The sequence below is a fragment of the Lepisosteus oculatus genome, chromosome 8 (assembly GCF_040954835.1).
Source record: "Lepisosteus oculatus isolate fLepOcu1 chromosome 8, fLepOcu1.hap2, whole genome shotgun sequence".
NCBI lineage: Eukaryota > Metazoa > Chordata > Actinopteri > Semionotiformes > Lepisosteidae > Lepisosteus > Lepisosteus oculatus.
This window is the reverse complement of record NC_090703.1, coordinates 46986072-47053132: the sequence shown is the minus strand read 5'-3', so window position 1 is coordinate 47053132 and position 67061 is coordinate 46986072. Positions and strand designations below refer to the sequence as shown.

The following is a 67061-nucleotide window of genomic DNA, read 5'->3' as shown; positions in this document are numbered from 1 at the left end:
GTGTATCAATCAATCCATCACTCCAGGGGATTCTCAAGGCTCTCTACATCATTTATTCCTATAAAAAATATAAGTCAATATAAAATACAGCAAATCCATGCATACGCGTGAAGCTCAACTAAAATCAATAGATGACAAAAACACATGTTCTAAGGTGAGATTTAAAAACCCGAGCAGCAGGAACAGTTTTATTAGGCTCAGGGCGAGGGGCGGCTCATGGAGAGGCTCTGTCCCCTAAAGCACGCCGTGTCCCCCGCGGAGCGGCGAGGATCCGAGAGCCAGCGGGCGGGAGCGAAGAGCCGGCGGGGGAACAGGAGATAGACCGCGCAGCGCCCGGTAGATATTTACCGTTTAAAGTCCGTCCCGTAAGAGACCGGTAGCCAGCGCAGGTTTCTCAGCACTGGGGAAATAGATACACGTCCCAGTTTCACAAGCCACTTGAAACAGGCAAATCCTGAGGATCTCAAAAACTTAAAAAAAAACACCCAACGACAATATGGATTGTTAATGAGTGGCATCGAGGAAAAAGAAGGGATCTAAGATCTCTGACTGACCCCCCCGAAGTTCCCTGTGAAACAGCAGAATGACATAAATATCCCCATCAAGGAAAGTGATCTCAAACCCTCACTGACCTTGCGGTTCAGGGGTCCCGGAGCATTAGAGGCACCTGGTATTCGTTCCAGTCAGGGTCTCGGCTGCCCCTCGGAGACAGTTAGTGTCCTAACGGATCGAAACGAGGGAGAAAGGTTCAGACGACGAGGGGCGGCCGCTCCTGCTGGGCTGATCTCTCCAGCTTGAGAGCCCAGGTCAAACACCCCGACCGCGAAGAGCATCCAGCAAGAGGCCATGTTCAAAAGAAACACCTTTTTGATCGTCCAGGATTTCAGGAAGGGATATACCCAAATATCCACTTTATTTAGGGATACACCCTAAATTCTTCCCAGTTCCTCCCATGTGTTCAGCTCCAGGAGACCCTACTGCATCCCAATCCATCCATTTTCTTACCTCTTCCTCCAATTCAGGGTCACAGGGGAGCTGCAGCCTATCCCAGCAAGCAACAGCACAAGGCAGGATATCCGCTGCCTTGTCCATCACGGACGCCAGTCCATCACAGAGTTCACACGCACACTCATGCCAGGGCCAGTTTACCCAGAAGCCCACTAACCTACCAGCATGTCTTTGCACTGTTGGGGGAAACCACAGGAAACCCACGGGAGCACAGGGAGAACATGCAAACTCCACCCAGACAGGACTCCGTGGTCTGTGCCCCCCCGTGCACCACCCCTACTGTGTCCTCTCAACAGGACGTGTCCGGAAATGGAGCAATCCCAAACACCCGCTCAATCCGACCTGTCTCCTCTGGAGTGCTACATAGCCCCCCCGCCAGGGAACTCCACCGACTTGGGCTCTGGAGAAGACACGTGGGAGAAAGAGGCGTGTGAGCACTCGAGCGCCCCCTGCTGGGAGAGCCCGGCACCACCTCCGTGCTGACGGGGAATTCCTCATTCTTTAGTTCTGGCTCCATGCTGTGTGTGGGGATTTGGGCATGGAGTGGGATCATCTATTTGCTGGTGGGCACTGCCCTGTGGGTCTGGAAGCTCCATTTGGACAAAAGGTAAATCCGTATAATTATTCCGTGCTGAAAAGAGAAGAAATAACACAACATTTTGGCTGTCAAGTCTTCTTCAGGTGGTTCCACAGCTGAAACGTTGTTTTTCTTTTCTTCTCTTTTCAGCAGGGAATAAACCTTTACTTGTTCCTCTGCAGCCTGCGCATGCTGATGCAGATACCTACTTACCTAGAAGAGGTGGAGTAATAAATCCCAGGGCGTTTCCCGAAAAGAGTAGGGGTGTTACCCCATTGTCCTGACCAAATTTCCCCCTGACCTAAACCCATCATGGCCTCCTAATAATCCCCCATCTCTGAACTGGCTTCATCACTCTGCTCTTCTCCACACTGAGAGCTGGTGTGTGGGGAGAGTACTGGTGCATCATCCAGGTGGGGCTGCACACTGGTGGTGGTGGAGGGGATCCCCATTACCTGTGAAGCGATTTGAGAGGAGTGCCCAGAAAAAGCGCTATATAAGTGTAAGCAATTAATTATTATTATTATTATTACTTGAACTAGTCATATAATTTATTCTACCACTTACAAAGATCCCTACAGGGAAAAGCATATTTCTGTACAGTTAGTGCACTGCTAGATTTCAGGTGTTTCTAAAAAAAATAAGAGATCCTTAAGACAATGCCAGACACATGATGGGATGGCAGTGGTGCCAATGCGCTTGACTGGGACCCAGGTGTAGCTGTGTGCTGTTTGCCCCAGCTGGGTGCAACACTGGCCGCAGGGCCAGGTCTCGCGAGCTGGCCTGAGAGACGGCAGCGATAAAACCTGCAGAGAGAGAGAGAAGAGCTGAACCAGAGCTCACAGCCACACACCCCCATAGGCAAAATTCCCGATTCTCCGCTTAGAACAGTTGTTTGTTACCATTAAAAGCAAAATAAAAAGAAAATGTTAAAAAAAAAGTTCAGTTGTTTGTGTACGAGGAGAGGTGGAGAGGGGTTTAACTGATGAGGAAAACTGGAAGAGAAGAAGGCCTGGACTGTGTGCCAGTGCTACCGAACCCCTAGCCAAGGCAATTAAACACAGGTTGTGCGCAGAACGCCTTGTTATTTGTGTTGGCCAACAAGTCCGAAACAGCAGGCTTGGAAAAAAGTCCTCCTAGACAAGATATAGTGGAAGTCGGCTAACTAATATAGCAGCCCCGGTCTCCACGGACGACGTGATTTATGAAAGGCTTGCTCCTGCCTTTTTTTCCTGCGATATTTGTTTTGTTTTGTTTTGTTTTACCCCCCTGTCGCCTCTGACGAATTTAGCAGGCTGTCCGCTTTGCGCTGCGGTCGGACCCGGCGCGTCCTCCTCCAGATCGGGGGTCGCCGAGCCTAGGGGAGCTCTGCGGAGAGCCCCCTAGTTGATGAGCTCTCAGGGCCTGAGGAAGTCCGGCTACACCGACCCCTTTTCTTTCCCCGCCGTGCCTGCTGCTACCTCTTGCCCATCCTGCCGGAGTCCGGCCATGAGATTAGACACTGCCGTCAATCCACGAGAGCTGTATCGGGATTAAAAAAACAAAGGAGTACGCGCACCTGGACCTTGAAATATATATATATAGATTATATACATAGAAAGAAACGTTGGAACACAGCCGAGACCCTGACAGCTTCGCTTTCCCAAATTTCTCTGCCAACGTCAACTGGAAACCTGGACTCGCCGCCGCTGACGTCATCTCTCCGAGCTGGGGCTGGAAGAGAGCGCTCCTCGCGAGCAGGCAGAGGCGCGGGGGCACTCGAGCAGAAAGCACGGGGCGCAACGCGGAAACTGGCATCAGGCGTTACTGCAGTTCTAGCATTGTAGACGCCTCACATGTATTTTCCCTCACGCTTACCAACGTGAGGGGCGTCCTGGCGTGGGAATCCGTGTTTCTTCTCAGGCTGAGCTCCGTGGTTCGGTCATGCCTGAGAAAGTTCCTACATGAAGTTCCAGACAGTTCTGTAAAATACCGTTTACCGTATCAGCTTCAGAAAAATGACCGAGACTTTAACTGTTAAATTGTGCGAGGCAGAGTCCCGATGCTGGATGCTTGTAACGTGAAGGTGAAGCTAAAAACTAAACTAAACTAAACTAAAAACTATTTTTTTTTCTTTTCCACGCATTCGGGACAGTAGATTCATTTTTTTGCGCGTCAATTAAATCTGTACTGGAACAAACTCTCAGCGTATTTTTACCACATTTCTGCACAATGTCATGGAACAGCATGACGACCACAAGCTATGCAGCACGCTGTACACATCTGAGTAATTCGAAACCCCCAGAAAATAAGAAATTCATTAGCGGTACAAAAGGCTGCCGTGGTAATCGAATGTAGCCGTTGCATTAATCTGACAACAAGCACAGTCGTTTTAAATTTGTCCGAGGAATTTTGTTTGTTGTTTTCCCCTGTCGGCCTGTCGTTCCGACACCTTCAATGTCGCTTGGCTTTTGCGGCGGTACGTGTCAGCGACGAAGACCAGCGGGAAAACGCGTACTCTATCGCAGGCGAGAGAGGGTAGTGTGACATTTCATAGCAGGCCAACAGGATCTGTAGCACAGGACTGCCATCTAGTGGAGAAAGGGAGAATTGTCACAAAAACCGTGTTAAACCTTCGCTTATAACGATAATTGATAATAATAATAATAATAATAATAATAATTGCTTACACTTATAGCGCTTTTCTGGACACTCCACTCAAAGCGCTTTACAGGTAATGGGGATCCCCTCCACCACCACCAATGTGCAGCCCCACCTGGATGATGCAACGGCAGCCATAGTGCGCCAGAACACTCACCACACATCAGCTCTCAGTGGGGAGGAGACCAGAGTGATTAAGCCAAGTGATAGATAATTGCTATCAATAATAATTGCTTACACTTATATAGTGCTTTTCTGGACACTCCACTCAAAGCGCTTTACAGGTAATGGGGATCCCCTCCACCACCACCAGTGTGCAGCTCCACCTGGATGATGCCAGAACGCTCCCCACACACCAGCTCTCAGTGGGCAGGAGAGCAGAGTGATGGAGAGAGCCCACAGCTAGGTAGGTCCCTTTTCAGAATGGCAAGGGCCACCATTTGTCTTGACCATCCGACACTGGAGGTGGAGGTGATGTGGTCAGCATTGCCCAGCAGGATTAATTTGGAAAGCCGAGTGGACCTGGGAGCTGTCTGGAAGGAATTCGAGCGATGAGAGCTGCTGGGATCCCTGGGATTGAACCCGGGACCATCCGGTCAGGAGCGAGACACCCTTGCCGTCTGAGCTCCCACAGCTCTGAAGCCAGTTCAGTGATGGGGATGATTAGGAGGCCATGACTGGTACAGGCCAGGGAGAAATTTGGTCAGGACACCCATGTAACACTCCTACTCTTTTCCAAGAAACGCCCTGGGATTTTTAATGACCACAGAAAGTCAGGACCTTGGTTTTACATCTCATCCGTAGGACGGCACCTGTTTACAGTATAATGTCCCCGTCACTATACTGGGGCATTAGGACCCACATGGACCGCAGGGTGAGCGCCCCCTGCTGGCCCCACTAACACCTCTTCCAGCAGCCGCCTTAGTTTTCCCCAGGAGGTCTCCCATCCAGGTACTGGCCAGGCTCACACCTGCTGGGCTCCAGTGGTGAGTTGCAGGAGGATATGGCTGCTGTACTTATGTTATCAAAAGCCGTGTAATGACGCCAAACGTATTGCCTCTTACCCCCGATCTTCTACAGAAGTAATCTTTCTCAGACTTGTGTACTGGGGACCAGCTCAAGTTCCTTCTTCCCTGAAGATCACTTAAGTCAAAACACGGCCCCTAGAAAGAATACATTTGGACTTAGGGATACAACAGGGCCTGAGCTGGAGAAAGTGGCTCTAAGGGAGACCAGAGCTGCAGGAAGGTTGGGCCTCTAATGGATTTGAACTGACCCGCAGGTGTAACTAACAAACACCAGCGCCGATCGGCCATCGCCCAGCACCACGCCAGAGGTTTCAGACGTGCCTGTGGACGTGAGCAACCCGCAAGCGGCGGTTTCTGAGAAGCCGTCGTCTTCAAGCGTTGCCACGCTCCATTAGTCTGACAGCCTTGAGGTTCCAGCTTTAAACTAAATTCTGTTCACCAAGAGGCGTTAAAACACAAATACCTCGCTTATTCGGCCAGCAGCCATATCACCCTGCAACTCACAACTGGCAGCCCACTGAAGCTCAGCAGGTGTGAGCCTGGTCAGTACCTGGATGGGAGACCTCCTGGGAAAAACTAAGGTTGCTGCTGGAAGAGGTGTTAGTGGGGCCAGCAGGGGGCGCTCACCCTGCGGCTCATGTGGGTCCTAATGCCCCAGTATAGTGAGGGGGACACTATACTGTAAATAAGCGCCGTCCTTCGGATGAGACGTAAAACCGAGGTCCTGACTCTCTGTGGTCATTAAAAATCCCAGGGTGTTTCTCTAAAAGAGTAGGGGTGTAACCCCGGCGTCCTGGCCAAATTTCCCATCGGCCTTTATCAATCATGGCCTCCTAATAATCCCCATCTATGAATTGGCTTCATTACTCTGCTCTCCTCCCCACTGAGAGCTGATGTGTGGTGAGCGTTCTGGCGCACTATGGCTGCCGTCGCATCATCCAGGTGGGGCTGCACATTGGTGGTGGTGGAGGGGATCCCCATTACGCAATTATTATTATCTTATGCATTGTTCCTTAGGTGATTATTGGATCCTGACCTCTGGCCGTCTGAATGTCATAGGAACTTCTTACTGTAGACTACTGTGCATATTCTGGGCACATTCAGTGTACAAATGAGGGTACATTTTTTATTTTTACTAACTATGCTGTTTTAGGAAAATGCAAAACCCATCAGTTGCACGAAATGAGGAGAGTACAATTCTTACCTTTAAACTGATTTATTAATTTACAATACAAGCTGAAAGCAGACCATTTCATATTTTACATTTTTATTTAAGCACAAACTCTCAGCAGTGTCATCGACCGGCACTAATTCACATGTATGTCTGTTACCTACGGACGGCTGACGGCAGAGACGCGTCATTTTTTTAAAAAGTTTATTCCAGAAGAACTGTCCCAGCTGGCGACGCCTTATCTCGCCTTTCATACTAGGGACAGAGTCCAGTTCTTTATTTAAAAAAAAAAAAGAATCAGCAATTTATTTTAGTAGTAAAATATACGAACAACGCTGATAAACGATAGAATTTCTATTTATAATTCTTTTAATATTAGTATTTCCAAGAGAAGAAAAAAAATGCATACACACCAAGGTAAAATTACGGATACTTTAGTGTCCAGACAGTACCCTTACGCATAAAGTCTGTAAAGGTGCGTCATACTGCAGTTCCTGTTCTGGGCTGACGTAGTATCATGCAAATCACACTGCCGCCACGCGGCTAAAGCGTCACCGCAGCCCCGCGCCGTGGAGCCGCTCTTCCGCCAGTGCGCGCTAGCCAGTCAGCACCGAATCCACGGAGGGTTTCGGCCACGTGACATCAACGCCAACACCTCCCTATCAAGGTGCAGCCATTCTCTCCGCGCGCGCGGGCGTGGAGGGAGTTGCGTTAAAAAAAACACACACACACAAACACAGACGGATGCCAAGTTCCCATTTTCTTCTCCCAAACGCACAGGAGCCTCATGCGCCACTCTGCAGGCCGCGAACACCGCAGAGAGATGCGTGTGCCGGGCGTTAATACACCGGGCCTGCGGACCTTAGCAGCGCCGAGCGCCGGCACACCGACTCGTCGCGGTCAGTCGCACAACAGAGGGAGCTCCGGAGTCTGCGTACGAGGACGCAGCGGTAGGGCCCGCACGAGTGAGCTCACAGCTCCTCCCGGACTGGCGCCCCTCTCTCTCTTGCGGGTCAACCCCAGCGATCCCAGCGTTTCAGCTTTCAAGGCGGGCAGGATGATCACGAATACGTGACGTGGTCAATGCAAAACAAAACATTTGGGTAGGAAGAAACTCTCACCCTTTGAACACACCAGCAGGTGTTCAGGCTGTGTTCAGTTCAAGGCCACAGACAGAAAAGTCTAAATCGGGGGGGTCTCCATTCCTGATCCCAGAGAACCCCACTGCAGTAGGGCTGACGAGTCATCCCGAATCACCCACTTCTAAATACTGGGCACACTGGCACGTTACTGAGCAGTTAAGGAAATACAGTTTTCAATTAAGGGAACACTGAAACAAACTGTCAGCCCTGAATAAAACAAACGATCTCTTAATTGCTCCATCATCACCCAGAATTGAGCATTAAATTGTGCCAGGTCTTAAAAATCTGATTTAATGGTGACCTATAAAATCTGCTGGATTACTCAAGCCCAGGGCTGGACACAGATTAGTTACAGGCCTTTTGTGTTTGGTGTTTATTTTGGAGAGGTAATTTCATTATTAATGTTCATGTTAATTTTAAACATTATCCTTGGAATTACTTCGCTCAATCCACCCCCACTGTATAACATAACGGGAGCACTTGGGGGCAAAACTGGAAACCGCAGCACAGGAACAAGTCCAATCTTGATCTTCATGCGTGACGGGTGATCAGGATTGGTGATCTAGCTGAGGCAATCAGGCCTGGTCATCCTTGACACAGTCACAAGCTTTTGTTTTAAGGGATTAAAAGAAACTTGCACTAAACCGGATGGCTTACGATTTCTAAATTGGGAAACAAAATGGGCTCAAGGTATTTTTAGAGATGGGGACAAACACCAAAAACAAGACCAGGGCTGTCAGATCCAGGCCCAGGAGGCCGAGTGGCGTCTACGCCTTTTATCTTTTTTTTATCACAGGCCTGCACAACCTCATGCAGCTCATTGCACATCAGTGTCCAAGATGAACAAATCTAATTTCCTTCAGCTGCCCAAGCGCTGCTCCTTCAGAGAGACTCCAGCCCTACAGGACTAGGACTGAACCCCCCTGTGATCGACTAAGGGCCCTGTAGAACAAGGGTCCCTACCCCTAGTTCTGGGGACCCCACAACTGCTTCATCCTTAATCGAAGAAACATACTGCTTGCCTGGAACGTCTACAAGATTTTTTGTAACCAAAAATTGGCATCTCAAGATACTTCTGTAACTTTTTTTTTTAGAAGGCAAAAATCACGTGGGTCTAGGCAAACAAAACAGTTCCAAGTAAACCTCCTAAGCCCGTTAAGGCTTTAATTAGTTAACTTGATCATTGGAAGCTGATCTGGCAGGAGGGTGGGGGGTGTCACGATCAGGACTGGGAAACCGAGCTAGCAGCCCCTCTCGGTTTCCAAGGCTCAGAAGACGACACCGGTAGACCGCCATTACAAGAAAGCCTGCATTCAAGATTGTACACTGAACAGCATAATTGAAGGATTAACGCTGGAGAAATTCAAGATGGAAGATAAAAAAAAAAACACTGCAGCAGCTAAAACGTAGGAGAGAGAGAGAACCAGCGAGATTAAGGGTGTCCGGTTCTCTGCTCCTGCCCTTGGGACAGACACACCCTGGGAAGCAAACATTTTTTTCCCCCATTAAGAAAGACAATCTCTTCTTCGGCATTTTGTAACACTGCCCCCAGACTGGCTATTTCAAATTTTGAAAAAAGGCCCCTCGCCCGACACCAGCGAAAGGCTGAACTGGGTTCCCAGCGCCTGGCCGGAGAGGATCTGCGTTCAGTAACGCGCACGTGTCTCACGGCAGGCCAAGTCGTCCGGCCAGTCCTCGAGACCCGATCCCCAAGCCCTTCCCTGCTCCAGGGCAGGTGCAGCCCAGCGCCGGGCAGACAGCTGTGGGGGGGGGGTGTTCCGCACCCCTGGGACGACATCGCTCGCTTGCTCGCTCGGCGGCACGGCCGCTCCTCCTGCAGGAGCTCCGGGAGGCAGATCCGAACCCGTCTCCCGGGTGCACAGGAGTCTCCAAGGGTTTACTGAAGCCGTGTTGAGGGAAATAACCTCTCTGCGCACCTGCGCCTTTTAAACAAGCCAAGCAAAAGTCCCAATCCGTAGAGCGGGCAGGCCTCACCCGGCCTGCAGCGCAGGACAGGAGGCAGGGGGCCGGCGGGCAACAGGATTCACAGCGACGACGGGAAGCCTCGGGGAAGAGGCCTGGCGCTGCGACTGCAACCCGCGGGGGGTTCGTCCTCATCCTCCCTGCCCGCCGGCGAAGCCCTCGCCTCCACGGCGTCGGTGCGCTGCGCGCAAGCCCACCCCCGGCTTTCCCAGGATGCACCGGGACGCGTACTGGCCATTACAGGTGCGGTCTAGCCCGCGGCCAGGAGGCGGGGTTCGCTTGCGGCTCACCCGCCCCCCCCGGACAAAAAAAAAAAGGCGTTCCCAGGAATAAAGAAACGGGGAAGCTGTTAAAAAGATGAGCCACCCCTATTGTCGCTCATCGAGGCATCTCTCCTCCCGTCAAAACCACGGAGATCCTCATTCGGAGTAGGAGAAGGTGTTGCTGTGTGCGTCCACACTCGACCCCAACAGTCACAACAAAGCAAATACAATAAAAGAAGGTAAGGCAGAATCCGGAATACTCTGGTGTCGGGGGAACACCAGCGCGGAAGCGGATCTCTAGTCCAGCGTTCCTGGTGGGGGGACAAACAGTGGCACATGGCTCGGCTGCTCAGGCCACGTCGGACAGGGCCCTGCCGGATCACAGGCAGGCAGCCCCCTGCCTCCTCCGAGGGCACCCGGTCAGCGAGCCACTGCGTTTCTCCCCGGCCTCACGCCAGAAGAGCAGGGCCAAGCGGCGGTGGAGCAGGGTACGGGCTCCTTCAGGATTTGTGTTGGCAAACGCGGAAATCCTTTCGGGATTTGAGGCGGCCTTCGTCTTCGTTATCGTCCAGTATGGCGACGAGTGGGTGGGAGTGATGGAGGGGGTGTGTGGGGGGGTTTAGGCAGCCAGATCTTCACTTCCAGCCCTCAGGTTGCAGGAGGTGGACAAACGGGGGGCAAAGGACAGGAGGGGCTGGGAGTGAGGGGTTCACAGAAGCAGACAGCAGCTGCTCTCTGTAGTTTTCTCCCGGTTCCTCTGACCTGGGGAAGAGGAGAGGAAAGAAGCAGACATTGGACTGCATGTCTGGAAACAGCTACGGCACTGTGCCCACCTGAGTCGCCCTGTCGACAGCGAGCAGAGTTTGAGTTTGACTGGATTATTTTCACTCCGAGATGCCTCCCCCGACTCTAGTCTGGTTTCTACACTTCCTGTGGTGACAAAACCCAACACCAGGGTTACTGCAGTGTTACTACTGCAGAATCTAGTGTCTGCAAACCTGCGCCGCCATATCCCCACAGTCAGGAGGCTGCGCACAGGAGGGAGATCAAGTACAAGTAACTTTACTCACAGACACAGGTATGACATTTTATATTTTTAGGCGTTTCATTACCTTCGCAACGTGTATAAACTGTACCTACCAATCGCTCGGTTATATTGCTAAACAGCATGACCTCACCTAGTGAGCACCCAGCTGAGGGACTGAACAGCTGGTTTTGTCCTGAACATGACCCTCCCCAGTACATCCAGTAACGCAAATCCTTGGTATATTTAGAACCAGCTCCCACAGCTGGTACATTTTCTCCCGTCAACCCCCTGCAGAAGAGTTCGCATCAGCTCTTGTTTCAAATCACTTGGCTAAGCTACTCCAGAAAGTGCTTTGCTGGTGCGTGCCCCGTTCTGTGCTTAGTGCTGGTTAAAAATGCACATCTCGCTGCCCCAGTTATTCATCATCGTGCGCCGCTGCCCTGCATGTCCGAAGGGCTGCAGCCCACCCTGGATGCCGAGATCGGACCCGGAGGGGGGCTGCCAGCTGGCTCACCGTGGGAGTTCGGCTCAGGCAGGGTCTCCCGGGCAACCAGGTGCATCACCGTCGTTCTGCCGGGGGGGAGCTTCAGAGCTGGAGGGGAGGGAGAATTTTAATACAGAAACAGAAGAGCAGAGCCACCGGAGATGCCCGCCGCCGCCTCACCCCAGTGAGAACATGAGAACAGGAGGGAAAAGTGGCGGCGGAGCATTGGAGAGAAACAAGAAGGAAGAAGGAGCTGCAATTAATGCAACAGGAACATGGAGGGGGGGCGAGAGGAAGAGACGGGTGACATGAGGCGGGGGTGGGCTGCAGCGGTGCCGCGTCAAAGCCGGAACTCCAGGTTTCAGTCCAGAAGGACTTGGAACGCAGCAGCCTGGAGCCCTGAGGCAGTAGCGTGACCCACTGCCGCCGCCACCACCACCCGCCGCCCCCGGGGTGAAGAGGAGAGGCGAGCGGCACAGGAAGGGACAGCCGGGGGGGTCCTCACCTCCCAGCGTGACGTTGCCGTGCAGGAAGCGGCCCTGGAAGATGAGCCGCAGGATGCCGGGGCTGCTGACCTGCTCCTCCTCCCAGTCTGCAACAGGACAGGACAGTCAGCACCGGCAGGGAGAGGCCTGCCCCAGCCACACAAACACTGGGAACAAGGGGGCCTCGTCTGCCAGCATCACAAAATCATGGCTTTCACCTGCATAGGGCCGACCAACCAGTAACCTGCCCCTTAACGGAGATTTGATTGGATGTCTTCGGCCTTAGAGCAGGAAGGAGTTTTTTTTAGCATGCCCACTGGATGGAACCAAGTTTATTCTATTCCAGCAACACACACACAAAGAGAATGGCTCTCTGACCACATCCTCTCCATAATGGAGAGGACACTGGCCCTTCCAGTCAGTAAAACAGGAGGACTTCCATGCATTCGGACCCTCAGTTGCTTAGTTGCTGCCACTGCCTCACAGCCCGGCGGTCTCGGCGCCTCGCCGCCCAGCTCGGACCCGCGCCCGCGCCCAGCCGCTCACCCATGGGCCAGTGGTCGTAGACGTGCTTGGCGATGTCAGTGGCCGAGTCGTTGGGGGAGAAGCTGAAGTCCTTGGTCTTCCCGCTCACCAGGATCAGACGGAGGTTCACCTGGGAGGGGGGGGGAGAGACCCGAGCCGTTAGTTCAGGAATAACACTTCTCGACTTTCCTACCTCCACAAGACCAACGAGGCGGCTCGAGAGGTATAACCGTGCCCCGCCAGGCATCCCCTGCCATTTCACAAGTCGCTCACAGGAAAACAAGGACAGTACTCTCGGAGGAGTCCGAGTTTCTGACCCTAGGTCGGTGCTCTTCAGATCATTACAACTTCAGATTAAAAGGATGGCTATTTATTACAATACCTTGGGGAAAAAAAACGTTTGAAAGTACAAAGCCTATTTGGAAACACGGCCTCCTAATAATCCCCATCTCTGAACTGGCTTCATCACTCTGCTCTCCTCCCCACTGAGAGCAGGTGTCACATCATCCAGGTGGGGCTGCACACTGGTGGTGGAAATCCCCATTACATGTAAAGCGCTTTGAGTGGATTGTCCAGAAAAGCACTGTACATCATAATATAATAATAATTCCTTACATTCAGTTGCTATTGTTAAAAAAAAGTACACAGTAATACTGTTGGCTCCAACACTCTTTTGAGGGCACTTAAAAAGAGATCAGGCCCTAGCCCATGTCACTGGCATGAACCACGAAACCTGGGTTTGAGTGTACTTCAATTTAGCCCTTTTCTATTAAAAAAAAAAATGGTTTCCCAGCCAGCCAGTCTCATTGGCATGTGAAGACAAGCGAGCTCTTATTTTGGCTCTCCTCCTCCTCCTGCGCGGGGAGAGCTCTGAACAGTCCACACACTGTCCGCGCTGCTGGGACCGTCCCAGGTGTTCCCGCCGGCTCGGGCCGGGGTGGGGGAGGGGATTCCATTTTCATGGCCACAACATCGGCCGGGGGGGGGGGTTTCAGGCCTGGTCCTTCGTGCCGTCGTGTACCAGAGGAAACGGGAGCGTCGCCCTAACCCGCCCTGCCCCCACTCCGAGCAGAAACACCACCCCCACGGCCTCTCGGCCCGAGATGTCAAGTTGAAGACGCAGCTGAACACGCGTGAGCAATGTGAACAGTGGAGGGTCTTGCCTCGTTGCACCAGTTGCAGGGGGAAAGCAGAGAGGTGCTGTGCAGAGCTGGGAAACAGCCATTCCCTTGCTCCAGCCTTGACCTACAAACATTTTCCCCAGCGGGGCGTCTCAAAGGGCCCAACACATTATGACCTACAAACCGGACTGTGCAATATGTGGCCATAAGGAAGGGATCTCTCCAAGCAAGATGAGCAACCCTCTGCACTGCACTTCAGAGTCTTCATCAAACCGCCAAGGTGTCAAAGTCCTCAAAGCCCACAAACGAGCCGGACCGCCCATCATCGCCCACAGCGCTGTCGCGATCGATCACATCGCTTTCCGAGCGGCCAGGACACAGTCCCGCCAGCCTCCGCCTGGGAGAGTTCCCAAAACAACTGGGATCGTGAATGCGGCTGACGGGGGAGCTTTTAACCAAGACCCCCACGTGGGGCCGTCTCGCATCTGCCCAGCTGACGTCGAGAAACGAGAGCAGATCTCGACCAAACGAAAAGGTGGATGAAATGAGCGAATGTTTTATTTCCAAAATTATCACATTGTGTGGGAATAATTAGGACTTCTCTAGTAAAACAGTTATGATCCTCCCTTTGGGTGCAAATAAGGACATTACTAATTCCAGCCCAAGGAGAAGCTCCCCCTCCCTAGTATCTGTCCACACTCCATCTAGCTATCCTTCCCAGAATGCCCTTCACTGCAGATGTCAAGGGCAGCACGGAGAACACCACGGACTGTCCTGAACCACAGCAAGATCAGCGGTTCTGTTCCTCTGCACACCTACTGGCCGACAGGCTTCTCCGACTGCAGAGAGGCAGAGCTGAACACTGGACCACAGACCTGAAAGGACCTTCTATTTTTTCTGCCAACATAAACGCACCACCAGCCAGCGCGCGGCCCTGTACGACAGCACACCCATTTCCTGCCCGCTAGAGGTTATGTCTGGGGTTTTCCCCAGTGTCAAAATGAGCTTGTAAAGACTGAGGCAAACTGTACGTTCGTGGCCCAGGCCTTCTTGACAACCTCACACCGCCTTTTCGATGAAATGCACAAGATTTGCTTCAACCTGCAAAAGCCACAGGCCTGCTTGCTCTGCAAAGCCCTTTTTTTTATTGCAAGCTTCTGCTAAGCCAGCACCCGTCATTAATTCCCGTATGAATGTTACATTTAAAACAGAACGAAATACCACTGTCTAGCCAAGACTAGTATTAGTGCACTAAAAATAACTTAAGTACAGCAACAACAACACTTCATTTATTCTTTTAGCTCATAAGCCTCTCCTTGACTAACAAGACCTCTCTGAAGGCTCTGTGCTCTGCAGGCCTCAGTAACCTCAGTTCCTGACTTTTTTTTAAGGAATCATGGGGGCAAACCCGATGCACAGCAATGGTGATCCTTTCGTTTCCGTGAGCCCAAAGGAAGACCAGTGCAGCGCTCCAGGGGCGAGATCATGGCAACAGGACAGCAACGGAAAGGCTGTCTGTCAGACCTGCCCAACTAGTTCAGGGAAAAGGATAAGACCGCAACTGTAAAAGACAACACCTGCCGTGCAACAGGCGCAGCTGCACTGCACAAGGCAAGCAGATTCTCTTAAATGTAAGGAAAATAAGAATGTACAGTATGTACTGTTAAAAAACGTGAGGAGGGGGAGGAAAACACGAGCTACACGATCCAACTGACGCAGGACAAACAACTTTTACTTCAACCCTCCCTGGCCCGGCAGGACGACGAAGTCATGTCAAAATGACACGAGACGGCAGAATGAGGGTGGACACTGGCCAGGGCTCGACTCCCCAAGAGCTGGGTGGGAACCGTGCGCCACTGAGACAGTACTGAATCCTGGCCTCCTTCAAGCTGCAAACTCTGCAAAGCTCTCCTTTGCAAAAACAAAAACCTGCTTTGTGGTGAAACTTAAAGTCTCAGTTTTTCCCCCCCATTAAACTCTTGAGCCAATGTAACTGTATCATTGTTCTACACATCTCACTCATCAACCTTGAAAAATGTATACAACTGATGACTTTGTGACTTAAAACAGCACATGCATACCTTGTTAAAAACATAACTCTCTGCTCGACGATCAAAACGAGGAAACGGAGAAGGAGTGGGGGGCCGCGCCACCTGCCCCACTTCACTCGCTGTGGTTTCATTTCTCCCCCCCGTTACCTTTAAGGGTTCAGGACTTCCTCACAAAAGCAAAAAAAAAATGGCCAGCATTTACAGGCCTTGGGCTTTCAGAAGCTTCCCTTGCTGGGAGAAGGTAAGACTCCCAACACAATGGAGCTCAGCAGTCGAACATATACAGTACACTGCCTAGCGAGAAGCTACAAAGCTTACGCCTGGTAAACGGGTTTCTCTCATCTGTACATCTTCAACTATCCTTTTTGTATCCAGGTGCATTTTCTCCCACATAAGTCTAAGCCCGAGACCCCTGGAGTCCAAGAAGAGTTTAAATCAACAGACCACGGTGCTTCACGAAAAGCTACAACCAGCATCACGGAGCCGGGGCGAAAGGTTCAAGGCCAGGAACGCATCCGAAGGATCTCCTTTGTGAAAGCATGGCTCCAAGCTCCTGAACAGCACCCTCTTCTTACACCGCTGGGATACTTATTATAATAATAATTGCTTACACTTATATAGAGCTTTTCTGGACACTCCACTCCAAGCACTCAATACTCATACGTGGCTCTATATAATTAACACCTGCCACTTGAGAAATGTTTCATACAGATGTATTCAATGGCTCGCGGTCTCCAAAACAGAAGATGTTCATAGACACAGCGCTCTCCCGCGTCAGCAGTTAGGAGAGACCCCCCCACAATGACCGATATGTCCGAATCAGACTGGAGGATCCTGGTTTACCAGTAACACTTTCCTCCACACGACGGTCCCTCACTCACATTCGAGATGCACAGCCACCGTGGCAGCTGATCCTACTGCCCTCTCCAAGCGTTTCCCATTTTCCCCATTTTATCCAATACTGATCGGAGGAGGAGCTGGAGCCTGAGCCAGCAAGAACCGGCATTAGGGAGGCTACACCCTGGACAGGCAACCCCACATCAGGGCCAGTTTACCCAGGAGCCAGTTACCCTACCGGCACGTCTGTGGACCCTGGGAGGAAACCCACACGAACACATACAGAATATACAAACTCCACACAGACTGCACTCCAGGTCTGGAACTGAACCCAGGAGCCCAGCACCACAAGGCCGCAACGACAACCACCATGACTTGGACTTCCTCAAAAGACAGCAGCAAAATAGAAGACTAAGCTGGATACAGGGGAGGCCTGAATTTGAGCCCTCTCATTCCTGGGTGAGAACTCATCGTTTTCCCTCCCCCACCAGCAATCACCCCTTACATAAACATCAGATCACAGAGCCCCTGGTGAGACCGCTGTAAAACACAAGACGATGCTCTTGTTCTCGGTTCCAAGTCAACTCCAGCCACCAGAAAGACAAGAGAAATGGACATTTGCAATGGGCATGCCAGCTGCGACAGAAATTAATGGCTGCTTTGCACTGCTTGCGAAATGCAAGACTGGCTATTACCCCTGCAAAACAAAAAAGACTCATCCAGGGGCAGTTATTTCAGAAGACCGGACTGTCCAGGATGCCTTCTTCACCCACCTAATGACACACTCTGCCTCTCCATGGGAGAAACGGCGACTTGACCTCTGTCCTCCCGGAGAGTTATTTCATTTCAAAGTGCCACCTGACTCCATTAAAGCCGATGAGATTTGGGGTGGGCGCGGGGAGAGATTCAGGATTCGGGGCAGTCGCTCCGAAGCAAGACGTGACAGATGGTAACCCCGGCAACGGAGAGGGGTCTTTCGTTTTTAAGTAGCTCTACGCAGGATACATGTGAACCCCGGAACGCCAGGCTCCCGGAACCGACAAACACAAAACGCCCAGCGAAGGGACTCACCGTCTCCTGGTCTCGATGAGAAGTCATGTCGGCGTCACCGGGTCCCGTCGCTGGCCTTCACAAAGACACTGTGGGTCGGAGCAGGAAGCGAGTTCAACCTCCCCCCCCCGAGCCGATACAAAGGCAATGTTTATGCGTTTCTCTTCCGCCTCCCTCCCCCCCCCCGTCTCACCCACGCGTTACACAGCCCGGCACAGGCGCGACCGGCTCGTGAAAATGCGCTTTCAGGGCGACGGTAGTACTACTACTTCACGAGTCCAGGGGGGCTAGCGGCCTGTTGTCAGACCGCCTACAAACCAACACACGCAACACCAACAAGCGCCATTAACAACAGCGGCTCACAGAACTGCCACGAACGGCGTGCATCTGTGCACCGAGGGGCTGTTTACCGACGGGATAAACTCTTCTCACATCCTCCTCAACTCGCTGTGTTTTTAGGAGCTCCTCCAAGATCCAGCGGCGCCGCCAGTATTCAGGACAATCAATATTTTACACGTCGTCATGTAACAATATATTCCACACACACACACAGCCGTTCTTCATCCAGGCGTGAGATAAATTCCGAGATTTATCAAAAAAGGCCTGTAGACGGACGCACTAGAAAGCTGGAAGTTCCTGATTTATCAGAAAGGGCTATGAAGAGGTCATCCCCCCACTCACTCTTTAAACAGAAGGCTCCGACGGTCGTTTAAAACCAGTGGCCGGTTTGATAAACCCGTGTCCGTTCTGAGCGGGTGACGGACAGTCCTGAGTCCAGCAGCATTTTAGAGCAGCAAAGAGGAACCGCAACGAAAACAGAAGACACACGCAAAACAAAAAAACAAACAGATTTCGCAATATCGAACAAACTACATCGAAGCGCCGCTCAAGCAGCTGCCGACCTCTCTTTCGATTCTAAAAATATCTAAACCGGAATAAAGATGTCCTTTTCCATCTATATTTTCGCCGTCTGGACCGCTCCGATCCGCCAGAAAACACAAGCAGCCCGGACGGACTGACTTAATGGCAGTCGATTTAAAGACACCGGAAGTCAGCTGGCCTCTCCACTCAGGAAACGCAACCCAGACGAGCATCATGGGATTTGTATTTTTCATAGATTGCTTCCTGTTTCACAACTGCAGTATTTTAATTCGGCTGAAGTTCGAAAGCACGTTTATCTCAACGCCGCAATAATAATAAGTTATAATATTTTGTTAAACATCCTGTGCCACCAGCATTAAAACTATTTAGTAGTTAGTAGTATTTTGTTAGATACTAATATGAACATATAAGATCACTCAAATATCCCCTACACAAAAGAGCATGTTGTGTAGGGGATATAATATACTATTTTCTCATTGACACCTAAATATATATTCTGTCTATCCTAAATATATATATAAGTCTACATTCAAAATCCTGGTCAACACCAAAATTCTGTTTTTCAAGCACCAAACACTACTCTACTGAAGCTTCAGCATAGTGACGGAAAGATCAAATAAACTTAATTTACCAAAATGCAGCGCAAAACACTTCCTGGCTAATCCACGCCTCCTCATTCGCGATGTTTTTCGTTTTGGGGTCAGTTTGCCCAACCCCCTGCACAACGGAAGATTAAAAAGACACGCCGTTCTGTGCGTGACGTCGTGACCACTGTGGATTCGTGAGCAACACGGGAAGCTCTAGTAGGGAACGTGGTGTTACAATCTGTCTGTTGTGTAATATTTCCAAGACGACTCATCCAGGTTGTGCAAACCTCCTTTCAATACCTCCCGATGTTAACCTACATAGCTTCTTAAAATGAACACATCCGGTGTATATAATCATCAGCCAGCACCTATATCACTCTGCAACTCACAGCTGGCAAGTGTAGCAGGTCTGAGTCTGGCAAGTACCTGGATGGGAGACTCCTGGGAAAACTAAGGTTGCTGCTGGAAGAGAAGAGCACCAGTAGGGGGTGCTCACCCTGCAGTGTGTGTTGGTCCTAATGCCCCAGAAAGTGACAGGGACACTATACTGTAAAAAAAAAAACCCATTGTCCTTTGGATGAGGTGTAAAACTTGAGTTCCTGACTCTCTGTGGTCATTAAAATTCCCAGGGAATTCCTCAAAAAGAGTAGATTGTCCTGGCCAAAATTCTCCCTGGCTTTTACCAATCATGGTCTAACAATTCCCATCTCTGAATTGGCTTCATGACTCGGTTCTCCTCCCCATCGTTAGCTGGTGTGTGGTGAGCATACTGGTGTACGGTGGCTGCCATCCCATTATCCAGGTGGGGGCTGCACATTTGTGGTGGTAGAGGAGAGTCCCCATTACCTCTTAAGTGCTTGTGTCCAGGAAGCACTACATAAATATGAGGAATTATTAATAGCATAGTAAAATTTCATTCAAGCACTATTTTCTATGTTACTCTAATGTACATGTTCCTTTAGATGCATTAAAGGGCACTTTTTTAATCTAAAAAAGTTTAATCTTAAAACCAGATTATGAATCGATAGTCTGTTACCATCTCATGCAATCTTAATAAATTTTGATAAACTACATCCCAAACTAATCTGAAAAGTTGTTCCTACCATGGAGGTTACAGAGGAGAAAAAAAAATCATCACATCTTTAATTTAAAACAGAGCAAGTTTATTTTAAAAAAATTAAACACTCCTACAAAACAATACAGAAATATATACAGGTATTAATGCAAAATAAAAATTAGTAACAATATGGGGCAAATACAGAAGGCTTCATTTACATCACCAGCTGCCAAACTCAGTCTGCTGAGTTTCAAGAATCTTCAAGGAAAGGAAGAACAGTACAGAACACTACCCTGAATTCCTTCTGTGCATCAGTGAATCTTGTGTTGTTGCAGGTACATTACTTTTAAATACATATACTTTATATACAGCAGCTTTCTTAGATCAGGTGAAGAAAGAGAACCACTTCAGCTTAATTCAGAGGGAAAGGCCAGACTGTGCAGGCCAGGATAAACACTCTCTTACAAGCAGAGCCACAGGACAATTAACTAAGAAATCAGTGACCTCAGTTTAATGTCTCATCCAAATGACATCTGCTGTGGCATTAAGGCTCCCGTCACCATACAGGGGCATTTGTTTGAAAATTCTGGTCCAGAGGGAAAAGCACAACCAACTGGTCTGGTTTTCTATGGAGGTCACCCATACCAGTATGGATCTGGCTAAGCCTTCCTTTGCTTCTCAGCTCAGGTTAACTGAATGCAGAGTTCGATGTCAAATGGCTCACTTCAATGCAGAAAAGCATTTTTCCCCCCCAATGACGAATTAGCCACTACCAATTCCATTAATCTTTTTTAAAATGCCAACCAGACCTCCAACAAGTGCATTAAATTAAATGAACACAGGGATTTTAATGACAGAAACATACATTTTATACAAAAATATACTATTTACAAAAATAGATTAGGAAAAGAAAGGTTCAGTTCCCCACACAAACAAGCACATTGCTTAGTGCGAAAGTCAGAACCCACAAGAGGGTCAGAACAGCACACTTGAACGGGACAGAAATACAATGGGGATGTACTTCAGCTGTACTTGGGAGTTTACATTTCAACATATAAATACCCTTTTATTACAGGCCTTTTCATCAACTAAAACCATTTGGTCTCAAAATACTGGAATTGCAAAAATAGATGTCACATTTGAGTTATTCATCACCTTTATCATACCCAACAGTTAAAGAGCTGATATGCAAGAACACTAACAGCAGAAAGTACAAAAGGGGAACAGAGGATAAAGCTACTAAAAGCCACTGAACAATGTCTTCCCGTTTAGAGACAACATCATGATTCAGGTTTCCGAAGGACAGCTGGTGTTCATATATTTTTTGTTGAAAGCCCCCAGAATTCTTGAGGGATGTGTGGAATACTTTGTAGTTCCAAAGTAGGGCTGCCTTAATCACTTTAAATAGTTCCTCTTTCACAGTCAATGTGATGGGAACAATGCACTATAACCCATAGGTCTCTCGACACTACACACATTGACACCTTCCCTGTTCAGGGAAGGGACCATAACAGAACTGCAGTTTGTACATCACAAAAATGCAGAAATGGAAATCGTGACCTTTTCTCAAAAGGTCAAGAACATTAGGCCTTCACCTCACATTTTCTGAAAAGTTTGGAAAATAGCAGGACCCACAGGCCAAAACACATATAGAATATTATACACAGGCTGTGGTTTCAATGGAAACTAGAGTGCTATTCGTGAACAGACTATACACAAGTGCCCATCAATTACAAACTGTTAATCAGGAATGGCGATTGACAAAGCTCAGGGCCTCCCCCAAGGAGATGGCTCCGAGGACCAGTTGGGGTTTGCCTTGGTGGAGATAAAAAAATGACCTTGCTGTAATAAAAATACAGCCATCTCTTGCCACCACATCTGATGCAACAGGCCAATCTGAGGAACACGCGATTACTCGCCGTGCCAAGGTAAGAGGCCCTTTTTCAGCTAATCAAGTTTAATGTACATTTTGCCATACTATACACACATGAAATTATTAAGTTAATTTAAAGAGAGATTATACAAATAAGATTTGCATCCGAAGCTATATACAATGAAGACAACCTTACTAAACTTCAATAGCTCAATAAACATATTTACAACGTGAACAATGTAAGCACATTAATCCTCCCACTCGGATCCTGCCAACTTCCAATAAGAAACAGATGAAATTCGTTTCACTTGTCATATACATTCATTTTAAGTGATCCATCTATTCATATTAAGTGCATTGGGTGTTATTCAGAACTGGAATATCTAAATTCTTTTTATCTGGTAAGTCAAAACCTAACCTCTTATCTGCAGTTCGCAGACTGCACCTGTGCTTTGACTCCTGCTCCAGTTGTGCCAACATTAGAGAGACACTTTAATACTGCCAAATAACAGCACAGACCTGTTTGGTCAGATTTCTCCTCATGTAAACATACACATAAGTACATATGTATCTTAAAAATATACATGTATATATATTTACATACATAAGGAAAAATAGTTAATCTTTTTTGGATACCTATCCAAATTTTGAAACACTCCCAAACATGGATTGTCAAGCCATAAACGTTACCAGAAAGATGGAAAAACCTTGAGACTTTTGGATGTTTTGACCAGGAATTCTGGGTTGTCACACTGTAAAAGTCTGTATATGTGAGGGAATGACAAGGAGACAGAATAGACAGTCAGACACATCTGTTTTGTAATGATCCCTGTCCTTTAGGAGACACTGTTGCTCCTGGGTTTCAGCTCAGATTACAGCTGCTTTTTTCTGAAGTGCATTGTCTCCACCTTGCACTGACACAGAACCAAAGCAGGTTTTCGGCACAATCTTTTCCCCTACTCTAAATTCCCCTTGTGGAGATAATAAAATGCAGACTAGATTCACACACAGATAAGATGCACACTGATGCTATACATGCAGCTAGGACATGGAGCTGACAGCCTCTTTTCCATTGCCCGGGGGCTTATAAGGCTGCCAAAACAAAACCGGGTGGTTTAAAGAGGGCCTTAAAAAAGGAGATGCTGGCTTATGACAAACTCAGAGATACAGCAGTGCTTTCAGCTTTCAGAGGCTGTCTGCTAATATTCCATTTATTTTTGTAGTGAAGCCAGACACCTCCACCCTTCTTCTTTGCGTTCAGCTCCAGCTAGCATACTGAATGTCCAAAAAGCCACAACAATCTCTTTTGCCAGTTCCTTCAAATCTGCCGACCTGCACAGAGGTTACTTACTTTCTATTTCCCAAAACATCAGCTTTGTGCAAAACTGCCAATACTGCAGTGGCTTTGTGTACACACACATGCGTGTATTTTTAAATTAATGAGTTATGTAACACAAGCTACTGTTTGTGAAACAGCCCACCCAGGTCTTAAAACCTCCTAGCAATTCACACACAAATAAATAACTCAATATATACATCAAATACACCGTGCAAATAAATATTACAGAAGACAAACAGTAGGGGATTTGGGGTTGTACTAGCAGTCTTATTCAAGCTAATGGATGTTGTGACTGTCTGGTTCAATGGGATACAGGGGACTCCTTCCCTCCCCCCTCCTCTTTCAGGCAACTGACCCCTCCAGCTCAGAGTCCTCACCCCGGTAGATGGGGGTTTTGGCTCGGAGAGCAGACTCGTATTTCTTGGTGGACATTTTCTGGGCTTCTGTGCTGTTCCAGATACCGTAGGCAAAATAAATAACAAACCCTGCAGGAGAGAGAGAGAGGTTGAGGATACGAGTGCAAAAAAATAAACATACAATCACCACTACTAAAATGAGAACGGAAAAAGATGAGGATAATGTACGTTTCACCATCCATCAGTTAATTAAATTGTCTGCCAGTGCTTCAGGTGCCTGGCTAATTACATCTTAAAGGATCATGTGTTGACATCTTTCACTAACAAGACTACACTAAGTGATTCAGTTAATAACACTGTATGCATTGTGGGGCAGCCCCAGAGGACTCATTTACTGCCTTAAACAACAGAATCTATTAGTGCCATCACCACTGCCAGGCCAACAGGGACCTCTGCAGCACTGAAACCACTAATCTGATAACTCAATCACACAGCAAGTGACTAGGCTCAGAGGAACCTGACCTCCTTTCCAACAGTTTATAAAGACAAGCTGTATAGCGCTTTGAAAAGCACTGAGCTCTAGACCACACCTGCTCCAGATCATTGGTTTGGGTATGTAGCTTATTGAACAAACAGATATTGGGATATTTTACATATTATCAGCATCACAGTGTAGTTTTTATTTGTGAATTTAACTCCAAGAACAGGGAAAAAAACAAACAAACTCACCTATAGCCATCCAGACAGCAAAACGCACCCAGGTACCCATATCCAGTTGCATCATGAGGTAGACATTTACAAAAATGCTGAGTAGTGGGAGCAGGGGCAGGAAAGGTACCTGTGAACAGAGTCAGTGTGAGAGTGCTTCAGCATACAAATTACAATACAATAATACATTACAGAATACTGTATTTGCAGTGTAATGTTGTACATTTGCAGAGAGCACAGACAGAATAGATCTCCCCTTCCCCTTTACCTTGAACGTGAGCGACTCCTTGCTCTCTGGCTGCCTCCAGATGATGACTGTGCAGGCAACAGATAGGAGAAACAAGACCATGCACAGTGCTACCCACAGTGGCTCCATGGCCATCACAGCTGAGCCCTTCACTGACAGAATACAGCAGAGCACAGTGAACAATGTACCTGCAGAGAGAGGCAGACAGAGAGAGGCTTAATTCCAAGACTGATCTACACAGACAGAAGAAGCCACAACACACCATGAATCTGTGTAGTGAGAAACTGCAGAGAAGTCTAAAAGTGCGATACGGGCAGAATCGCCACATGCATGCAGTGCAGGAGTGAGCTGGAGGGCAGCTTACAGATGATGGCAGTGGTGACATAGACGATGGTGCCCGACGTCTTGGTTGGCAAGTCACAGTTGGGCACCAACAGCAGCCTCATGGTGAACTTCTCCTTCAGTGGCACCGTCTCGGTGGCAAATTCGTCAGCGCTGTCCACTTCAGTCATGGCTGTCTTCTCCCCAGACACATCCACCATCTTCTCACTGTATCTTGGTGTGCTCAGGGTGCCCGGCTGGTACCTGCACAGAAGGCAGTAGAGAGGCATGAGGTGCAATTATTCTAACCATCTCCGAGTTTGTGCTGCCTAGAGGTCAAGGTAAAAAACGTGCCCTTGTTTACTTTTTCTGTAGATTAGCATTGAATGTGTACATTTCAAAACACCCCATCTTTCTTATATTCAAGTCCCTAAACCAAACACTGGGATCTATAAAGAAATGGCTGGAGGAGATCTTAAGATTAAGTCACTGACAAAAGAAAAGCATTAGCTAAACTGCATCCGTGTTTACCTTCCTATGAGGAACTGCAGACCTGATCTGTACAGTATACAAATGGCACTATACACTGAGTAAGCCTCAACTGAAACTCTGAACAGACACCAGTCTTTTGGTATGCGGCGCTGACACACAAGACCTGTGAGGGCAAGGCACTGACCTGAGGATGAGCACACAGACAGCCACCAGTGAGTAGGCCAACAGAGTCCCAATCGACATGAGATCCACCAGGGCAGCCAGCTCGAAGAGGAACGCCATGAGCGCTGTGGAGAGGGATTGGCATTGTAACACGGGCAGGGAAAGAGCAAGGCTTACAGACAGACAAAAGGATGGGAGATTCTGCTTGCTCCGTCAACAGGCAGCTTTCTTTTTTTTAAAAAGAAATCTTGAGAGAGGACTGAAAACACCTCAGGCAGAGTAAGAGAAACATTTGAGGATACATTCCGAAAGAGAATGTCATCTTGCACAGCGTGTTTTTTTAAGTGAAATTTGTAGAGCTGGATAAGAAATAAGAAACACAAAATGAATCATGGACACGTATAAATAAGATCCTTATTAAAAAAGAAAAGCATGATAGAACCAACAGCTAGGGGTTAAGGACTGAGGTCATACCTGCCACTATTCCAGATACAATTGTAGCCAGCAAGGGGGTCTTGGTCCTCTTGCTCATGCGGGACAGGACACGGAAGAGCAGACCATCCTCAGCCATGGCATAAATCACCCGCGGCATGGGGAACATGGAGCCAAGCAGACTGAGGGAAAGAGATAAACAGATATTGACCATCAGCTCTTCACGGCAGAAACAAAGAAACAGAGCTCAGTTCAGAAGACACCAATTCTGCAGCAACTGACCTTGTGGAGAGGGCACAAAGCGAGCCCACAGCCACGATGTAGCGAGCCGGACCCCAGCCCACGTAGCTGAAGGCCTCCGGCAGGGGGCTCTGGGTATTGAGCTTGAAGTAAGGCATCATCAGCGTGAGAGCGGCAGACACACCGAAGTAGGCAAAGAAGCAGATGAGCAAGGAGGCTACAATTCCAATCGGGATGGAGCGCTGGGGGCTCTTGGCTTCTTCACCTGGAGAAGAGAAGAGATGTTTAGATGTACTGCTCAAAACATGGCACCAATGTTCCTCAGCCCTGGGTCCTTCAGGACCATTTAAGCTTCTGGATTGTATTCTTCCTCACTTTGGGTGATGCAATTTGCTCAACTGTTAACATAGCTTGTCTAACCAAGCACTTTTTCCAAGTTGTAACCACTGAGGGTTTCAAGTACTGTAGCAGTGTGAAAGTCTGCCGTCAGGAGTGTGCGGTGCTCTCCGTACTTGTTGTGGCGATGCAGTCGAATCCCACGAAGGCGTAGAAGCAGGTGGCTGCGCCCGACAGGATCCCAGTGAACCCAAATGGAGCAAAACCCCCGGAGCCAAAACTTTTTTCTATTGCCCTGCAAAAATACACAAATAACATTAGCCCTAGTCTATAATTCTGCCATGGAACAGTAGCATGGGTTCTCTCTCCCTGTTGGTAAATGACATGCATCCTCCCAGTCTCCACTCCAGCTCTGACCAGAGACAAGCAGACAGGGAGGCCTAGGGCCTGCTTTCCACAGATCCATTCAGTTCTGCTCTAACTGAGCTATGGGTTAGTTTCAATGTGTAAGACAGAACAGTACAACACAGAGTATTAGAAAACTTTAATGCTCAAGATCCAGATATTCTGCACAAGGCTGAAACAGCCAGACACAGACTCAGATAGTCCCTTAGTCATTTAAGGCCAAATAAGAGCCCTTACCCCATCCCATAAATACCACAAGGACTCCTTACTCTGTGGTGTTCATGTTGGTGCTGTTCAGAAAGTCCTCCACAGTCAGGTTCCAGTTGTGGACGTTTCCCTTCACAAATCCCGAGATGATGACAAAGCCCAGCACCACCAGGTTGACGCCAGTAAAGATCTTGTTAACCAGCGCAGACTCACTCACGCCAAACGCCAGCAGGCCTGCCGTGAAGGAGAGGGAGAAGGGGTAAGCCGACAGCGCTTCACAGTGGGTGAAGCGTGAACCAACATGAAAGCACCCCTAGTGCGGGCGTGTGGGAACGCCAGAGTGGGCGCGCACCTGTGAGCAACAGCACAAGAACCAGGGCGAAGATGTCTGGGTATTCAGCGAGCACCCCCTCCACTTTGATGGACATCGAAGCCTTGAAGAAGCTGGAGATCTTCTGCTCCACCAGGTTGTCAAATGTGGAGCTCCAGGCTCGAGCCACACTTGCTGTACCTGAAGAAAGAGGAGTAGGGACTGGTCAGAGAGATATGCACATTACTTACAACCCTCTCAAATAAAAGCCCTTTACAGGATGACGCCTTTCTGGTCTTCTCTGGACTAGCCAGCAGTCCTCTTGGCCATTTCAGTTAACACTGCCCCAATTCTGCTTTGCTTGCATTCCTTGAACCCAGTCTGTATTACAATTGCAGTATTCATAGAAAACATCCTTCTCAAACCAACATGTAGAGTTCACAACTATGCCCTGAATGATCAAAAGGGAAGCGACTCAGGTTTAAATGAAATTATGCTTTGTTAGGTATTCAAACAGTTTATCATGTGTGACAAGTGTGTACGTACCTATGACATAGGATAGGATTAAGTTCCATCCTGTAATGAAGGCCCAGATCTCTCCCACCGTGACGTAGCTGTAGAGGTAGGCAGACCCGGTTTTGGGCACCCGGGCCCCAAACTCCGCGTAACAGAGCCCAGCCAAGACGGAGGAGAGGGCAGCGATCAGGAAGCAAAGAACGATGGCAGGCCCCGCCTTCTCCCTGGCTACTTCCCCCGCCAGCACGTACACGCCGGCGCCCAGAGTGCTGCCCACGCCCAGAGCGATGAGGTCCAGCGTGGACAGGCAGCGGGCGAAGCGCGTCTCCTCCTCAGAGCAGTCGAGCAGCCGGCGGCGGAGCAGCATCTTCCCGTAGCTTGCGAGGTTCTTACCGGTCATGGTTGCAGCCTTGTGAACACACACCTGAGGGCGGGGGAGAGGGAGAACAGTCCGGCTTGAGGGGGGGCCGCCTCTCAGAAGTCAGGATCATTTCATTCAACCAAAACAAACCCAAAATCTCCACCCACTGCGTAGCACTTTACAACTGAAATCCAAATGTTTGGTTTCATCTGATTACCCGAAGGCCCTACCTGTAAATATTTCAGCACTAGCACCAACAGTTGTACTTGTAAATGTATTTCCTTTAAGTTTCTAGGTGCAGTAACTCTTTCTTCTTTCCGGTATAATTTACCAGAACTATGTTATGTAACGTTCTAAAGTTGAGGAAGTTCCTGGAGAGTTGGCATAAATCCAGTCTGAAGAATGTTCTAGTCCAGGTCTTATGAAACGCTTTTTACAAGACCTGGAATGTCCTAAATGTAGTAACTCCCCGAAGTGGAAGAACGTCTCGTTAGAGAGGAAAATGGAAAAACCCTGAAGAAAACAATTGCTTCATGTTAACCTGATGACTTAGGTGTAACAGCCAGATAAATTAGCAACTTGGAAATTAAAGCATGAACACTCCCAAGTCAATTAGCTATTAACTCCCTGTAGAAATAGGAGCTTGATAAACAGATGTGAATACTTTTCTCACTATTTCACGATCAATTACAGGAACTGTCATTATACAACTCATTTAACGTATTTTTTATTCCTTTCCTTCACCAGGTAAGCCAACAGAGAATGTTCTCATTTACAACAATACCCTAAAGACCCAGACACAGCAGGACATTCAGTAGAATAATCTGAGAGAAGCCCCCTGCCAGCATGCCAATTACCCCAAGGGTACGATAGAGCTTCCCTTCTGACCTGCATGTCAGAAAGAATAAGTGCTTGCCATGATAACCTAGTTGTCTAGTTCCATTCCTAAACAAACAAGAATTTGCTTTACATTATACAAATAGTGCATACTACAGTCAACAGTGATCCCCTCACCTATCTGCTGTCGTTCTATTACCTTAAAACTAACTTAACACAAATTCCTATATATAGATAATACACTTGTATATAAAGGAGCCCTTAATGCAGGTGCTCATTTCATTTGAGCTACACACCTTCAGTCATACCTGTGGGTCACACATACCCTATTTCAAGAGCACTGTTTCTGCACACAGAAATTTAGATACTCTCCTCAACTTGCTTATTGGCATCTCTCACTAAACGGCTCTTAGTAGATGTTCAACCAATGATGAACAGACACGGGGGAATGGCAGTATCAGACATGACAAAAAAGTGCTTCAGGTATACTACATAAGAGCAGTTCTGAAACTCAGAAACTGGTACAGGCATGACACCAATTCTAAATCCCATCTGACCCTTTTGAGAGTTGAAAGCAAATTTGAAAATTTTGCCCCAGATAAAAAAAACTGAAATCAACTAGACAGTAACTGACAACTCAGCTGGAACAAAAACCACAAGACAGTTGTTTTCCTCCAGGACCTATTCTGGGAACCTCTGGTCTATATAAAAAGAAATGATGCAAGGTTTGAAGCTACTGGTATTTCATCTTTAGTTACACTATTGTGCGATATGAATCTTGAGACAAACGTGACTCCACCTCTGCTTCACATGGTAAAGTGAGTGGCTCTGCGCCGTCTAAAACCTGCGCATCTCCGTCAAGGAGAAGAAAGTGTAAGTTGCTTTACACAGTCCCTGCCTTTGAAGGTCTCTGAAAAAGGATGTAAACTTTGCCTTATCTTAATAGTTCTGTTTAAATGCTGAAAATTGAGCTGACAGATACTTATTTAAGGCAAAGACATTTGAAATACAAGAAAGCATATCATGAAATGCTGAAAAGCCAGAATAATGTACACTCTACAAAATAACGTCTCAGAGTATTGTATTTGTTGACATATCATTTTGAAATATTTCATGGGGGATAGGAGAACCAAAATATTGTCGAGAGCTAAATCAGTGACAGTGGAAAAGAAAGAGACAAAAGCATCAGTTACTGGTAAGATCCCCAAGCATTTGTTTTAGTGGAGTAGTATAAAAAAAAACCAACAGCCAAACTACCTTTCCAAAGGAGCATGCACTAAAACAAAGAAAAAACAGATATTACCAGATTTCAAGTTGTGTTCCCAGTCGCTACAGGTGTGGCAAGTTTTACAGCAGCTTGCTAAGTAGGTCTTTCTCTCTGGCAATATATTCTTCCTCTGCTCACATCCTTTATAAGCCTTACAGTTATACAGGCACTTCCTCAAACAGTTGTAAACACAAGGGGAGGAGTGATTGAACCTGAAGTGACACCAACCCAGATGTCTCAAAAGACAGGTGGATGCAATTCACCATTATATGGTTGCTGAAGTGTTTTTAAACATGCAGTAAAAAACCTTACATTTCAATCAAGACACCAACCACCAAGAGAACCAAGTAGTAAATGGCTTAAAACATGTTTAATTCAAGCAGAAAAATTAGTCTGACTCCATGCATTAAACTACAAGGCTTGTATGACATTTACCAAACCTGAATCTCAAAAGCAGCACTCAGGCCTGCTGCCTAACTGCTGTTCATCTGGATTTAAAGAATGGAGAAGGGTTAAACACCTCTGCTCTTTCTAACCAGGAACCACCTGTCATGCAAGGGACATCACTCTTCCTGATCGGTACAAGATCACATGGCGTGATGCATTTTCCCCCAAAAAAAATCTTCCTGGAAGGATTGAGTGAAGCAACACATTCCTCAGTAAGGCAATACTTCTGATTCCCACCAGTGCTCACTGTACTTCCTTATAACCAACAAAGCAATTATACAACTTAGACAAAACCAAACACCTGAGAGTCAGAGAGGCCTGTTATTGTGCCAAGTACATAAAGAGAACAGAACTCGGAGTGGCTTTGTGATGGTGAATGCAAGCCCTGACATAGTCAAATGCCAGCAGCCATATCACCCTGCAACTCACAACTGGCAACCCACTGAAGCTCAGCAGGTGTGAGCCTGGTTAGTACCTGGATGGGAGACCTCCTGGGGAAAACTAAGGCTGCTGCTGGAAAGAGGTGTTAGTGGGGCCAGCAGGGGGCGCTCACCCTGCGGTCCATGTGGGTCCTAATGCCCCAGTATAGTGCCGCGGACACTATACTGTAAACAAGTGCCGGCCTTAGGATGAGATGTAAAACCGAGGTCCTGACTCTCTGTGGTCATTAAAAATCCCAGGGCGTTTCTTGAAAAGAGTAGGGGTGTAACCCCGGTGCCCTAGCCAAATTTCCCATTGGCCCTTACCAATCATGGCCTCTTAATAATCCCCATCTATGAATTGGCTCCATTACTCTGCTCTCCTTCCCACTAAGCGTTCTGGCGCACTATGGCTGCCGTCTTTGGTGGTGGTGGAGGGGAGTCCCCATTACCTGTAAAGCGCTTTGAGTGGAGTGTCCAGTGGAGCGCTATATAAGTGCTATATAGGGGGGTGATGTACAGTCCATCCAAAATAAGCAACCACAGGCACAACAGTTTCTGTTTCTTCACAACAGAATGAGGAAACGGCAACAACTTTCTTTCCAGAGCTGCTACACTGAAACACTTGGCAGCTGTTGCAACATAAGCAAGAACACAATCATCTTACTCTAAACAGACCCAGTTCCCCCTCCAGGGTTAAAATGAGTTTGTGCAGGGGTGGATTCTGCCGTGTAGGTCTACCCACGCAGACATAAGATCACAACAGACGGGTAGTGTGGTATAACCGGTAAAACATGCAGAAAACTAGTTTACAATATCTTGCAGTTGCTTTGCATTTCAGAGCTTTCAGAGACACACCCAATTAATGTTGGATTAACCACAGTATTATAGTGGTCAACACCCAAACAATGTTTCAAAATCAAACTACAAATCCATACACAGTTCTCTGCTTTTATCTATGTACCCTGTCTAGGGGTTGATAATTTAGGTTTTCAAGATCATTCAGATCACACTCCCTGACCTGGACCTGTAACTATAAACAGTGAAGGGAGCTCTATTTCAGCACCAGTGTAGAGACTCCTATCAGGATACTTCCGATTTTGTACAGAATCCAAGAAGGCGGCCTTTCCCCTTTTCCAAGTAGGACATTTTTTCAACATGCGATGTTTTTTAAAAAAGGGAAGGAGGTTTAACGTGTTTCACTGTTAAAGCAGGAAGATGCCAAGTGGAAAATCCATAAATCCCTACTGGACTACAGCTCTACCTGAACTGTAACCATCACTTTTAATGACAGATCCAGGACACCTAGAGGCCCATTACACACTTCATTCACCCCAACCAAACTCTCCTTCTCATCCTCTCCACTTGCCCACACTGAGGTCCTGCAAACAAGTTCTCATTCTGTACACCACTGCCAGAGGGGAGACTGAACTCTCTGCCACAGACTTTGCTCTGTGGGGAACAAAAGCAGGAAGAAAAGGACAGCTTTGTTGTGGAAGAGTCATTTGAGCACACAGGCTGAAATGCCAAGGCCTTATGTGACAAATCCCGACTGCTGTTGCCCCAAGCCTACCTTCAATGCCCCCCTGGCCAAATGGAAGCAGAAGAAGAAAATGGTAGTCTAGAAGCTCAGTGCAGAAAGATAGAAGCACTCGAGAGAGCAAAAGGTCCCCCCCACTGTGTAAGAAAGAACGGTAGTTTGTTCCTTAACAGGAGGAATCCTTAACAAATGGATCCTTTCACAAAGTAACTGGATGAGGTACTTGAATTAATGAGCAACCCAGAAACCAAGATGGGACAAATGGTTTCTTTCTTCAAGTCTGCATCCTTTTAGATATTCCTGCATAACATCAACCAGAGTCACCTGAGATTTCAAGTGCTAAGGACAAACAGGTTAAGGGGTAGCATCCTTCAGGTTCCCATGGCAACAAGCCATACCACACAACTGCTGCTTTGCGTCTGGATTGCCAGGCATTATGAAATGCAATAAATGGATCATTTCTCTGCACAGGAGGGAAGCTGGACATGCCGTACCAATTAGAAACCCCTTGCTGTTTTTGAGCATTTCAAAAGGAAGCTGTGGCATCGGTACAGAGTTACAGGAAGACTCAGTCTCGTCACTACATCCCTTTTCACATTCTGAGAAATATTTCAAAACACAGTGCAGTCCCAGCAACACAAAACAAGAACTGAAGCTTCCAGGGGAAGGTGGCGACCACAAACAAAACATTCTGCAGCAGTAAACCCTTCCGTAATAAACTAAAGGCTGACCCGAAGTCACTGGTGCAATGGTTTGACCAACAGGTGACTTTTTTTCTAATCTACAACACTGCAATTAGGCTCCTTTTGGGGAAAAATACTTCCAGATATTAACTGAATTCTTCCCTTACCCACTAGCAATGTGGATTTGTGAAAATTATTTCCAAGCAGGGTCTCTGGTTACTGATGTCCACAATGAGCAACAGCTGGGAAGAGTTAAAGCAGAAAACAGAAGCAGATGCTCTCCTTGACAAGATTTTTGCACGCAATCATTGGCAAGGCTGCAAGAACATGTATTCAAAACATACAGCAGATGTACAAGCACCGAGGGTGAAAAAGCAAAACAGGGGATGACAGGTTCACCCATCCTTCACAGGAAAGCTGCTCGTTCCTGGTGTGGGCCACAGCAACAAGAAGCTCATCCCAGAAGCACTGGGCACAAGGCAGGGCATCAAAGGTCATGTACACACACAAAAGAGAAACCAGTTAAAATATCCAGGGTGTCTGTGGTGCCCCAAAGCACCTAAAAAAAACAACAACTTTGTAAACAGCTGACCCTGCGTGGAGATTGTGTGGAGTTATGAAGGGAACCTGGAGTGCTCAGAGAAGGCAGCAGGCAGACACAGAAGGCCACTGCACATCAAAGAAACAGAAAGGCTGAGGGAATAAAAACAGCACAGATCTCATAGAAGCCATGAAGTGCAATTAAAGTAGGGTGCTTCATATCACACGCCCTTCTGTTTGCTCCCCTCCTAGTGCTCAGCTGCTGCTATCAGAAGGCAGCTTTCGAGGTTGTGCTGATTAAGAGAGCCTCTCTGTTTCTCAAGAGCAACCACCTGTGACGCCCAAAACTACGTCAGCACGCTTCAAGATAGAAAAAACAAACACAGAGGTCCTCTTCCCACACCCTCAGTGGAGGGGGATGAGGCAGAGAAATGCAGGAATATAAGCTGTCATACAGATGGGGTGCAACACTTAAAACACTCAGGTCCAACTCAGCACGGTGCTGCTCTGCAATCGTTTCAGAGGGGACCAGATTCAAAATCCTGAAAGGCACTGGAGAAGACAAACCAGCAGGCCTTTTCTGAATCAACAGGAGGTACTCCTTTCTGCAAGAGGACGTGGGAGTAACAGGCTACCCAGCCGTGTTGTTGAAGCCGATATCCTGTCTTCTTTCAATTAGTAGCCGGTTGAGATCCCCAGATCAATTAGCTTCGTGTACAGAATGGCCTGCTCACGTTTTTTTCTTATGTTCCGTCAGCAAGTTTTCCATAGTGCTCCCACAACAACAGGTCTTTAAGCTAGCGTTACAAAAAGCAGTACTTGCTCTCTAGATCTCGGTTTACCATAGAAGGTCATCTTGCCTCTGAAAGAAGCTGACATTTAAAATACAACACCTCTCGAGTGTGTCAGTGGCAATTACAATCGAAATGCCAGAGCATGGGTACAATAAAACAAAAACACAGAAAAGATTCCAAGAGTGGTAAGGCCCGATATCTGTGGGATAAGAAAAAATTAGTATCCCTGTAATTACCCTCAAAGTAAAGAATGGGGCAGATATCAACAATTCAGTCATCCTTTGAATCAATTTTAATTTAACACAGCTATCTGCTTAAGATACAAGTCAGGTGTGCAAGATGCTCTTAACAGCCAGAAGCATCAAACACTTTCAAAGCTCCACACACACCAAGGTAAGCCACTAGCCTGACTTCCTGAGGCTAAAATGGAAAGATCTCTGGCTTTTAACCAACTTAGTACTACGGGCCACTTCATGGCAGTGTGGGAATGGAAACATACAGGTAAGAATGTGGAATCACCTGACTGGCATCTCAGTGCAGACGGATGAATTTTTAAACAGCCAGGATAATTGATACTTTCGCAAGTGGCTCGCTTGAGGGGAGAGGGGATAAAAAGCTTACGTGCAAAAACTCTGTACATGCCGCTGCCTTTGTTACCACAGACTGCTCTGTACCACAGACAGACAGAGCCGGCCAGGCATAAAAAGATGGGAGGGTTTGTAAAAATGCGTAAGCAGCACATCGAGCTTCAGTTTCCGCAGTGACCTGTTATGACACGATTGCTTAAGGCCCAGCTGGCACCTCCAGCAAGACAACACACAGACAGCTCCACCAAAACAGACACTGTTTAGTAAATTGACTGTTGTTTGTTGGTATATTAGTTTTGTGGCATAACCAAATCGTCATGTTGCACGTTCAGTGTTTACACACGGGAGGGAGGCCATCAGGGTCTACAACTGTAGCCGAGGAGCTGTCTGTGGCGTGAGTAAAAGTTTTCAAGTTCGAGCAACAACAAGAGCTGCACATGTCAGCTGGGATAGGGTAGCTGTGCATCTAGGCAAACTGCCTGCCACAACGAGCCTCACTGGAAATGCCAACCTCGCGTCCCCTGAGAGCAGAGCCCATTTATAAAGCTTTCTGCAACCCATGCAGAAGGGATCTAAAAATATATCCTTTTAATTAAAGAAACTTTCACCGCCCACAAAGTGACCTTGACCCCTCCCCACAGGGCCCACGCGAAGGACACAAGGGGATTATGTCCCAAATGACTCCGTCTGCAGGTCAGACATTCACTACGTGCACAGATTCTCGCCGTCTCGAAGAAGGAATGCTTTAAATCCCACAAAGCCTCCCCGTATACGATAATCACCTGGCCCCTTCAACTCCTGGCCTGCTTCATGATGCAGAGGCTGCCCTGGCAGGACGGCGCACACCCTCCCTCACATGAAACCACACAGAGCCGGCAAAGCAATGAGACCATAATTAGTAACTGGCTGGACTGTTTGATTTACTGTTGTATCTACTCCCACTCTCTCTATGCTCAGGAAGGCATTAAATGTTGTGCTACTGCAAGGACATTATTTTTGATAACGGCCAATGCAGAATCAGTACAGCCCGTCCCATTCTTAGCGCCAAAGTAACAATAAACAGTCCAAGACCAACAGATGTTTCAAAGCAAAAGTAACATTTTAAAGGAAAAACTTGGCATGCAGTGAAGTTCAGTTTGCTTAGCTTGCTCTAAGTCAGAGTATCAAGACCACACCAAGCATTGCAGTGCTAATTCATGTCTTGCTACAAAGCCCTGTAGACAGATCAGGGCGAAGTGATCTGAATGGGGAGTCCCACGCTGAAACAAGACTATTACCCCACTAGCATTAGCAGGATTTTGACCGTTTCACTTTAAAAGCAGCCTGTGCACTCTTCTGCTAGCTTCACCAGTGCAGGTCTGCTTGACAAACTAGAAGCAAAGCACTTATAGTTAAAATAGAGCTCAGCTGCAACACTGCAATTGAGAAATCACTGTTAGATTAGTTTACCCCCCCCCCCCCCACTTTCCTTTCACACCTCTTTCTCAAGAATGTCCTTCTTAAAGGTGCTCCTTGCCGCCGGTGTACAAGCCAAAAAGGCGGCTTCCAGACCCTTCTGTTTGGTCACTATGGTTACCCACAGCATTCCAGCAGCTTGCTAGATGCCTTGAAGTCCTCAGCCCTGAGCTCTTTTCTTCAGATGCAATTATCAGTAACTTCCGGGTCCTCAACACCATAGCAATAATAATAACAACTAGAGGCACTCTTTTGGCAGTCAGTGAACTGATCCAATTCCAAAGCACTTTCGCTCAAAGACTGTAATCAAATTAATTTGGTGTCAAACTCAGAAACCACCATATGCAACCCCTTTCCCTCACCGGCTACATTCTGTAGGACCTGGTAAGAGGAACGAAACCGTTTTGTTAGTGACACTTTATACTGAGTTGTGTAAATATCTGATCAATGCAGGCAAAGCTTCCTGAATGTGGAACGCAGCTCTGCTGGGACTGTTTGAGGGGGAGAGAGGGACACACTTGGACACCCCAGCATGAATGAGTCTAATCAACAGGAGTTCTACCTTCTTTAGAAAAAGTACTGTAGGTTAAAACCCTACTGTATGTTTTTAATTGTATAAGCTCCCCTAACCAAATTCCATGCAACTAGTTATGGAAATTATGGTACTAAACTTAAACCTAATAAATTCAATATGATAAAAATGGAATTACCTTTATAAAAGACACTTTAAGAAGGTAAAACAGCCTAACTTCACTAAATTGACCAGTCCTAGAGACTGTATTCTTCAGACTCATTCATATAACAGACCACTACACTCATTCAACAGGATACACTTCCTTCCTCGGCAATGTCCTGCTATCCAAGTGACTCTAGAGCACTGTACTGTCTGATCACTTGCCCAGTTCAGCTATGCTGGGCGTGAGGACTTCCTACACTAATGACTTGCACTCTGCGCACCCTGCACTGAAACAACACAGCTGCAAAAAGGAGCTGTGAAAGGAGTAATCCATCGTTGCACATCTACAGTAATAATGAACCAGCAGTCTAGAGAATCTGAATCTTCTTGCATTCTCCATTCCAGATGCAGGATCTATCAGCATTCTCCCTTCCAGGTCTGGCCCTGGAAAAGCCACAACTCACACTCAGTATTCTGACCATGAGCACCCCGAGGGATGTGCTCTTTAATGCCGAGAGGACAGTTGTATAACATGTTTTTTTTTCCACTTCTGTGAACATCCAGACAGAGGACAGCAGACAAAAGAGCTCCATCCGAGACCCCTCCATCCCTTGAAAAACCCTCATCACAGCTGATTTAGCACACTGATACTGCAGTTGGCCTGCGAACCAAACTTCATTCACCACACTTTTGAGAATGTCTAGTTGTAGACAAAGCGGCTCAGGCTCCACTGTGTCTGCGGGTTAAAAAAAAAGATTTGAAGCTACAATGTGTGAGGTCCTCCAAGCCAAAAATCAAAGCGGCAGAACATTCTGTGCCTATACCCCAGTAATACACTGCCAAGCTTCCTAAAACTCTCCCTCCGTTTCTCTGCGGGCAAGCACAAGAGATCTTTAATTGCATCCCAGTCACAGACCTTCATACCGCTGGTAAACAATTTGCTCTGCTGGTCCGATATCCAAGTTTTTCCTACACTTCCCAGGCGTATCCCAGCAGCCGAGCCCGGCTCAGCCTTCCCAGCCGCTAGTTTACTCCCGCTGCCAGCGTGGCTGTGCGAGAGCCAGGGCGATTTAAAAAAAGGAGAATGGAAATCTGCACTACAGAAGGCAGCTCTGTACGAAGAGCCCTTTTAAAGCAATGCCAAGAAAGCAGCGACGTGCAAAAAGACCAGAGCCCCCTCACTTTGCTTCATCTCTTTCGGATGAAAAACGGCTCTGTGTGGAAAAGAAAGACAAGAGACCGCAGAAGGCAGATCAGCCTGACATGGCCATTAATTACGAGCACTGTGGTGCGCGGTTAAAATAAGCCACTCTCCCGATCCCAAACGTGTGAAGAACACCCTGTGCATTTTACCATTACTGGAGGAGCCCGAGGTCCCTTTTTCCCCGTGATTGGACCCTGAAAAGCACTGGAGAAGAGGGGGGAAAGGAGCTGAAAACTCGTGTTTCTCTTTGCCACGCTGTGTTGAAGCCGACAGTGGGAGGGGAAAAATCCCTACCACGATTATTCGACTGGACATTCCACTTCCTAAACACTTCATTTTTAACATTTAACAAACTCCTAACGTTTCATGCACGGCGATCCTTAAAGAAAGTCACAGCACCCGTCTTAAACAAGTTCCCACCAGAACGTCATTTTGAGACAACGTACTGTTTTTGTTTAGCTCCATAACTATTCTGCTCTCCCTTTTAATTCTCAAATTCTTGGTGCAGCACATTCTCTTATCGAGAAGAAATCTACTTCACTCCGCGGGCTAAATTCTGTAAATATGCAAAGTTATTTTACACCGAAAGCCCGCTGTGCACTAAGGAAGAGGCAACCTCGTCAGCGCTGGCTGATGTAACTCTCGGTTTTTTTTGCAGAAGCCGGATGTGGAACGTGTCGAACCCGAAGTATTCATGTTATTGACAGCTAGTTTTGCTTTTAGAATACTTGAAGTTCAGCTCCGATTCGGCGGCTACGTGAAAATCTGAACATAAAAAGCGGGAGACGGTAGAGGTGGGGGCAGGAATGTCATTACTTACTTTTTAAAAATATACATACACACACACTAAGCGCTCTAGTAATGTTATAAGCCCTGGCACGAGGAGTGGAAAAACCGACAGCAACGACGTGAAAAAATGTGCCCCCCCCGCTCATTTCTTTCGACCGAAACAAGTAGCTAGTCCATGTTAAATCCCTTTCATGTGCCTTAACTTGGCGCCCAAATCAATGATCTGCCGCGTTAATTTTAATCCGGTGCTTTACAGTATAATTACTAAACCACCCGGGACAAATCCAGCCCCGTGATCAGGGCATATTTAGAAACTACCCCCCCCCCCCTTCTCGCTTTCACGATGTGGCACTGAATTAAATTACACACAGCCTTCGCTTGCGGAGCTGGTAGGAGACATTCAAACAAAGGAAACTACCGACTTCTTTTCCTTGTCGGCACGGAGAATCGGACGTAGGTGGAGAAAGTACACCCCCCCCCTCCACGTTTCGTTCGCCTTCTCAGCCCCGAAAAGGCTTGAGGTGGCTTGTTGGTACTCGACACCGACGTAGAGCAAACCCACAAAAGGAAAACACACAGCAGTTCCAGATCCCAATTCAGAATCAATACCGCGTTAACGAGCGGGGGCGCCGACAGGCACGCGGCCAGCTGAGGAAGTAACGCGCCTCGGAAAGGGGGCACGAGAGCGGCCGGCTTTCAAACTAGTAAGGGGCGAAAGCTGTCCGTCCCCACTTAAAATACCCCACGGGAGACAACCCCCACGGATTTCAGTTCACTCTCCCCTGAGCTCCCTCATCCCCACACGCGTGGGGTATACAGAGACAAAAAAACACTCTGCCGGGAGTAGTAAACCCACGTCTCCGCCAACACCAGCGAGCGGTCATTTGCTCGCATGAGTAAGTCTGATTGTAAACCCGGAGTACATTGCGTCAGATTTTTTTTTCTATTAAAAAAAAAGGGGCAGAGGAGATGTTCCGCTTTTTAGGCCCCCTTAGATTTTTTTTTTTTTGGGGGGGGAGGAAGACGACGAGTTAGATCAAAACACTCACGAAACAGCGGGATTTTTTTTTTTTCGATTTCAGACCCGAGGAGTTCGGTTACCTTTCCAGACGGTTGAAAGTAGCCAGGGACAAGTCGGATTTCTTCAGCAAAAAAGGCGGGGGTTGCGGAGCGGAGCCCGTCGACCTACTGCGTCTGTTAGCGGTTAGTGAGTGGCTCCGGCCGGCTCGCTCCGAGTTTAAAACCGAGATCGGGTTTCTCGAGGAGGGGCTCGCGGTTCTGTTTTGTCAACAGACGTACGTAGAGGAGGCGTGGCGGTGACGTCAGGGGGGCCTCCGAGCCGGGGAGGGTGCAGAAGCCGTTCCATTCATGAATGTGGCTGGATCTTTTTTTTTTTAAAAACAAACAAACGGATCAGAAATTACCGGTTAACGCCGGGCAGTAAAAAAAAAAAATCTGCTAACGATGGGAAAAAAACATCTTGCATTGGAAAAAAACAGTCTGACACCGGAGCAAATCAACGAATTTGATAAGTGCAACGACGATGGGAAGAAGAGCCCTTCTGAGAGAAAAAAAAAATCTTTGGGATCATCTCATTTATTTATTTTTTCAGCTGTATATTTCAGCCGATAAGAAAATACCCGACCCTTGACGTCTTACTCGAATCGCCGGTATTAATAATACCTCTGCCACGTGGTTGCAGGGTCGTTTACGAACCGTGAACAGCCCAGAGAAAAACTAAAGCACGCGCCTGTGTTGTGTAGCAAACCGATGCGATCCGAGACCACGAAGGGCTTTATTTATAATTCAGTATTTTACTGGAGAACAGTCATTGGCGGTTGGTACTGTATTTACGTATGCAGTTTAACACGCCTGGTGTTTTAATAGCCGTCATTTTCCCCTTATTAATTATACAATACAATTAATTCTAAGATGAGAGCGAAAATAATCAATGGTGACGTAAGTTTGGTGCATGCATGCCTCTTCAATTTAACACGTGTTTTATTTATGTGATCATATGATTTTTAATGCATTTAGGCGAGCACAGTGTGGAATGACAGTCTGGAGCCTGAGAAGGTCCTTGAGTTCTCCGTACTACTTCTGTTACTATTTTTCTCATGTTCAGAACAACGTCCCTTCGTGTGCGGTTTCCTAGACTAGGCGGGTCAAGGAAATAAAGGAGTTTTGCTACATCGGAAACATGAAGCGACATCAGAAGGATTCCTGGAAGCTGACGTTCTAATAGATTCTGGAAAAATCCCAGCGCCAAGTTCCCGAAAGAATTTCGGCTTTTTTTTCCTGGTCTGTTAAGGCCGGGAACTAAATTCCTTAGCTCAAGGATAAGAGCGCGCCTCTGCACCTTATTGAGGGACTTTTCAATTAGCACCCGATTAAGACCTGGACAATACAACCGATTAGATTCTATTTATCTCCTCAATTGGTTCAATTAAGTCATTCAGACTCCAGAAAGGATAGCAACCGGCGCAGGGGGGGCGCTGGGCTCCAGCGTACCCCCGTTTTAAGATAACCAGCGTGTGAAACGGGTCGGCAGGAGGATGCAAAGCGCGTGACACAGCTCGCATTGGACTCCGGACGTTCGGGGTTCCTTGTAAACCCGGGGTCTCATCTCGAGCGCCACGGCCCAGCTGGGGTTTGTGGGTCTGCGTTAAACCGCCAAGGTCAAAAGACTTGGGAGCGATTTCAGCTGTGATCAGTTAAGCAGGCGATTTGTGAAAGCAAGTCAGTAAGTGATTATTTAGGACCAATGTCTTAGTGCACCCCATTTCTCAAGGAACAGAGTTCACCTTACTGAATGAACACAATTCCTGCTTAAAGCTCCAAGTCTGAATGATCTGGATGTGGCATACTACAGACACTACAGAGACGCCACTTCTAAATGCGGAGATCCCAGACGCTGCCGCCAACGCTTTCTGGAAAAGTCGACAGATGTGCCCGGATGGGATCGAATCCCTTTCCCTTGGGTCGGAGACATGGAATCACAGATCACATAATAACCTTGATCAGGCCTCATTTGAACCGCGAACTGAGGGAGGCCGAAACGGTAGATGGCTGTATTGTTTAGGGACAAAACGCGCCAGTTAAAAGACCGTGCTGTTTCCAAAACGCGCACCGTGAGCGCCAGAATCAGGAAGCCTTGGGTGATCATTCATCTTTGCACTTCCGCGCGATGGCTTCCGTCGAAGCGTACCCGAAAAAAATCCCAAAACCGGCTGCACAATGCACAATCACTGCATCGGCTGTGGTACTGAAATAAACCTCCTCGCCACTCGTAAATATATGTAAAGCAGACAGACAGAAATCCGAATCTTCCCCCAAAACGTGCAACTGAACGCAGCCCCCCCGTCACAGGTGTTACATCGCTGGTGCTGGTCCTCGCTCAAGAGCTCCAGCTCGCCAGTGCAGTCGCGCTTCACCTAGCGCGTGATCAAAGCGTTATGAGCCGCTCGTGCTTGCATTGCAACTACGAATGTATTTATTATTACGGCGGCAATGGGGTAGCACTGGGGCCCCCGGGACCCATTCCGGACCCGGGGTGCTGTCTGTGTGGAGTCTGCATGCTCTCCCCATGTTCGCGTGGGTTTCCTCCCGCAGTCCAGACGCGCTGGGAGGTACGCCATGTGACGCACCGTTGCTTGCCGGGATAGGCTCCGGCTACGCCGCAACCCTGAAGTTCTGTATCAAGGGAGGGAAAAAAAGTCGTTGATAACTGATAGGGTAGTGTTACATTCTGCAGAGAGACGAAATGCGCTTTCAGTACATTTTATTTCCTGACGTCTCATTAAAAAGGCGTTTTAAGAATGATACACCTTTGGGTTTTAGTCAATACCTGCAGAGACAGCTGGGCTCTGCAGCGCGTGACGGGGTCTTTGACCAGCCGCGCTCTCCGTGACGCAACAACAAGGTTTCCTTGCGTCAGTCCGGAGAGGCTGCCAGGGTCCAGCGCTGGTGCACAGTACGTGTCACAGGAAGGGGGTGTGGCGTTTATTTTAAGAAGTTATTTCGGTCTGTCCTCCCAAAAATCGAATTAAGCCATAGCAATCAAGTTAGTACGAATTAACACAGTGCACAGCAATGAAGGTACTGTAGATATTGACGTACATGCCGTGTCAAACATTAATTTCAAAGAAAGACCAGCTTCAGATTCTCATTTCTTTTGGCCTAAACTCTTTTCATGCGCTGCAACCTTAAAGGAAACCAAGAGAACTCCTAAGCTTCGTATCAAATTCCAGCAGGTTGCCTATAGAATTCCCATTCTTATCTGCGTGTTCCCTACCGATCCATTAAAACCCAATAATGTAGCAGCTATACTCGAGGACTGGTCCCCACAGCAGTGCAGAACTCTTGGGATCGTGCTTTATTAGGTCTCCAGCACAGGAACGTGAGCAGGTCTGGTCCTTCACTCCGACAGTCATGTTGAACCTTCACCGGGGGAGGGGGCGTCACGGTGACACTGTGATCAGCATGGCGGCTTCACAGCGCTGGGGTCAATTCCAGACCTGGGGTGCTGTGGGTGCAGAGTTTTTATGTGCATGAGCTCCCTCTGTTCCCAGGGGTGGGTTATTTGGCTTTTTGGGGAAGTTGGCCCTGGTGTGAGTGCCTGCCTGTCCGCCCTGCGCTGGACTGGCGTCCTGTCCAGGATATTTAATAATAATAATTGCTTACACTTATATAGCGCTTTTCTGGACACTCCACTCAAAGGGCTTTACAGGTAATGGGGACTCCCCTCCACCACCACCAGTGTGCAGCTCCACCTGGATGATGTGACGGCAGCCATAGTGCGCCAGAACGGCAGACGGCAGCCATAGTGCGCCACACATCAGCTCTCAGTGGGAAGGAGAGCAGAGTAATGAAGCCAATTCATAGATGGGGATTATTAGGAGGCCATGATTGGTAAGGGCCAATGGGAAATTTGGCCAGGACACCAGGGTTACACCCCTACTCTTTTCGAGAAACGCCCTGGGATTTTTAATGACCACAGAGAGTCAGGACCTTGGTTTTATGTCTCATCCGAAGGACGGCGCCTGTTTACAGTATAGTGTCCCCGTCACTATACTGGGGCATTAGGACCCACATGGACCCCAGGGTGAGCGCCCCCTGCTGGCCCCACTAACACCTCTTCCAGCAGCAGCCTTAGTTTTTCCCAGGAGGTCTCCCCTCCAGGTGCTGACCAGGCTCACACCCGCTGAGCTTCAGTGGGCTGCCAGTGGTGAGTTGCAGGGTGATATGGCTGCAGGATGTACCCTGCCTTCTACCCCTCGATTGCTGGGATAGGCTCTGCCCCCCGTGACCTTGAACTGGACAAAGAGGTGAAGAGATAAGGGAGAGACCTGGGAAGTGAGATATCATTTTTGTATTTTTGCTAACCATGCAGTCTAGTAGCTTGTAGTTGGCTTTGCACCCAAATATATAAATGTGTGGCCTATCCTTGGTCAGTAAGATAAAGGGCATGTAAGAGGCAAGCTGGCTGTGTGCCCAGAACATATGAAAAGAACTAACTTTTGTCTAGTCTGCAACTTAGATATGGTTTATGGTATTGGGATGTGTTGTTGTCTTATCATTTGTTTAGATTGTGTTGTAGTAACTTGCTTGTTTCACAGTATAAAAGAACATCCTTAGTTACTTATTTTTGAGTCCGGTGGGTGCAAGCCGGTCTTCCCCATGCGTATGAAATAGAGACTTCTCCTACCCAGACACCTGAACTTTGTCATGTGTGTGACACAACAGAGGTTAGAAAATGGTGGATGGCTTATACAGGAGGCTAGTGGAAGAGAGACTGCAGGAGCCTGTGGAGACTCCAGGCAGCTGATGCAACAAGGAGCCTGATTGCAGGCTGGCAGCTGTCACTGCTGTTCTGCTGGGGGTGGGTGAGCACGGGGGGGGGGTGACCGGGGAGCAATTATGAAAGCAGCTGCTGTCTGTACGGTCAGCCTTCAAGGACTGGAAACAGATGCAAAGGGGATGTCTCACCAGTTTAGGCTTCTCACGTCTAAACTACATTTTTAGGATTGCAAGGGCAAGGCAATCAAGTTCAAAGTTGGAGTTTACTGTATACCACAGAATTTTCCCGTGGGGCACCATTCTACCCCGAGATGAGAGAAGAAACCTGCACCATCTGTTCTTCCAAAAATAAGAGGAAGACAAAAGTAAAAGTTTAGTGAAGTCTAAATCGCACTCTAAGAAACCAAGGTGCTCATGTAAAATAACCAAATGGGCAAACAGCTCAATTTTAACATGAAGTGCAGCGCTTTGCTTCTAAACTAGAAACAGGATGTGGGTTTCAGCTCACCTCTTACCTCCAACTCAGCTCATTTTGTGTTTGACAGATGCAGGTTAGGCCCTTTAAAAACCCCCATACACAAACACTATTATAAACATTCATCTCTGTTTATAGTGGCCACCATAGGCTCTTCTAAACCTGCTGCCTGGTTGGACTATGGCTTTCTCCAGGCCAGATAATTCCAAAATTCTGGCGCAGGTCTTCCAAACAAACGATTGGCCACACAGTTCAGTGAAAGGGCTCATCAGTGCTATCTGTTCTTCAACGCTTTCCCAGCAGACCTGCAAAGACCAAGTTATCACCTGACAGACGAGGAGGCAAAGGACAGACTGTCCTACCGTTCTGTCCAGCTCTCCAACTGGAAAAGAGCGTACCGCACCATCTCTCTGCGCTTGAACACAGAATGCCAGCTGACTTGACGCACGTGCTCAAAGTCCTCAAACGCACAGGCAAGGCCAAAGCCATCAGAGATTTCTTCAGAACCAATTGGGAAATGTGAACCAGGGAACACAAGTGGAATCTCGGTGGCGACAGGAGTCTGGAAGAAGCTGCTCAGCCGTGCTGTTGAAGCCGACACTGCAGTCATGCAACACAGACGAGACCCTTGGCTCCACTGGCTTCTGAGAACCCAGCCAGCAGCACTGGCATCCTGGGCAACTCCTCTTGGTGCACTCCTACTGTGCATTCTCATTTACAGTGACCACACACAAAGGGTGCAATTCACTCTCCTTGCCTTGAATATCTGTCAAAGTATGCCACTGCAGTTCATCACTGAGTACTACCTTTTAAAAAGAATTGGTCAATGGGAGAAGATCACAGCTCTTCCAGACGGATGTACTGAGGAAGCATCTGAACTGTTGCACCGGCTTTTATGATCACTGATCTTGAGCTGCCTATTTTTAGACAGCATACAATCGTTTTCTAACCACGGTCTGCAAAACTAACTCTTAGGTCAGCAGACCTGGTTTCACTAGAAGTTTTAGGATTTCCTCTTGTTTCAGCAATGGCCTTGGGTGCACCCAACAAATGCATGCTGGGATTGAAGAGGTTAGAGTGGAAGGCATCACAAAACCCACAGCCAAAACCTTCTTTACTTTTCAGCATAAGTGTTTCCACCGAGATGGTACTTTTACACACAAAAAAAAGCCAAGGACAACTTGACTTCAAAGTACCAAAATCACACTTTGCAGTCATGTTAGTAAGGAGTTCAGAATGACTAGGGGGGTATTTACTGAGCACTCACATTCCCTTAACACATTTAGTCTTGAGGGTTCTTGATCAGGAGTCGTGAACTCCAAACTCAAGTTCCTGGAGGGTGTGGTGTCTTCTTGTGTTCCAATCCGAGTTGTCAAACCACAAAGCCACCTAAGGTTCCTACGTCAGACATATAGGCTTTTTCTTCAAGTCTTTTACAATTGATCACACAAGGCATTCACTTCATTGAAAGGAACAAAATCGCCTATAAATCACACCAGAGTCTAGTTACAAGAATCTGTTATCTAATGAAATAATTATACGAACTGGATACCTAGGAATATGGGAGGAACAAAACCCACAGGAATGGAGGGCAAGATCAGCCCTGGAGGAGTTGTGGGCCATTCTAAAAAAGATGAGCATTTTAAAATTGCACATTACTGACAAGGCTTAGGCTCTTGTACAGGATAAGGCGAGCAAATGAATCCATCCCATCTGGTTGACAAAAAGCTAAAGCACTTTATTAGCGTTTTGTGTGCAGCAAAAACATTCAAAAGGAGCAGGTCAGATTGCAGTGTACGCGACTTCTTCGAACCCTGCCCCTGCTTGCCACCTCACCTCGCAAGGACAAATTTTTAAAATAATGGTTTAAAAAATGCTTTATTTAATATAACATTTATCGTGCAACTTAACGGTGTAGAAACCAACAGCCACTCCACCCCAGCAGACTGTTGAATAAAAGCAAAAAAAAAACCCGATATAAATCCTTCAGTGGGGCGTCTCCGTCACACTCGCGTCGCGGGTCTTCAGAATGGCTGGAAAAAGGGAGAGGGAACGAATGAAGACGCGTTCGCCGGCGCTCTGCAACACCCTCGCTTCGCCCGGACAGGTAGCGCACTCCGAAGGGCTGCGCTGGCTTGATCGCGCTGGAAGGATTTTTAAAGCCCTCGCTCGTCTCCTCTGCAGACGTGTGCGGATGAGATCGCAATCCTTTCCGGCCGCCGGGGGCGCAGGTCTGGGCTGGGTTCGTCAATAACCCACACCCCCCGGGGAGCCCCTACGTGCGCCGCTGGAGGCCCGCAGACGGCCGACGCGTCCTCTACAGCCACAGAGCACGTCCCCCCCCCTCCGGGAGTGTCCGCACTCGGCGACCGATTCGAACGCACAGCTCACACAGGGGGTTAAAGCCAAGAAAATCCTGCTAAAACCCCCCTTCCTGCTCTTTGTGGTCAAATCACATTCCAGATAAATGGAATGGGGGGGGGAGGGGAATTTACTAATACAGGGAACAGTGTTCCGATATTTAAGTACATCTTTTTACAGCTCAGAAAAAGCCAACAAGACTCAGCTCATTACCACTGCTAACAGTTAGTGTTCCACAGAATTCAAGTCACCTTGAGAGGAACCTGCACCACACTATCGAGACACGTGCCAAGTCCACAGTGACCAAACACTCTCCGCAGGGGGAGTTTGAAAGCGTTGGAGAGGCACAGGGGAACGGCATCAACGCAAAAATGCCATTTTCCATTATAACCATACCAGCAGCAATATCACCCTGCAGCTCACAGCTGGCAGCCCACTGGGGCTCAGCAGTGTGAGACTGGTCAGTACCTAGATGGGAGACCTCCTGGGAAAAACTAAGGTTGCTGCTGGAAGAGGTGTTAGTGCAGCCAGTAGGGGGCGCTCACCCTGCAGTCTGTGGGGGTCCTAATGCCCCAGTATAGTGAAGGGGACACTAAACTGTAAAATAGGCGCCGTCCTTCGGATGAGATGTAAAACTGAGGTCCTGACTCTCTGTGGTCATCAAAAATCCCGGGGTGTTTCTCGAGACGAGTAGGGGTGTTACCCCAGTGTCCTGACCAAATTTCCTCCTGGCCTTTACCAATCATGGCCTCCTAATAATCCCCATCTCTGAACTGGCTTCATCACTCTGCTCTCCTCCCCACTGAGAGCTGGTGTGTGGGGGGGCAGACTGGTGCATCATCCAGGTGGGGCTGCACGCTGGTGGTGGTGGGATTCCCTAGAACCTGAACAGCATTTTGAGTGGCATGTCCAGAAAAGCACCACATAAGTGTACGGGCATTATGTATAGATGTGCAATTCAACCTCGCCAGAAAAGGTGGGGGTCTGCTTTTGGGGGACCCTTTGCAAGATGAGGGATTTTGTTCTTGTGCAAGCGCAAAACAGCCTAGAGTTTGCTTTAGCTCTTAAGAGGAAGAGCTGACCTGCTTTGAGTTGCTCTTCTAGAAGTCGACACCTTTCCTGGAGCATTTTGTTTTCCTGGCAGTACAGCTCACATTGTGCAGATCCTGGCAAGAGAGAAAAGACACGTTGTGTATCCTGAGCAGGACTGAACCGGAAAGACCAGGAGATTTTTCTTTCCACAGTCTTTAGTGGTAGCAGGTCTTCTTGTTCACTACCAGCAGAAACTGACAACTGCTATAAAAGGCACAGGAGCGATCTGGGAGATTGGTTTTAATAAAGACAGCAAAGTGGGAACTCTGCAAAGTCTTAATGCAGGCAACATACCCACTGCAAACAATACAAAGTTGTTCGATAAGTACAGTATGCAATGAAATCAAGCACTTTCACTAAGGCTTTAAAATGCAAAGTACATGAAACTTTCTAGTCCTTAGAAAATTTAGCTACACATTTTAATAGAAAATGCAATATAATCTCAAAAACATTGTGGGGATTATTGAATAGCTTTCTGCATAAAGGATTCTCACTGTATTTCTACTACTTTATTTGGCTGATGTTTAGCTCTAGAAGTTTGTCTACACTCATTTACACTGGAGTATATAGGGATTGTACTGCAACCCTTCAGTCAGCAGCTAACGTGCTCAGGGGTACAAGTGCAGTATCTTATCTGGGATTTGAACCCACAACCTTCCAGTTACGAGTCCAGAACCCTACATGCTGCTCCACACTGCTGCCCCTTGAGTGTCATAGACCTACTCAAAACGGAGAAACCATTAAACACCCAGGAAGCTGAAAAAAATATATAGTTTTGACTCTGTTTCGGAAGGCAAAGGAGAAAAGCAGGGTTGTGTGGAATGTTTCTATTAAGAAGCACAAATTCAGTATTGGACACGTGAATACTGTCCCCCCATTTAGAGCAGGAAAATAAAAATGTTCAAGTGCTCTAATGAAGCCAATAATCAGCTGACTGAGCAACTGAAGAACTGAAAGGAATGGAGGGCAGGAATATAAAACCTGCACATACACATACGCCAGCCCTCTAGGAACAGGAGTGGGCCGCATACAAGAACACAGTATTACTGCTCTTTGGGCACTAAGACCCCCCTAGTGGTCTGATGGTGGTACTACAACATGTACCACTCCTCACAAACACCCAGAAAGGCCCGTCTCTTCAGGGCCGCTGCAACTCGGTCCTCCACCCTGCAGACTCGAGAGACTCCTTGCATGCATCAATCCATCATTTCATAGCCCCACCACCCCTCAGGGGGGAAAATAAGCTTTTCACCTTCACATAAAGTGACCCCTTCGGCAGAAGGACAAAGACGTACCTGCTTTCAGCTGCTCTTCTAGACGTCGGCACCTGGCCAGCAGTGCCCTGCTCTCCCGGCAGCTCTCAGCGCAGTCGCTGCACGACGCAGAGCCTGAGACGAGAACAGGGAAAGAGCATCAGCACGCGCCCAGTCTGCAGGACCCCTTGTCACCACTGCAATCAGCCACTACCTGCCAGCTGGGCTGGTTTACTGCCCCCGATGCAGGTAAAGACGCAACAACATCTAGCACATTTAACAGAGGTGTGCGTCTGTGCATAAGCTCAGCGTACTTAACTGAAAAGGACTCACACGGGACACCATAAAAAATAAATTATTGTTTCTTACCACCAAACAGGAGACACTGAGTGGCTACCTCTTGTTTGTAAATGTTCTCATCTTTAAGCAGCAAGGGATTTAGGGTGAGCTATGAGGCTAAGGTTGGAGACCCCCTGTTTCAGGGTTAAATATCTAGGGACACTTAAATAAAAGGGGGAACTGCTCTTACCTTGGCTCTTGTCTGGAGGACTGGCAGCCTGCTCGTCCAAGGAAGAGACACCTGGGAAGGAGAACCCAGGAGAAGTCAACCCTGGGGGAGAGGGAGTGTGTCGCTGGCCAGCCGGCTGCCGCAGGCGGGACACAGGAAACTCACCCAGATTCTCCTCCACCGGGCTCCCAGCACGCTCCCCCGCTTCAAACGTCAGGTTGGCCGACGGAGAAGAGTCTGGAAAAGCGGATCAGGCCGTAAGCCAGCTGGAAAGATCAAGAGCTCGGGAAAGGAGGGGTTGGTTTGACAGTTACAAGGCAGATCTCCAAACAAGAGACACGCAGTAGACGACCTGGGATACAAGCGCACAAAGACCCCCAGCTACACAAGGGTCAGGAACTGCAGGATTGTCAAAAGCGGTTTCTCAAGGGCAGAACCGGCTGAAAAGCCATTGAAAGTCATCCTGCCAGTAGAGAGAAAGCATCAATGCATCTCTGTCACCATTTCCTCCAGCTCCCAGGCTGGAACACCGCCTGTCCAAGTTTCATCTGGCTGCTGTACACCTGTTGCAAGAACACTTCAATGTTTTCTCGTTAACGCAGTCACACAGGAACGTGTGGATGCAGCTTCCCCCCCAGAGTCCCGTACGTCTGGCCTTAAAGTTTTTTTCTGGGGACAACACCATTGCTAGCGTGACCTCTGACCCGAGGGTCAAGGCAGCTCTCTGCAGCAACAAAACCACGAAGTGCAAAATGTTTGCAGGTTTTTCTCTGGCGTTTTAAGCAGGGTGGAGGAGCAGTTAGGTCTCCAGGCGTCTAACAGGATGGATCCCGGGCGTAGTCCGAGCCAGGTGCCTCACTCGGAATGCTCCAGCAAAATACACTGGATGCACTTACACCCGGGCAAAGCACTTTGGCCGAGAGGGTCAGGGAAAAAAAAAAGCTAAGAACAGCAATGGCGGAGAAGTGGTTTCCGAGCCGCACGCGTGCTCACCATCGTTCTGGAGGAGGGCTGCGGGCGAGTCCGACTGTGGTGGGGGTCCAGCCCAGGAGGCCGCGGCGCCACCTGGAGGGAACAGGCAGGCAGAGCGGGGGTAAGCGGCGCACGTGGGATAGAGCCCAGCAGCCCGCCCGCAGGAGCCGGGGCGGACACCTACCGGCTGGCTCTTCCTGCAGGCTCCCGGCTCGCCCAGGGCTGGCGATGTCCAGCGTCCGGTTGACAGGCGGGGAGGGAACTGCAGGAAAGAAACAGAAGAAGGACACCATATCAGGCCTCAGAGCCAGGCAGGTCAAAGCGAAAGCAGTCCAGGGGCAGCGGGTTCGGCGCCAGGACCTCACCTGAATTCTGTGTCCCGGGCCCAGCTGGCCGGGCTGTTTCAAAAGTCACGTTCGCAGAAGACTCGTCTACAGAGCAGGAGATTTTAAAAAAAGGGTCACCGGAGTGTCCAAACCCTATTATCCCACTAAATAATACGTCCGTTAGAGGGATCATAAACGGACTTTACCTTGGGCGGCTCGTTCTGGGCTTGGGTCTTTAGGGTCCAGACGGGACTGAGCAGCACCTAGGGGGAAAAAAAAAAACAGCCCAAATGCGCCTGAGCCCAACGCCCACTGGACTAAGACCTCAGACAGAAGCCATCAGGAGATGCTTTAAGCAGATACTTGCTGGTTTTGGCTTCAAATTGGCCAACACAAAGGACTGGACGGGACAGACGCTCATAGCACTCGCAGAGCAGGAGGTTTAGAGCTTCTGTAAATTAGTAACCCATTTTAGAGCATGATAACAGTGCCCAATGATCTCATTAAGAGCTCTGGTGGAAGAGGGAGGCGTTATCTCCACAAGCAGAGCCTGAAGATACAAGGGCTATAAATCTTGCTACAGCCCCAGGCCTGACCACCACAGCCAGTCTTAACCTTATGTTTAGAAGTAGGGCCAAACCTGTTGACTTTTCCCAAATAAAATCTTCGGGATGCAGCCGATCCCAGTTTTTTACAAAAATCAGCTCTAGCACAAAGGTTGTGCTGGCTGACAGGTTAAACTTATGCAACAATAAGGAAAAGTCTTGCTTCTGTCCATATCTAAGAATCAGGTGATGCAATTTAACTGAAACCTCATAAGGAACTTTAAAGGTCGAATCAATTTTAATGGACATACAGTAAGAAATTAACTAGCCTTCTGGCACAGCATTAATCAAATCATACCTTTGTTTGCTATCTCTGGAGTTGCAGCAGGTGGTGTTTTTGCCCCAAACGTCACATTAGCTGATAGGGCAGACACTGTGGAGAAAAGTAAGTGTGAAACTGCCACAGAGCAAGTCTCAGTCAGCAAATTCTGCCTAGAGAAGATCACGACAGTGGAGAATGAAATATCACACAAGCTCAGCACTAAAGGGGCAAAACCTTAATTAGCCGTGGGCATTGTTCTAAATGCACTGTAATGAAATTGGAGCAGATAACTCAGGGAATGATGCATGAGCCAGTGGTCACATGCAATTTAACGTCTTTAAATTTGATTTCAATGCACAATCATATTATGCAGCTACAGGGCTAGCAAATGCCCGACAGCTTGGGAGGAAACCCTGGACAATCAGAGATCCACAAGCACATTTCCATGCTCTGCCATTTTCAGAATTCAAGAGGTGTTCCAGGATGTCGAATACAAAAAACTAAAAGGTGCTGCTCTGGTTTTAAAGTCAGGGGAGCACAGGCCAGCTGCAAGCTAAAGTAAGCTTCGCAGGAATCCTGTTTATATTATTGTTTCAGGCATCATGGGAAAAGGCAGGCAACAGCCTCTAATGAACCACAAAAACATTGGATTGCAAAGAGACTGCAGTGGAAAAACTGAAAATTGTACATGGCGACATGTCCAGCAGCTCTGGTGGCCTACCTTCAGATTCCTGGGGCTGAGCAGTGGCTGACCCGTGGTCTGCCGAGGGGACAGCACCTGGACAGATGAAGACCAGCAGGGGTCAGTGGTGGCCAGTCTCTGCCCAGCAGGATCTATGTCGCGTTTATGACTGGGGTGTGCTGCATCACACAGAACCGTTTGCCACTTCACAGCTTTACGCCGTCACCACCTACAGAGCAGCAGAGACCACTCGGTCGCGGCCATAGCGAGCAGAGACTGGCCTCTGAACCACGATAAGGAAACCGGCTCGGTGGTAACCCGCACTGCTCCGACAGGCCCGAGCGGTGAGGCTAACAGGACGTTGCACAGAAACGTTAGAGAGCGTGGACAGAGCCCCGAGCAGCTGAAGCAATAAAGGCGATGGCTCAGCGGACGGAGCTCCGCGACCGCGGGTTCGAGCCTGGACACCGTCACCAGAGGGGAAACGGTTCCCTCATCTGCCAGCGACCCCTGCAGCCACTTGCGGTGCGGTCAGTGAGGGGACACGCCTCTTGTCCAATCAGCACCGAGCCTCCTGCATGGGGGAGGTGTGCGGCCTGTGACGTGTTGAAGGGCGATTGGTGGCTTGAGGGGGGAGGGGCGGGATTTGCGGAGTCTCTCCTCCCCTCATCCTCCCCCAGTCTGGCCACAGAGTTCACAGCCCAGAGCCCCGACTTCAGACACACAGGCGGCGCTTCCAACAGCCCGCTCAACAAGAACAGGTGGACAGATTGCGAACAGCACACAGCCCAGGGGATAAACACACGCCAGGGCTGCTCTGGGTAAGAGGGGGAGAGGGGGAGAGGCGGGGCGATTCGCTGACCTTTGCTCCTCTTTGACAGACACACAGATGGGGGCCGGAGTCCCAGTTTAGGAGCAGTCAAGAGGGCAGAACCTGGAAAAGAAAAAACAGGAAAAAGAGAAAGGGGGGTCCCTTAGACAGAGATGGAGAAGAGGAAGCATCCAATGAATGGTATTAAACTGGCAGTTCATATCGACTAAGAACTATAAAATTAAAGAACTCTGAAACATTACCCCTGACAGATCCTCACTACTGGGATCTAACACAAACCCTCTATTTGCTCCTAAAAAACAGGCGGACACTGGTAAAAGCCGATCATTATGAAAGAAAAGTATACTTGATTATCAATGAACCATTGCCGCACTGACTGGGCTCACTGCAATTGCTCAGCTAGATAGCAGACCGCAGGTATAACCCGTTGGTCTACAGGCTTAATGACCAGTGTTGGCTCTGGGCTTGTTTCTACACTGGTCAGCCACGATACACGAAGATTTCAATAATTCAGGATATATAGAATTATCAGAAAGAAACAAGCCTTTTTTCTCTTTCAGTGTTGCCCTATCAAGTCTGTTTTCAGGCATCTATTAGATCAAGTGGTTTTTAAAATACAGTGCTTTGTGAATGTTTCCCTTTTGAGATGCTATATAAAAGCAGCATACACGACCGACACTTGCGACTTCATACTAGAAGCAGGGACATTTTAATAAAGTCCAACCCTCATCATACTGGAAACCCTTCCTTCAGACAGGTTGCCCACCTACCTGCCTGCAAGCCCTTTGAAGAGGGAGGGCCAGTCTCTCTTGACTCTGGTATCCTTCCAGACAGGCGTGTAGCTGGCCGCCTCAGCCCCCTGGGGGCCCCCGCGGACCCAGGGACCTTCGGCACAGCGATGCCCGAGGACACAGGGTCTGCTGGGGCAGAGGAAGAGGCTGTAATAAGGGCAACAAAAGCAGGGCCAGGCTGTGGGCCAAAGGCAGCGGCCTGTGCTCTTTTCATCAGGAAGCTCCTTACTCCGGTTAAGAGGGGCAGAAAGCCAGAGCTTGGATCATAAGGAGGCTCTAGACTCTAGAGACTAGTCCACTGCCGGACACAGAGCTTCTTCCTGCAAGCAGTCAGATTATTGAATTCTACCTCTTCCAGACTCACACTGATGGGTTTTTTTTGCACACTGCTAGTGCTGACCTTTTAGGCATTTAAGATGCATGTTATTTAACTCTGTTGTTTGTGCTGCTGCTGTTCTTTGTTTATGTTTGGCGTTTCCTTAATGTCGGGTTTGGAGCACGCATGCACATAACCATTTCATTGCACTTGTGCATACAACAAACACGCAGGCACGCTTATGACAGCCATTAACCCAGGAAGCAGTCTACGGGAGGTGGATAGAAACCAAAGGCCCTGGGGAAAACCCACTTGGATATGGGAAACATGCAAGCTCCACACAGAAGGTACCTCACTCTGGAATTGAGCCTATGAACCAAAAGCCGTCGGTAAGACAGCAATGTTGACCACCACACCGCTGGGCCGCCCATATTCCAATAAAACTGTTACTGAACCACTTAAAATAAAGCTTAACCCCCCCCTCCCCCCCACAAAAAAAAAAAAGTGTAGCAGTTTACAGTTGAAAATACAGATGAGCCTTATATCAACGACTAGTCTGAAATGGGCTGGGGAAAAATGTCCAGTTCCCAAGTGAGGAGGAGACAGCTCAGCTAACAGCTTGCACTGAGGCCCCACTGGGAATCAGGATCCCAGGAAAACCCATTTTACACAAGACTGAGTGATCTTTGAAAGATGTACGCAGTAGTCCCAGCTCCGCCAGTATGGCTCGTGTGGTACACATGCATTTCTCCACAATCAGTCAGGACTTAAATTGCTCGGCGGTGCCTTTCTAAAGCTAGGCGACTAGAAAAAGAAAGACTCCTACCGACTTTCTTCCTCTTGGCAACAGGAAGAAGGGTTTCGTCGGCTGTTTTGCGAGCCAGCTTGGGGGTCTGCGGGCGCACCCTGCTGGAGGAGCCTGGGACCTCGGACCCTGCAGACAGGTCACAGGTCAGCTCCTCAACACAGGCCCCCCCCGAATGGCCAAGGCAAAACCACCCAGCACATCTCCAGTCCGCACAGAGACACCCCCCCAGACACCTCCCTCGGGGGTTCTGGAAATCACATGCAGTCCCACAATGTGCCGGAAAAGTCCGTGCAGCGGCAGGCTGGGACTCTGGGACAGGCACACGGGCGGTGTTGCAACACACACACACACAAAAAAATAACCTAAAGTACACCCGCTAGCCCCCCCAACCCTCACTCTCACTTGTAGAGCAAAGCCACCAAACGTTCAAACACAAACAGGGCAGAGAACTAACACAAACCCTCTATTTGCTCCTAAAAAACAGGCGGACACTGGTAAAAGCCGATCATTATGAAAGAAAAGTATACTTGATTATCAATGAACCATTGCCGCACTGACTGGGCTCACTGCAATTACTCAGCTAGATAGCAGATCGCAGGTATAACCCATTGGTCTACAGGCTTAATGACCAGTGTTGGCTCTGGGCTTGTTTCTACACTGGTCAGCCACGATACATGAGGGACGGACCTGGCGCACCGAGGAGCTCTTTGGGGTTGGCTGTGCTCGACGCCGCGGTGCCTCTCCCAGGCTGTGTCCCCGGGACCTTCGGCCCCAGCGCTGACCTGCGGGACACGGGCGCTCTCAGCCCCGAGGCAGCAGGTTTCGGCAGCCCCGAGGCCTGCAGCCTGTTACCTGAGGAAAGACAAAATCCCATCATAAACAGCACAGCCGCCAAGTCAATTCGCTGCCTTCTTTACTTTAACAGCATCACAGCGGCATAATCCAGCTCTGCGTCCACCTAAAAGGATTGACTCGCACTTTTCACCCCCCCCACTTTCTACACACATTGGAAGTTGTATTTTATCAAGCCGTTTCACAACTGAACGAATACGTATTCAGGAACTTGAATTGAATGAATTTACCAAGGCTACCATCTAGCAGCTCGTCCATTCAGTTAAGTGACAGATCTAACAGAGGTCACTGGAAACCGTTTCCTTTTGAAACTGGTGATTAGAGAGGATCCCCCCCATCCCCACCCCCCCGCACCGGACTGTGGTTCTCCAGGAGCAGGCCTGGCCACCCTTGACTGAACTCTTCATTATAATGAAGCCAATAAGGTTGCTAACTAAGACACTCATTCGCAAGACCGGGATCTGCAGATTTAACTTTCAACCCTCTTCTGCAGGAGCCCCGTTGTCAAGCCCCACGTCCACCCAACCTCTTAAAACCCGCTTCTTCACGGCGATCGGCTTACCTGCGGTGGACAGATGCTCGCCCCTGCCGCCGAACGACAGTCTCGACAGGACGCTCGAGGGCGCGCCTGCAGAACTCTACAGGGAAAAAACGAGCATCTTAGCCGCCGGAAAACTTAAAGTTGCAGCTTAACCAGGACAAAGCCCTTAACACGTCGTGCGATGCATTCCAACGACAATCGCTGCTGGACACCGAGGGACACAGCCTGCTAGATCACCCTCGGCGAGCCCAGACCTGGAAACAGTGAGTCCAGGCTGGAGGGACTCCAGCAGAAGGAGAGAATGTCAGCTGCTTTTGATTAACGTGAAAGAAGCTTTTAAAGAAAACCTGCAGGTTGCAGGCCTTAACGGGAAGAACATACCTCCCCCGCAGAGCTGGCGGGGGTCTGGCCACGAGCAGCAGGCTTGGGGATCCCGTCGAGCTGCTTCCCCGCAGACCTTGGGGGTTTCCGGAGGACAGCGCTGGGGGGGCAAGAACCAGCAGCCCCGACAGGTCCAGAGGGGTACGTCAAAGACAGGCGCCGAGACGGGCCCGGCTTGGGCAGGTCGAGCATCCTGGGGTGCGAAAAGCAGTTGGCCTGCAGCCCGGTCTTAGCAGGGGGAGGAGGAGGAGGGGGAGGGGGAGGCGGCAGGAGGGACTTCCTGTTCTTGGCGACACCGGAGGGCTGGCCGCCCAGGCTGGCTCTCCGGGTGGACGTGCCGGGCTTGGGTTTAGGAAAACCGCTGGCCGCGGCGCAACTCGCCCGGGTGCTGTTCAAGAGCCTGTCGGTCAGGGGAGGGACGCTGCCTTCCTCCGAGCCGGTGCTGCTGTTGGCCTTGACCGCTTCCCTCCGCGAAGGGGCAGGGTTCGACGCCGCCCTCTGGTGGAAGTTGAAGACGTCGGGCACCGCCAGGGGCGTGGAACTGATCAGGGGGTGGCTCCTGACCAGGCTGTCGTCCGTGGACAAGATGCTGTCCAAATCGCCCAGGAGGGGGCAGACGTCGCTGCTGAAGCTGTTCCCCACCGACATCCTGTCCTTGCTGTCGGACGTGGCAGGCTTCCCCTCCCCGCCCCCCAGGGTCAGCTCCCAGGTGTCGTTCTCATTGACCGCGCCCTGGCCGGGCGCCGCGGCGAGCTCCGAGGGATCCACAGCGCCACAGTTCGGCTCCGCCGCGGAGGGCGGGCAGAGGATGAGGGTCACGTTCGCCTTCGCCCCTGGGGAGCCCGCCTCGCCGCAGCATCGAGAACCCTCTTGGCCATCGGCCTCCGCCGCCTGCCCGCCTTCCTTCCTGTCCGAGACGTTGAAGGTGCCCTCCAGGGAAGACCCCGCGTTGCTGCTCAAGGACTGGATTCGCTCCATCAGGAGGGCCACGGGGGACCTCCTGCGAGGGGAGCTGCAGGGCTCCTCAGACCCCCCCGCCGCCGCCGCCGCCGCCCCCCCGGCCTGCTTCAGCTTCACCAGCTCCATGTCCAGCTCGTCCAGATTGAGGAGGCTCACCTCCGACATCTCGGACGCCTCCAGCCCGCCGCAGGGCGGCTCCACCACGCTGTCCGCCAGGCCGGGCCCCTGGGGCGGGGGCTCCAGCTCTATGCTGAGCCACCCGCCGGCGCTGGCCCCCCCGAGCAACGGGGTGCCCCCCCGGCCGGCCGGGCTGGAGGGGTTGCTCAGGATCTGCTCCACCAGGCCCTCACACTCCACGGCAAAGAAGCTGCGGTACAGCGAGCAGATCCTGTCCAGCGGCGCGGCCTTCTCCTCCTCGGGCAGGGCCAGCTCCTCCAGCACGGGGGTCAGGCACCGCCGGGCCGGCTGCCCCGCCGAGGGCTCGCGGAAGTACCGCCGCCTGGAGAGCTTCTCGTGCACCTGCCGGAGGTGCTCGCTGACCGGGGAGAGGGCCCCCCCGCCCGCGGCCCCGGCCCCGTCCTCCTCCACCTGCAGCAGGCCGACCGGCAGGCTGCGATCCGGGTCCGCGCCGAGCAGCGCCGGGAAGAAAGCGGGTCTGGGATCGTCCGCGGCGGGGGCGATCTCAAACGTGGCCTCGAGGCTCGGCTCCCTCGCCGCGCGCCCGGCTCCCTCGCCCCCCGGCTCCCTCGCCCGGTTCGTCGGCTCCTTCAGGGGAGCCTTGCCGCCCTTCGCGGCCATGGCCACCGGCTCCCGGCACGGCCTCGCATTCGCGCTGTCCAAGCTGAACCGCCTCTCCGGGACCGAGGTCCGCTTCCCCGGCACCCCTAGGCCATCGCCGCACTCGGAACCGGGCTCCTTCGGGCCTCCCCGGGCCGAGCCAGGGGCCTCCTGCAGGTTCCACGTGTCCCTCAGAGGCCTCCGCACCAGAGCCAGCCGGGCCTGCGCGCCGGGGGCGGGCAGGGACTGCCGTTTCAGCAGGGACGGCGCGCGGCGCTGCAGGCGGTACCCTGTGCTGCCGGGATTCTCCTTTTCATTGGCCTGGTTTGGAGAGAAAACTCATTCATGTACATATATCCTATTACCTGGATATAGAGTGGGTGCAAACCTATTACCTGGATCCTAAAGATGCCTACATAAAATATGAAGCACCATTTAAAACAGTGAATAATAATAATAATAATAATAATAATAATAATAATAATAATAAATGTTTCTTTATTAGCCCTATACAATTTCTTGCATTAGGAATTCGTCTTTTCGCATACCCCAGCTTCTCTCCGTCTGTGTCTCCATGGAGAAAAGCTGGGGGTCAGAGCGCCCCTGGAGCAGTTGGGGTTAAGGGCCTTGCTCAGGGGCCCAACAGAGTAGGATTCCTCTGCCGGCCGCGGGATTTGAACCAGCAACCTTCCAGTCACAGGCGCAGATCCCGAGCCACAGAGCCACCGCTCGGCCCGTGTTGTATGCAAACATTTGGGCACCCCTGGTTAAAACTGCATGTCGAAATGAAAAACGCTGCAGGATACAAACCGAAACATGACAGGTTTCCGCACATTCTAAAGCACAGCTACTATTTATTTGATTAACTTAACAGATTGGAAAAAAAATAAACCAGTGAACGTGGCACCTGCAAAGGTTTGGGCATCCTGTCACAGTCACTACTCAGCAACACCTCCTTTGACAGAAGTCACAGCTTCCAAACGTTTCTTGCAGCCAGCTAAGAGTCTTTCTATACTTGCTTTAGAATCCACCCCAACTCTTCCTTGAAAAAGTCTTCTAGCTCAGAAATTCTTAGCATATACAAGTGTCTATGCTATATTTTAGACCATCTTTGCACCATTATTCACCAATCAGACATGAGTAAAAACAAATCATGGTCTATTGGTGACCGTATGGGGGTTTAACTCTTGCATGCCCAGTGTTGGGGTTTGAAACACCTAGCACTCGGAGAGTAAACTATTCAGGATCACTCCCTGAATCAATCTTTACTTCAAGCAAACGGCTCATGGAAAATGTTGCTCTTTTACAGCCGGTCGATATCCAAGTTCATTGAGCAAGAGCAAGATACGCTTCTGAACTCCTAAGTGCTTGTGGCCCGATACCCCTCTCATTCGTGTGCAACAGTTCCAATTGGCGCCATCTGCGGTACACAAAGCAAACTACAGCCCCCGAAATAATCGCGTTTTTTTTGGAAGGCGCTGTCTCGGAATGTAGCAGGAATGTAAGATAGGGCGCCAGGAGTATAACGACATGACAATTTTACAAAAGACGTTCAAATGCAGCCTGTTCCTTGGTCGACATTCGACAATGCTTCAGACAAACTTGCTGTAAATTGTTTAATTTCTCCATCATATGATGACATTAAGTGGCTTAATTATTTTTTTGTTTAGAAGTAAAGAAAAACGTGTCACCCAAACCAGCCACAGGGACAAGACGGGAACAGAGTTAGAAAATCACACACACGGGGAGGCTGTTCGGGTGATCCTCGTTTTGTATGTGTTTTATTGATCCTGGATATTGATCGATAAAGCTATACCCTAAACAAATCTGACAGAATGACCGATACAAAAACACTGACGAGGAACTCCTGGAAAAGATTTTAGGTGGTTAATTTCTTCCCAAACATTTGTTAACACAAAAACGTTAATTCATTCTTTCGCTTGCAAACTGTCCTAACATACTTAATCACTATTTTGCATCTGCGCATTAAGATCATTTTATTCACGAACGGAATGCTCGGGAGCTTCCGAAACCGTAAGTAAAGATAAAGTTGCATTTAGAGGAGAGAAAGGAGTTTACTTACCATTCCCGATGTCCAACTATATATATTTCTTCCGCTGATATTACACACAGATAGAGTAAAAAGGGAACGTCAGGAAAAGAAGTTTTTTTTAGATAAATAAAAGCTAGACTACTGACAACAAAAGAATTTCCAATACAATAAATATTATAAATTTAAATACATAAATGTATTTTAATATACTTATGTACTTCAGCAGGCAGCGTTATCTAAAAATAGTTTTGCAATAAAAATACCTAACTGCAGTAATGTAGCATCTACTGAGTCAGTATTTTTAAACTCATTGTGCAGTTCTAAAAACGATCAAGTAAAATATTAATTCCAAATTTCATCATAACAACACGTCCCACCAGCTACCTAAACCGGTCCGGAACTCGCTTCACTTTCAAACCTTCTCTTCGCTTCTTATTGGCTGACGTCTCAAGCACCAGCCTATAGGAGAGCTCTTACGTTACTGGCCAATAGACAGCAAGAATATTAGCAAGTCCTTTTTCACCATGAGCCAATCACCGACATCGTTAATTTTTGCATTAGCCAATCCCCTGCGCGCTTCGGGCAAACTTCTCACAGTTGTTAGAATTGCTTCGCAGGTAAAATATAGCGTTTCAAATGAAAATGATGAAGTACAACTTTAAAAGAGGATGCCGCTTAACAAAGTAACAGAAAATATGAGTCATTCAGCTAACAGTTGAGAAAAAAATTGCAAATGGGCTCTAGCCAAGCAACATTTGTGTTAGGCATTTTTGTGTACTAAAAGAAGATTCAGAGCTTATGTGATACGGCTGCAAAATATTGCAGTTTAACATTTGATAACGTGATTTTAATTGGAGCGTCTCGTAAATGACGATGAAACGGTCAAGTTACAAAGAGAGGTGTGGCTCATAAACGTGTGTGTACTAACACAACTCACACGACATAAAGGGAAGACCTGCATACCATCAGCACGATGTGGTGATTTTCTTTCGTAGTCTCATTTCTTTAATGGTATATAAAGATTAGATATCAGTTTTCTTAAAATTATATTTAAAAATATTGTGTCCTATATATAGCTCATGTAGGCGCTTCACTTTGACTTGACAGAAACCACCTCACTTACCGACAGGAGAACAATCCAGCCCTTCCGGTTTAGCACACGTGTTTCCCAATTTGCCCTTTAAATAAGTCACACCCCTTATTTAAAAATAACAGGGCCTTCAAATGTTACAGGACCGTGTTGATTGTCAAATAAATAAAGCATCTAAAACAATAAATTCAATGCACAACTTGCAATTGTTTGCAGTATAGCCTTTTGATATAATAATGGGACTCCTATATTTTAGGATAAAAAGTAAGATTTTTATCAAACGGTAAAATCGTTGGGCAACATTAAAATTAATATCAATTTGCTCAGTACACTATGTTAGGATTCGCCTGAGCTAACTGCAGGTTTGTAGACTGATTCAGTTTTTTAAATATTTGTAGAATGTTACAGAGCCGAAAGAAACCTATCGGTCTATTCATTAGGCGTTACTGTTGACTAGAGTAACTTTATTACTAACATGTTTCTCAATAGGAATACTGTTGAACTGAAAACTCTTGTTTTATTATAAGATGTCCCCCAAGCCTGAGAAAATGTTGACGCTAAATAACGTATCAACAATGGTGATAAATCGTAGTTCAGTTTATATGACACAGAAGCGAACAACGCTCGGGGTTGAGTAGTCGAACGAGCCACCTATTAATATATCAGGTGGGTAGCTGCGTCAGCATGCGCGCCTAATAATAAATATACACATATGCTTACACATCTACAGCGCTTTTTCTGGACACTCCACTCAAAGCGTTTCATAAGTAACGGAGGACTCCGCTTCATTTGTCAGTACTTAACATTGAAAGCATCTTAAAATAGATACTGTACTGCTGTACATTCATGGACAAATCCACATTTAGAGTAAATCGATTAATTCCACCTTTTATGAACACCGTGTTAACTCCATTTTAGTCTACATGCACTCAAAATGAGCTTAAACAGCATTAAACACTATTTCTAACTTGTATCAATACGCCAATGTGAGCCAAGCCCTGATGTGGCTCAAATCGTTAAGGAATGCTAGTTTTATTTCCATCTGTTATGGAGCTGTTGTCTTACATTGTGTGCACGGGACCTTGGAATTTCAAAGTTATTACAATTATCCATAAGATAAATCCCTGACACATACTGTACCTATTAAACCAGTAGCTCCAGGGAGCTGTGTTTGATAGAAAAACAATTCTCGTCCTGATGAGGGTTTTCTACAAACTTTATCAAAGGATTTGGCAGATGCTATGAACCACTATTATGGTATCATCCCCATTTACGTTGAACAGATTTAACAGCAATAAGTGAATACAAATGTCAACGTGAAAATAAGATACTGACGTGAAATACAGACCCACACCTAAACAAATGGATGTGTCAAATGGCAACAGTTCTGCTGCATTTCTTGCTCTGCTTACTGTACGGGGCTTTGAATTTGCTTAAGGCATGGGTGCACTGTGCTGGTCATTGAGGGTTAGTGTGTCTGCGAGGTTTCATTGGAATATCACTCTTCCCAATCTAAACCATAAAGATGCCTGTTTAACCAGATCACTAGATTCTCTCAGCTCTTCAGAGGCTGCTGCGCTAAAACAGGCAGAGAACAGCAGCAGACACACTGACCAGCCCTCCTGGATGAGGGCACACACCCCTGCTGTAAAGAATTACCAAGGCAAATCACTACATGGTCTTTGCATCCAAAAAGGAATAGACACAGTATGAAGTCACGGCATAACTGTATGAAATGCTGAATGAAATAAATCAATTTACAAGTACTCACTGTACAGTTTTTGGAGAGAAAAAGACAAAGACTTTGTTGGTTTTCACAGTGGTTTAATATGAACATGATTATCTGACATTACATTTCTTGACAGCAGATCTGAGACAATGCTTTTTTAATTAAAGCCAGGACTAAAATTCACAGCAGTTACATACATGAAAAATGGCTAAATAATAAAAGGTGTATATAAGGATAATGCAATAACAGGATATAAAACATACTCTGCTGAAATTATTGGGAATTAAAACAAAATGGGGTGGGATGTTAAGGAAGACTTGTCCCATTTTTTTCTTTATAAGCGCTACAGTTGTCGAGAGTGATTGGGCCATACAGTAATGAATTGGGAGAGTAGTAACCTCTTGCACCAGTAAAATCACTGCATGTCTTTCCCAGCCCTGACAGATATGAAATTCCCTAACAACTGTTAAACATGTTAACCCAAAATGGGTCTTTTTTTTAGGACGTTTGGGCTGGCACAGAAGGATTGTTCTTTTTCTCTTACTTGAGGTAGCCAACTTTTCAAAGAAAGATTAGTAGATAACTGGAAAGGTAAATATTTCAAACACAGCAAATGGTGTGGCTTACGGGGAAGCTAAAAATCTTGACTGTCAAGAAAGACACAGATTTGAGTCCTTGTATTGACATAGGCACATCTGTCTTTTCAGTGTCTCAGAGAAATTTCTTTGTGTTCACTACAGTAACAACAAGGAAAGGTGCTTATCAGTTCAAATGCAGGAGAAAGAGGACCGCTCCAGAGCTCCCCCATATTAGTGCAGATGTTTTAATAGCTGCGTAATTGTGGAATTTAACATCTAAACGGTGCCGGGATTCCAATACTGCTTGAACTGCAGTTATATCAATCACATCTCAACTGCTGAGCAGTTTTGTATTTTGGCCAGAACATGACAAGAAGCTCTTATAGTAAAGGAGAGTAAGGAAACAGTCTACTAACTAAAAATGTATACATTTTCAAAGCGAACTTGTGTGGAGCATTTACTAGATCTCAAAGCCCATGCTTGCTCTGAATTCAAGACTTTTATTTTTTTTTTTTAATGTGCATGTGCACCAACAGTCACCCCCCAAACAGGACACCTAACATCTTCAAGAAAGAAGGTGCTGACAGAACAAGAGAAGGGATTCAATCAGGAGAAACCATTGTACTGCAGAGGGGGGGTGGGGGTGGGGGTGGGGGTGGGGGGGTTGTGCACACGTTTTCAGGGGAAGTCTGAACTGTTGGTGCCAGCTGTCTCAGCAATAACACGCAGCATGAGCTGTGAGCAGACACGTTAAAGATTTAATGTTTTAGAAAAACGTATCCTTACCGACCTCAGTGGAGCAGACAGATATAGGCACGCAGCCGTGTCGAGGTCTCCTTAACGGCATTTTGCTAAACGTATTGATATATACATTATATACATATACATACAAGGAAAACAGCTGAGTGCACCCTGTTGGATCACCTGTTGTTGAGGCAGCACGGGCTCAATCATGAAGAGAGAATAAAACGAACTGCTAGGCCCTGGTGTGATTGCTCAGCGTCTCTGGATCACTGGTGCTAGATTTAAGATGAAAATAGATCAGATTCCATTTAAAGTCATGCAGATTAACTGTAAAGAGGCAACTGCTGGGGGCTGTAGGATTGGCACAAGGTTATCGATACAATCCGAGGTCAGGAAGCTCCCTTTTGCCGGACCCATGACCCCAGTCTGAGCGCGTGCAAAGCTCCCCACCGGAGCCGAGGAAAGCCCGACTTCGAAAAGGTGGAGCTTTTTCACGAAGAGTTTCAAAATCAGCAGCAGCCCAGCACACAGATGTTAAGTGCCACTGAAATACCCTTGTTCTTAAATTCTAAGCGGAAATCAGAAATAAAAAAGCGTCACCTGAGTTTGTAGGGTAAATTACCCGAAAGGATCCAAAATGATTCAGTTGATTTACAAGGGGTCGAAATTCTGTTCAGTTCTATGCTCTAAAGAGCACGCTACAGGCATTAAATGAAAACCTCTACGCATTACTGACATTGTTTAGCACAATGTTTTGTGACGACAGCACAGCGAACAGGGTATTCATCAGCGTGAAGCAGGGCTGCTCTACCT

The 67061-nt window shown here is 48.3% G+C and overlaps 4 protein-coding genes across 12 annotated transcripts in view; all 4 read right to left on the bottom strand.

Annotated features, from left to right (window-relative positions):
- Nucleotides 1-6450: 6450 nt before the first annotated feature.
- On the bottom strand, nt 6451-18455 carry ubl3b (ubiquitin-like 3b). Of its 3 annotated transcripts, none has more exons than XM_015351712.2 (6): nt 18074-18455; nt 17414-17481; nt 12355-12463; nt 11829-11915; nt 11354-11431; nt 6451-10574 (listed from the first exon to the last, which is right to left on the bottom strand). In XM_015351712.2, exons 2-6 carry the CDS (start codon nt 17438-17440, stop codon nt 10522-10524), a joined length of 354 nt encoding a protein of 117 aa, XP_015207198.1. In that variant the 5' UTR covers nt 17441-17481; nt 18074-18455; the 3' UTR covers nt 6451-10521. The 3 variants fall into 3 exon arrangements, with proteins under 3 accessions (XP_015207198.1, XP_015207199.1, XP_006632923.1); XM_015351713.2 differs by having other exon boundaries at nt 17414-17468; XM_006632860.3 differs by having other exon boundaries at nt 17414-18454.
- Nucleotides 18456-20002: 1547 nt separating this feature from the next.
- slc7a3b (solute carrier family 7 member 3b) lies at nt 20003-40726 on the bottom strand. 2 transcript variants are annotated; one of them, XM_006632940.3, is made up of 12 exons: nt 40563-40726; nt 27893-28286; nt 27389-27547; nt 27099-27270; nt 26601-26719; nt 26131-26353; nt 25891-26030; nt 25439-25541; nt 24806-25026; nt 24463-24629; nt 24216-24324; nt 20003-23615 (listed from the first exon to the last, which is right to left on the bottom strand). In XM_006632940.3, the coding sequence occupies exons 2-12, from the start codon at nt 28260-28262 to the stop codon at nt 23473-23475; spliced, it is 1926 nt and encodes a 641-aa protein (XP_006633003.1). In that variant the 5' UTR covers nt 28263-28286; nt 40563-40726; the 3' UTR covers nt 20003-23472. The 2 variants fall into 2 exon arrangements, with proteins under 2 accessions (XP_006633003.1, XP_015207166.1); XM_015351680.2 differs by lacking the exon at nt 40563-40726 and adding an exon at nt 30364-30469.
- A 6723-nt stretch (nt 40727-47449) lies between these two features.
- LOC107077923 (mucin-19-like) lies at nt 47450-63173 on the bottom strand. Of its 6 annotated transcripts, none has more exons than XM_069193603.1 (19): nt 62371-63024; nt 62138-62171; nt 58318-60375; nt 57958-58033; nt 57231-57395; nt 56562-56669; nt 55399-55548; nt 54659-54730; nt 53836-53892; nt 53151-53249; nt 52454-52510; nt 52287-52352; nt 52106-52183; nt 51943-52014; nt 51115-51186; nt 50971-51021; nt 50484-50576; nt 49179-49262; nt 47450-47768 (listed from the first exon to the last, which is right to left on the bottom strand). In XM_069193603.1, exons 2-19 carry the CDS (start codon nt 62138-62140, stop codon nt 47722-47724), a joined length of 3408 nt encoding a protein of 1135 aa, XP_069049704.1. In that variant the 5' UTR covers nt 62141-62171; nt 62371-63024; the 3' UTR covers nt 47450-47721. The 6 variants fall into 6 exon arrangements, with proteins under 6 accessions (XP_069049704.1, XP_069049703.1, XP_069049705.1 ...); XM_069193602.1 differs by having other exon boundaries at nt 62376-63024; XM_069193604.1 differs by lacking the exons at nt 62138-62171; nt 62371-63024 and adding an exon at nt 63071-63173.
- Nucleotides 63174-65000: 1827 nt separating this feature from the next.
- Nucleotides 65001-67061, bottom strand: part of snx12 (sorting nexin 12) — a 9886-nt gene continuing 7825 nt past the window's right edge. The window contains exon 5 of the mRNA XM_015351710.2: nt 65001-66523. Coding sequence (XP_015207196.1) covers nt 66515-66523 — 9 coding nt within the window. The 3' untranslated portion in view covers nt 65001-66514. The remainder of the gene's footprint in view (nt 66524-67061) is intronic.

Excerpts from the sequence above, each read along its gene's own strand:
- ubl3b (XM_015351712.2), bottom strand. The coding sequence starts at position 17,440 with ATGACTTCTCATCGAGACCAGGAGACG. Across the intron at positions 12,464-17,413 it reads CTCATCGAGACCAGGAGACG|GTGAACCTCCGTCTGATCCT; the intron begins GTGAGTCCCTTC and ends CCCCCCTCCCAG. Across the intron at positions 11,916-12,354 it reads CTACGACCACTGGCCCATGG|ACTGGGAGGAGGAGCAGGTC; the intron begins GTGAGCGGCTGG and ends GTCCTGTTGCAG.
- LOC107077923 (XM_069193604.1), bottom strand. Across the intron at positions 56,670-57,230 it reads AGAGCTCCTCGGTGCGCCAG|GGTCCGAGGTCCCAGGCTCC; the intron begins GTCCGTCCCTCA and ends ACCTGTCTGCAG. Across the intron at positions 51,187-51,942 it reads AGCCCTCCTCCAGAACGATG|ACTCTTCTCCGTCGGCCAAC; the intron begins GTGAGCACGCGT and ends CCGCTTTTCCAG.
- slc7a3b (XM_006632940.3), bottom strand. The coding sequence starts at position 28,262 with ATGACCGGTAAGAACCTCGCAAGCTACGGGAAGATGCTGCTCCGCCGC. Across the intron at positions 25,542-25,890 it reads TGTATCTGGAATAGTGGCAG|CGCTCATGGCGTTCCTCTTC; the intron begins GTATGACCTCAG and ends CCCTCTCCACAG. Across the intron at positions 24,630-24,805 it reads TGTCACCACTGCCATCATCT|GTACATTGTTCACTGTGCTC; the intron begins GTAAGCTGCCCT and ends CTCTCTCTGCAG.